We start from the raw sequence: 72,089 nt of genomic DNA on the forward strand, positions 1-72,089 counted from the left end.
GGAAAGGGGGGAAGGGCAAGGCATGCTCATTCTAGCTATTTGTCTCCCTGTTTCCTGGACGTCTCATCAAAAATCTTCTGTACACGTCGTCTTTGGCAAAAAAGAGGCTGGGAAATAGAATCCTCAGCAGGCCATGTTGCCCCAAGGAATAAATAATGGCCCTGATATTAAGGAATGAGGGAGCCCAGGAAGTGGGTAGACAGCCAAGGAGCCTCTGCTTCTACATCGTTCTGACACAATCCTTTGAGGACTCTGAACCTCCCTGGTCCTCTTTCAAAAAAGTCCTCACTCGTGTGCCTTTTCTCCATGCCCCACATTCTTTTCTCCGATACTCCTCACGTAATCCACATTTTCCCTCCTTGTGATAGAGGCATGCACACCCATGCCCTAGTCCCATGCTCTGCCCAAACCCTCCAGCCAGGAAACAAAATGAATGTTACAAAGAGTAGGGACATTGGAGCCAGAGATGCTGGAGTTCAAATTGTGGCTCTGTGACATATTCACACATTCAGCTGCGCGACCAGCACGCTAGCTTCATACTAGAGGTTTGTAGCATAGAAGTTAACTAGTGAGATCAAAATAAACACACATAAACTCAATTTACCTTTTTCTTTGACCAGGTCTGAGACGGCTCCCTCCTCTGGCTCCTGCCTCAAGCCACCCCGTGGGGCAGCGAGGTTTACACAAGAGACTAGCAGGAGAGAGAAAGAGAGAGCACGCCAGAGGATGGCCTTTTATTGGGGAACAAGAAATTCAGGGGAAAATTCCATCCAATGAAGGTTGAGGGGGACAGCATTCCAAGGTCAGGATCAGTGATTGGTCTCAGGGTCAATGGTCAGTCACACCCCCACACGGATGGGCTCTGGCACCTAGAAAGGGTGGGGATTAGTTCTGACACAGTTTAGCCGGAACGCCTCACACCCAGTCAGGGAGGTGCCCAATCACGTGCTAGAATGGCTTCCCACAGAAGCCTATTTGCCCACCTATAAAATGTGATGATAGCACCTCTCATGGACTCAGAGGGAAGGTGAATAGACAACACCTGAATTACTTAGCTGGTGTCTGGCATTTAATAGGTGCCAAAGGAGTCAGTCTGCCTCAAGCCTTATTTTGAGTTTTTGAAAAGGTGGAAGCTTTTGCTTCTTTTACTCTTCTTTGCTGTGTATGCGAAGGGCAGGGAGTGGGGGGCACGGGTAATGGACTTCCCTTAATTTTACCCTCACAAAGTTGCTGGAAAATGTCAAACACGCAATGGTATGCACAACCTGCTTTCCCTTTGCACTTGACCTTTAAAAATCACACCTTATGACCCAAAAGAGTCATTTACCCATGGAAGATGGCAGGGCCTTAGAACCCAAGCTGTCCAGAGGTGAGGAGGCTTCTGCCAGGTCTCATAGAGAGAGGACAGTTGAGCTGGGTTTTCAATCCTGGCTTCTGTTGCCCAAATCTGCACCCTTTCTCCTCCAACAGGTGTCTTGGGTATTGAGTTCAGTTGAATATGACTGGGAAGGTTCCCGAACTGGGCAGTTTTCCAAGTCAAGGTGGCAAACACATTTTGATGAAGTGTCCTGGAGCAGGACCCAGCTGAGAGGAACCTGCCTCCTGATTTGAATAGAATCGCATGGTACGCACACAGCCTTTCCAGATAATCCTGTCCTTCTACCATGGCCCCAGAAGTCTCTGGCTGCCCTTCCCTGGACTCCAGTTCACAAACAACTGGGTGGGCGAGTGTCTCTGCCAGGGAAAGAGATCCTGGGAGGCATCTCACACTGGTACTTTGCTTGCACCTCAGACCAACTGAGTGGGAACTCTGCTTCTCAGGGAGTCTGAAGAGGCCAGGGCCAGGGAAGGGCAGGGGGTGGGCAGTGAGAGGACATACTCCAAGTGGGAAAAGTTCATACTCCAGGTCTCTGGCAGGGGATGATGGGACCCTGCTTCTCCAGCCTTATGCAGTGGAAGAGTGGGAGAGGTGTGGCTGCTGATCCACCAAGGAACATCCTCATGGCCTTTAGGGAAAGAATCTGATTTGGCAGCATCTATGAGTCAAAAAAAGTCCCTTTGTCTTGCTTGAGCCTCTGGCCCTCAAAGTTGCATGGCTCTGCAGTCTGGAAACCCAGACTTGGGCCCATTCTGGCCACACACCAACAGTGTGCTCTTGAGCAAGGTCCCAAAAGTCTCTGGATCTCTATTCCTTAGACTAAGAGGTGGGGACAACAATGATAATGAAAATGACTCAATTGATAGTAATAATAATTACTAAGCAGGGATTTGTTGTGAGGCCTATGAAAACACCATCCGTGGAAACAACACAGAAGAACATAAAGGATTATTATCTCCTTGAGGCAAATGATATAGGACTCTGAGAACAGAAGGACAACAGGATGGAGGAAAACCATGTGGTACACAGAACTGAAAGCCGTCAGCCACCTCCTCAAAACTAGTGCTAGAGGGCTGGTTTGTAGTTCAGTGATAGAGTGCCTGCCTGGCATGTGAGGCACTGAGTTTGATCCTTAGCACAACATGTAAATAATAAATAAATAAATAAATAAATAAATAAATAAATAAAAGCCTTCCTGTCCATCTAAAACTAAAAACTTAAAACAACAACAACAACAACAACAAAAACCTAGCGCTAGGAAAATCCATCGGACCCTCAAGTGGAAAAGGTTTATGTTGTTCACTTTTAAAATCTCACTGTATACTGACAGGAGAGACAAGATGCAGGGATGTATGTGAGTCAAATGAGGAAGAATGAAAACCCGTGGTGGTGGTTGCTTTGTAACCAAGTGACATGGATAAAGAAAGTACCCACTGGATCAACAAATTCTTGACATAAACTAAGGCATAGATTATGTCGGAGGCCAACACAGACTGTTATCACTGATATGCCTATGTATTGGGACATTGAGAGAATGCAATGCAATGAGGAAACTGCATTACAGTTACATGAGTCCTATTATACATGTGAACTGTGTTCCTGTTGACACTTCTGCTTTTAAGCTGACTTTGCTTAAGTCAAGTCTTTTGTGTGGGAAAGCAAAAATTCTGGCTAGGAATAATTACAAAGACCTAAAATCAGCACTACAGTGATGCTGCCACATCAATATTTATAACAGGTCAATTCACAATAGCTAAGCTATGGAACCAACCTTGGTGTCTTTCAGCAGATGAATGGATAAAGAAAATGTGATAAATACTCCCGATGAACTGTTACTCAGCCATAAAAAGAATGACTTTATTACATTTGCCTGTAAGTGGATGGACCTGCAGATTATCATGCTAAGTGAAATAAGCCAATCAAATAAACAACAACAACAATAAAGGTCAAATGTTCTCTCTGAACTGTAGATGCTAACATGCAATGGTGGGGAGAATAGAAGTTCAGTGGATTACACAAAGAGGAATGAAGGGAAGGGGAGAATGAATAGAAAAGATAGTAGACTGAATCAGACATAATTTTCCTATGTTCATACATGAGTGCAACACCAGCAAAACTCCACATCATGTACAACCACAAAATGGGATGCAAATTAGAAGAAGTTATACTCCATGTATTTTTAATATGTCAAAATATACTCTGCTGTCATGTATACCTATAAAGAGTCAGTGAAAATAAAGTTCTGGCCAAATCTGGTCCCCTGGAACGCTTGGGAATACCAAAACTACTCTCATTTATGAATGAATGGTCATAGGAAGTCATGAGCTGCTTTTTTTTTGAAGAGAGAGAGAAATTTTTAAAATATTTATTTTGTAGTTTTCGGTGGACACAACATCTTTATTTTATTTTTATGTGGGGCTGAGGATCAAACCCAGTGCCCCGTGCATGCCAGGCAAGCATGCTACCGCTTGAGCCACATTCCCAGCCCATGAGCTGCTTTTTAAACAGGAAAGGGACTAAGTAATACTGAGATCAGCAATGGAAGAAACACATTCCAGATGTTGTTTTGTGTTCTTCCCTGGCACAGATATCAGACAACATTCAGGTATTTCACTGATGTGCAGACCATGTTTCTGAGAATTTCTGGAGACTGCCAGAAACATGAAGACTTTGTTTTGAAATCACTCAGAATCTCTTGTCACCCTGGATGCCACTCAGCATATTCTCTCGTTTCTCTGCTGGTTTTAAAATTGTCAGCTGCACTGAGTTTTGAGGAAACTGTGAAGGTGGTTTGAACCAAAAAGCACTTCCAAATAACACATCTGCAAATTAATCCTCCAGGCATGCTCAAGCACCACAGAATAAAATGGAATGCAGTTAATTCCAGGGCATGAAACAAATCAGAGAACTTTCTAGACTAAGACTTAGCACATCCCAGGGGAAAAAGTCTCCTGAAGAACAAAAGTTCCTGAGTTCAGCACTTTTAAGTCTGTTCTCAGCAAGGAAGTGATGTTTAGTCTTACTTTTGAGTAACCTGGAACCACACAAAAGTGAAGAATACAAGGTTGATGTGAAGCAAATGGGATCTCATTGAAGCTGTCTTTCCTTTGCTTATTCCTCTTAATAATGGTTTGCAACATTCAAGTCCATGGGACTCAATCCTTAGTCTTCTTTTTTTGCACATTTTTCTTAAGTGATGCCATCCAACTCCTTCAACTTGTATACTATGATATTTCCTACTATTTGTATCTCCCTTTGCAACTACTGCCTTGGACTCCATTTTCTTGAAGATAAGTGCCACCTCAACAACCCCACTTCATTGTCAAATAAACATCTCAAGGTTAATCGGACCAAAATAATTCACATATTCCTTTTTATCCCCAAACTCCTGTCTTCTCCCAATAAATTTGTCTTTGGTATATTACACCAACTTTTCCTCACTTAATTTCTCAGGACAGAAATCTTGATACTATCCCCACACTTTTTCTCTCATACTCCACACCTACCCTATGCTCTACAACCTATCAATTCTACCATCAAAACATGTCTGAAATCTAAGAATGTTTTACTACCTCCTGGGCCAATGCACCTGGTTCCTCTACTTCAACTCTTGTGATGGCAATACTTAATAGACTACTCTTAACATAGCCGGGAAATTTATTATTTTGCAGAAAAGCCCATGTCCTGTCAGCACTGATTGAAAGTCTTCTAATGTTTTGTTATCTTTTGAGGGTAAAATCCAAAAGTTCTTAGCCTGCCTACATGATCTTACTCAATCTGAAATCTAGCAACTTCTCTAACATAATTTTATTCACTCTTATCTTTTCTTACTTTGCAAAAACCAAACATTCCTCCTTGCCTTTCCTCAAATAGATCAAGCACATGTTTGCCTCAGGAAGCTTGTATTTGCTTTTTCCTCATCCATGAGTTCTCCTTTCCTAGATATTTTCATGTTCTGATCTTTGTTCATATATTTGTTCACATATTGCCCTCACAGAGACTTTGTCTGATCTTCATCTAAACTTTAAAAAAGTAGATACTGTACTTTTTAGCTTATCCAATCATGAAATGAAGTATACATATCCAACTACACCTTGGCTAGAAGGCTTGCTTTGTCTAAGACATGGCTGGAGATGTGGCTCAAGTGGTAGCGTGCGGCCCGGGTTTGATCCTCAGCACCACATACAAAGATGTTGTGTCTGCCAAAAAATAAAAAAAATAAATAAAAATAAATATTAAAAATTCTCTCTCTCTCTTAAAAAAATACAAAGAGATCCTAGAAAAGTGCATATGCATTTCAAATTCATTTCTACGGATGCTTAAGCCAATTAAGAAGACCCAGTAAGCTTACCAGAGGATCAGTAACATGAGGTTCAGGGTCCTTTCCGATCCCAGACAACTACTTAGACATGTGAGTGGGACTTTGCAGCACAAGCCAGCTCCCAAACAATCCATCCATTTATTGAAGATGCCTTTGTGAAAAGATGATCCCTGCCAGGGGATTCTTGCACAAATTGTCAACACATAGAATCAACGCCATTCATTCAAATTGGTAGAAACAATACATAACATAAAATTTAGTATCTTAACCATTTACAATTGTGTATTTCAGTGATACGAAACATTTTTCTGTTTTGTGAGACATTTCCAAAACTGTTTCAACTTGCAAAACAAACAGTATACTCATGGAAATTTCCTCTTCCCACATCCCATGGAACCTACCACTGTATTTTCTAACTTATTGAACTAGACTACCTTAGATACCTCAGATATGTGGAATAATGAAGTGTTTTCCTTTAGGTGACTGACTTATTACATTTACTATAATATCATCAAATTTCATTCATGTTTGGTCATGTGACAGAACTGCTTCCTTTTTTAAGGGGAAATACTATTCTGTTGCATGCATATGTTACTTTTGTCTGTCTGCTGATGGACACTTGATTTGCTTCTACCTCTCAATGTGAATAATGCTACTATGAACATGAGTGTTCAAAAAATTTTTCAAAATCAAGCTTTCAACTCTCTGGGCATATACTTAGAGAATCTTTTCTCCATAGGTTATTGTTTAAGTTCACAAAGGCATCTTATAATAAATGGTAATTTTATTTTTCATTTAAAACAAATATTTAGTTGTAGATGAACACAATACCTTTATTTTATTTATTTTTATGTGGTGCTGAGGATCTAACCCAGTCCTTCACATGGGCTAGGCAAGTGCTCCACCACTGAGCTACAACACCAGCCCTATTTTTAATTTTTAATGAAATACCCTACCACTTTTTTTTGCCACGTATATCATGCTAAATTTACGCCAATAGTGTTCAACAATTCCAATATCTCAACATCCTCTCAACATTTGTCATTTTCTCTTTGATTGATACTTGCTGTCCTAAGGAACGTGAGATGATATCTCATTGTGTTTTTGATTTCCATTTCTCTAGTGATTAGTGAGGATGGGCGTCTTGTTTTACACATGCTGATCAGTAGATAAATATAAAATGATAAAAACTAATGTAAAATAAAATATATAAAATGAAGTAAAATATATGATTTTGGAGAAATGCCTTCTAAAATCCCTTGGCCATTTTTAAGTTTATTGTTTTGTTGCTGTTGATTTGTGCAGTCCACATATTCTAGATATTAATCCCTTTTAAGATGTATGCAAATATTTTCTCCTATTCTTAAAGCTGCATTTTCACTTCTTTGATTGTGTTCTTTGATGGACAGAAGGTTTAAAGTTTGATGTAGCCATATCTATATATTTTCTTTGTTGCCTAGGTTTTGGTGTCATATCTAAGAAATCATTGCCAAATCCAATGTCCTGCATCTTCCTGTTTTAGTCTAGAAGTTTTACATTAAGATAACGACTTTGATTCAAGTTAATTTTTGTATATTGTGTAAGGTAAGGTTTCAACTTCATTCTTTTGCACATGGTTATCCAAAATTTTAACACTATGTATTGAAGAGATTCCCCGTAATCATTGAAAGTTTTAGTACTTTGTCAAACTCTTGTGAGAGATTATTTCTAGAATATCTGTTCTACTCTACTCATCTATCTCTTTCTGTTTTAAAAATCTTTTTTAAATTTGTAGATGGACACAATAACTTTATTTTTATGTGGTGCTAGGATCAAACTCAGTGCCTCACATGTGTGAGGCAGGTGCTCTACCACTGAGCTACAGCCCCAGTCCCTCATCTATCTCTTCCTTGTTCCTCTACCATACTGTTTTGATTCCTATAGCTTTGTAATAAATTTGAAATTAGGAAGTGAAGGACATTCAACTTTGTTTTTTCCAAACTTTTTTTGGCTCTGTGTGAGTTTTAGGATGGATTTTTCTATTACTGAAAAAAAATGCCACTGGAATTTTGATAAGAGATTGCATTAAATCTGGAGATCACTTTGGATAATATGGACAATTAAAAATATTATTTAATATAATCCATGTTTGTGGAATATTTTTTATTATATTTATTCAGTGTCTTTCCTTAGTGATTCATGATTTTAATGCATAGATCTTTTACCTCCTTTTCTAAATGTACTCCTAAGTCTTTAATTTTATAAATGTGATTGTTTTCTTAATTTGTTTCTTATCATAGTTCATTGTTAGTGTCTAGAAATGCCACTGGTTTTTGTATTTTGTAACCAGAAACTGTATTGAATTTGTTTATCATTCTTAAGAGTTTTATATGGAGTCCTTGATGTTTTCTGTAGAAGACCATGCCATGAGGAAACAGATGATTTTGTCTCTTCCTTTCCTATTTGGATATCATTTCTTTCTCTTTATTGCCTAATTTCTCTAGTTAGGACTTCCAGTAGTATGTTGAATAGAAGTGGAAGGAGTTGGCATCCTTGTCTTATTTCTGATCTTAGAGGAAAATCATGTCAAGAAGACATTAGGTATTGAGATGTTCTGTTCTGTAACATGTAGATGATGGATATTATTACTTATTCCCTTCCCCTAATCTTCTTTCCTCTTCTTCAGAGTTCTTTTCAGTACTATCTGTCTCCCTCTCCCTGGTTCTTTATCTCCAGGATCTGGGCTATAAATGATCTCAGTAAGTATAAAATAAATTAATAAAAGAATGCTTATAATCAGTAATACTATGTGGTGCATAAAATTCCTCTTGATTTTCAGATACATTAATTTCAAAATGTTTTTCAAAGATCCTGAAATATTAGATCACTTCCCAATGTCATAATTATACTCCCTGGTTGTAGCACCAAGCCCAAAACTCAGATTTTCCTGAATCCACTTGTTTTATTCTGTTTCTATTATTAAAACAAAACATCTGTGACTGAGTAATTTATAAAAAGAATTAATTCATTTTTCTCACAAATCTGAAACAATAAATATGTGATCAAAGCATCATCCGATTCAGTGTCTGATGAGTGTTGCTCTCTGCTTCCAGGATGGCATCTCTTGTTGCTTCCACACATGGCTAAAGATGAAATATTGTAATCCTCTGTCCTCGTGTGTTTAAAGGCAGAAGCCCAAAAAGGGTCTAGCTATTTCCCTCCATTCTCTTTAGGAAGCAGTAATCCAATCTAAGAGGCTTGAGCTCTTGTGGCCTAATTATCTCCTAAGAAACCCCATATCTTAACAATCCTTCTATTTAGGAATATGTTTCAACAGGGATTTTGGAGGGATTGCAAAGATTCAAACCATAGCATCTGAAGAATATGATCAGTGTGATGTGAGTTGAGAAGAATTTGACCTGCTCTTATAGGTTTTGAAGAATTAGGAAGACAGCCATGAGCCAAGGAAAAAGGGTAGCCTGTAGAACTTGAATTTGTTTATCATTCTTCAGAGTTTTATATGGAGTCCTTGATGTTTTCTGTAGAAGATCATGCCATGAGGAAACAGATGATTTTTTCCTAGAAACTTCAGAAAAGAACGTGGTGCTTCCCAGGACTTTTATTTTTTTTCTCACAGGGAAACTTATTTTGGAGTTTTGAACTACAGAATTGTAAGATAATTAATATGTATTTTTAAGTCAGTAACTTTTTAGTAATTTGTTACAGCAAGAATATACAACTTTATATTACAACCTCTATTTTAAAGTTATTACATCTATGTCTTCATCTGTTTAGATCATTTTTGATGTTCTTATACATGATGTAATGTCTTATCCACAGAGTTCTTGTGTAACCTTGTTTAGGATCCTAGCTACTTTGCACACTTTTGTTTTATTATAAATTGTATAAAATAATTAAGTTGAGTTTTTTGAGGGAAGATGGGGAATGCTGATTGAGTATTTTTGCAATCCCTCCAAAATTCCTGTTGAAATATATTCCTAAATACAACAGTATTAAGATATGGGGTTTTTAGGAGATGATTAGGCCGCAATTGAGTGTTTCTAGAACATTCACTGGATTTCTTATTAGTTCTCTATTATTCTTCAGTTTTCTTCCAAGGACAATGATGATATCATCTATGTAATGGAAAAGTTTCATTTTCCTTTGTACTCCTTCTACTTCATATTTCCTTTTTTTTTTTCTTCCTGCTTTGGCCACTATATCCAATACTATTAACAAAAGATAGTAGTGACAGAAGGCATTTTTCTTTTTGTTTCTGAATTTAAAATGAAGGCATCTAAATTGTATCTGTTAATGTTTTTTTAATATTAATATCTATAAATTAATTAATTTAACAATTTTATTAATTATTAATTTATTAATGTAAATTTTATCTATTAATGATAGACTCTAAAATGACATCCCATGATCCTTGCCTTTTGTTATTCCCACATTTGTGTAATCCTCTCAATTGTGTCCCAGATTTGTGACAGGCTTTTAATGAATGTCAATGGTGATGAGATGTCCCTCTTGTTGTCATTTAACACTGTATAAGACTCTATCTTGCTAGCAACCTTACATTAGCAAATCTTCTCAATGCTTTAAGAAGTGGCTATGTTAAAGATACACACTGGAAAGAAGTATTGGGAAGACTATATGAGCTGAGGCCAATAGCCAACAGCTAGAATGAAACCTAGGTCTCCAGTCCTAACTTCACAAGGAAATGAGGGGTACTGGAAACCCAAGTGAGATTGGAAGTATATTGTTCTCTGTTTGCACTTCCAGAAAAGAATGCAGCTCAGAAGATATTTTTCAGCTTTTTGAGATCCTAAGCAGAGGACTCAGTTAAGTCAAGTCTAGACCTTGATCCACAGAAACTGTAAGCTGGTGACTATAGATAATGTTATTGAAAAAAAGGATTTTGAATGTTTTCACCATGAAGAAATGATGATTATTTGAGGAGATAGATAATTTACCCTAATTTCAATCTTATTCAATGTATATATACATGTATTGAAACATCACATGGTATCCCATAAATATAATTTTTATGTATTGTTTAAAAAATAGCAATTAGAGAAATGCAAATCAAAACTATACTGAGATTCTATATCATCCCACTCAGAATGGCAATTATTAGGAATACAAGCAACGATAAATGTTGGTGAGGATATGGGGAAAGAAGTTCACTTATACATTGCTGGTGGGATTGCAAATTGGTATAACCACTCTGTAAAGCAATATGGGAATTCCTTAGAAAACTTGGAATGGAACCACCATTTGACCCTGCTATTCTGCTCCTTGGCTTATATCCAAAGGAATTACAATCAGCATACCACAGAGACATGGCCACTTCAATGTTTATGGCAGGTTAAATTACAATATCCAAGCTGTGGAACCAACTGAGGTGCCCTACAACAAATGAATGGGTAAAGAAAATGTGGTGTATATATACACAATGGAATATTACTAAACCATAAAGAAGAATGAAATTATAGCATTTTCTGGTAAATGGATGGAACTGGAGAATATCATGCTAAGTACCCAAAAACCAAAGGCAGAATGTTCTCTCCTATATGTGGATGCTAACCCACAACAAGGGAAGATTAGAAGTTCATTGTACTAGACAAAGGGGAATGAAGGGAAGGGAGGGGTGACATAACAGGAAAGACAATAGAATGAATTGGACATATCTTTCCTATCCTCACGTATAAATACATGACCAATGTAACTCCACATCATGTACAACCACAATAATGAGATCCTAACTGGAACAAGTTATAATTATTCTATGTATATATAATATTTCAAAATATACTTCACTGTGATGTAAAAATAATAATAAAAATGATGAAAAAGAAATTTAAATTGAAAAATATGTTTTAAGCTACTGTTTGTGGCAATTTGTCACACAGAAATAGATAACTAATACAATTAAATAGAATGTTTGGTTAGTTTAATTTTTAGTATATAACATTTCCAGATTGAGGAAGTTCCTTTCTGTTTCTGGTTTGGTATGACTTTTTTTTTTTTTTTTTAACTCAGGGGTACTCAACCAGTGAGCCACATCCCCAGCCCTATTTTGTATTTGGTCTCACTGAGTTGCTTAGTGCCTTGCAATTACTGAGGCGGGCTTTGAACTCAAGATTCTCCTGTCTCAGCCTCCCAAGCCACTGGGATTACAGGCATGTGCCACCATATCCGGGTGACTTTTTTTTTAATCAAAATTATGATTTAGGGCATATAGAGTGCTTGCTCCTATATTTATTGAAAAAATATACAATTTTTATCATTGTGTTTATCAATGTAACAAATTGAATTAGAAGTTTTTGTTATTTTGAATATATTTAGATATGTTTCTAGGATGAATCACAGTTGATTACAAAATGATTCTTTTACAATTATGCTGAATTTCTTTGTCCATATTTCCTTTTCCTGAATTATTCTCATCTGGTCTTAGAGCCACAGTTCTACTGCCTTTATTAAATTTTATTTTAATGTTTACAATGATCTTAGCAATTATTTCTCCTTTTCTATTTTCTAGGGATATGAATATAAAATAGGAATTATATAATTTTACATAATCATATAAAATAGGAATAAAATATTTCTTGATTTGTACAACTGGCACATAAATTATTTGGGGCTGATTTGTGTTTCAGGGTAAACCTCTGACTACAATTTGAATACCTTAAACATTTATTGGTATAGCTAAATGATTCTCCTTTCTGGTTGAGTTTGCTGGTTGAGTTTTCTTCTGTTGGTTGAAAAATGTCTTATTTATTATTATGGTTATTTCATTTAAAACCTATGTTAATGTTTTTTTAAACTTCTAAATAACACACGAGATTCATTTTGCAAATTAAGGAAAGCATTAATACACAAGACTGCTATTTCTCTATTCTCACATAAGTTTAGGAGTGTATTTCTGCAGAACTAACCATTGGTTGATATCTGGGAATTTGTCTTTTGAAATATTCCCTGTGTTACTGATTGAAAAGGTTGATTGATACACCTGGGACACCGAACACTGATGTATCTCATCGGATTGTGTAAATAATATGGTTTATGGTGAATACTGCTTTCCTTCAGGGAGCAGTAAATTTTATAAATTGTGAATGCTTGTGTAGGCAGAGAGTGCCTGCATGACCAGTCCCTAATAAGTTTTGGAGTTTAAATCTTAAGTGGGCTTCCTTTGGCAAAAACATTGTAAATTTGAGCCAGTTACTGTGGTTTATTACTGCAAATAGAAGCTTAGTCTGTGTAACTCCCCATCTTGACTTTCTTCCCCTACTTATGAAAAAGAAAATTTTAATTACCTGTGAACCTCTCGACTCCATCCCCTGCATCTTCTTCCTTTGACAATTTATAATAAACAAAAGCCATGTGTGCAAATGCCATCAAGTGCAGTGGGTTATTCTAATTAAATTATTGAATACAGATGTATGGATCCTGCCCCCAAACACGTGGATTTTTGTTATTTTCTCTTTCTCATTTGTAACATTTTTTAAAACTTATTTATTTATTTATTTATCTATCTATCTATTTATTTATTTATTTATATGTGGTGCTGAGGATTGAACCCAGGGCCTTACCCCAGCCCTCTTTTGGAACAATTTTAAAACAATAAAAAATTAGCAAAATCATTCTTACCATATTTCTGGTAGTACTTCCTGGATGTGTTTTCTTCACATTTGAGTACTTTCTCCAAGTGTTTTGAGGCCTCTATACCTGAGAATATTTGTATTTTATTCTCACATTTGAATGATATTTTGACTGCATATAGAGTTTTAGAGTCAATGCTCTTTTCCATTAACATTATAATATTATTCTCTTTTATCATTGTTAAAAATTATGACATAAGTCAAATGTTTATTTCTTTGTAAGTCATCTCCTTTTTGCCTAAAAGTGTTTAGAATTTTCTCTCTGTGTGTGTGTGTGCGCACATGCACGTGTGTTTCAGTGCTAGGTATTGAAGCTGAGGCCTCACACATGCTGGATATGTGCTCTACTACTGGATCACAACCTCAGCCTCTTTCTTTGGTATTCTTAAATTTCTCTACAATATAAACACATTGTAATTTCTTATGACAGAAATAGACAACTAATACAACATCTTCATAAGAATAAGCCATTTCAATCTAAGAGCTGGCACTCTGTAATCACTTTCAATCAAAGTGCTTTACTTTTTTCTATTTTTAATATTTATTTTTTAGTTGTAGTTGGACACAATACCTTTATTTTATTTTTATGTAGTGTTGAGGATCAAACCCAGGGCCTCACATGTGCTAGGTGAGAGCTCTACCGCTGAGCTACAACACCAGCACCTGTTATTTCTTCACATAATTCTTCCCACCCATTTTTGTCTCTTTTCTGGGTTACTTAATAGCACATACCAGAATTTCTGTTTTGCCTTCTATATTGCTATCCATACAGCCATCTTCATAAAAAAATTCAACTTATTAATTCATTATACAGTTGGATCTAATTTTCCTACCTGTTGTGTTCTTTAACTGGAATATTTTCTCAGAGCTAATATTTTTATAAGGTTCTTGTTACAATTTATTTTTATTCCTTAATAAAAATAACTTCATCTCATTAAGCATAGTTGCTGTACTTATTTTAAATTAAAGTAAATCCATATGCCACCGGACATAATTGTGTTAAATGACATAAATATTCAGTTTATTATCTCTCTTACAGTGGATATGACTAGGATGTAGTTACTGCAGAAATACTGAGAAGGGTATGAAGGCATGCCTCAGACTATAAAAGTCCCACCTACCTGGGAGGGAAGCCTGCTGAGTTGTTGTGAGTTACCCTATGGAGAGGGATAGATAGCAAGGAACTCAGAAATTCCCACATCCAATAAGTTGTGAGGAACTAAATCTTGTCAATAGATACATTAGTGTAATTAGATCTCCAGCAGATCCTTCATGTGGAGTCTGTTTTCTGGCCAACATCTTTACTGCATATCTAATAAGAGACCTGAGTCAGAGGGTATTCAGCTTATATGTGCCAGAATTCCTGGCCTACAGAAACTTCAAAATAATAAATGATTGTGGTTGTAAGCTGATAAATTTTATGGTAATTTGTCATAATACAGTAGATAGCTAATACATATTTTAGTACAATAAGTGAACTGTTGTCATATCAAATAGCTAAATTTTGTGAATAGTTTTAGAACTGAGCATGGGGAAGGGGTTGGGAAGACTTTGATATACATATAGGGAAAGTTTATAGTGCCTTGAATGCACTCTTCATAGAAATTTGAATTTTGAGGAGGATGCCTCTGAGAGTCTAAATGAAAGGAAGGTCAATCTTCCACTGGAAGATGGAATTAAAGGGATGATTGTTATGTACTGGCAGAAAGTCCCCCAAACTCCATGTGTTAGAAAGTTTATCCCAAATCCAACAGCATTAGTGGTAGAGCCTTTAAGAGTTTATCAGGTCATGAGGGCTCTGCCTTCATGCATTAATATCATTATCATGGGACTCAGTTATCACAGGAGTTGTTTCCTGATAAAAGGATGAATGAGTTTTTTTAATATTTATTTTTTAGTTATAGTTGGACACGATACCTTTATTTTATTTATTTTATGTGGTGCTGAGGATCAAACAAAGGGCCTCACACATGCTAGGCGAGCTCTAGAACTCTTTTCCATTAACATTATAATATAATTCTCTTTTTATCATTGTTAAAAAGTGTTGTGGCTTATCGGTAGAGCTGAAATATTGATTGTTAATATAATTTCCCCCCTCCTCATATCCAACTTACACATTTTGGAAACTCCCAGTAAATTTGCAAAGAAGTTTAGAGGTCCTGTATAAACAAATAAGTAGTGGGAACAAGACTTTTAAAAAATATTTATAGACTGTATATATTCATAGGATTGTGGAACCTAAGGCATTTGAATTCACTACATACATTTGCATTTCCTTTTGTATGGTTTTTAAGTGTTCTTAGTTTATTTCCTAAATGTTCATTTTGAATCCTAATCCAAGTTCCCTAACAAAAGACAATGTATTTCATCTCCGTAAATGTTTTTGCTCTTTGGACTTTTTAAACCATGAATTTATCATTTAGAAATATCTTTGCTTCAATCTCAATCTCCCTGCTTCCCTACCTTTCAAGATATCTTCTGATGTGTAGATATTGCTCTTCACTTAGCTCAATCCCCAGACCTTTTCTACTTTAAAAAATTAAAGACATGGGCTGGGGATGTGGCTCAAGCAGTAGCTCGCTCGCCTGGCATGCGCGGGGCCAGGGTTCGATCCTCAGCACCACATAAAAATATAGATGTTGTGTCCGCCGAAAACAGAAAAATAAATATTAAAAAATCTCTCTCTCTCTTTTAAAAAAATTAAAGACAATTTCTTTTTAATACATATATTTGTTGAGTCACAAAGTAGGACTGCTTGCTTTTATATCCAAAGATTGGTAAGCTCCACAATGCATTCCATTATACACGATCTCATCTAATAGATTTCATTTATAACATCCAAGAAAATTTCACATTTTAATTGTTAGCAATACTTACATAGCACATACTGTTAAAAACCATCTCATTCATATTATGACAAGTTTTTTTTACCGAAACATGTATACATACAGCATTATTACCAGAAAAGAATTTTGCTTCAAACATATATATTAATTAATATTAATTTCAAGCAATCTATAACTTAAGCAAAACTTCAGGAGATGGGGTTATTAGGTAGTTGGGACTTATTTTCTTCTCCTTTTTATAAAACACATATTGCCTACATTTCAACACATCTAGATATTTTGTTACAGTCAGTACTTACACTGTTACATGTGCTATGATTATGCAATCTTTTTCTTATCTTCAATGCAAACATTACTAGCCGGAAAATAAAACTACCATATTATATGCCTGATATCAAGGTTCTTATCTTTATATTCATCTGGCCATCTTTCATAGGTAAATGATCAGTATAGAACTTTTATTTAGTCACATCCATCAGCAATCCAAAGGTTGTTGGTAAATAAAATGAAGATGTAAAATACATGATGGTTTTGCTTTCACTGTACACCAAACAAAACAAATACACAAAGAAAGGGAAAAAAAAAACTATCACCAAGTTGCTTATATAATGAAACTATAGGCAACTGTCAAACAATGAACAGTTGGATTAACAGAACTATGACATGAACTCTTGTTTTAGAGTTGTTGTACAATTATCATTCTCCTCCTCCCCTTTCACTTCCTGTCATTTTGCAGCATGTCATTTTGTTGCCTATGGTTTTACTTCATCTTGTTTTCACATCTAATTTCTTCTTATTTCATGTTGTTCCATTTCTTGTTCTTTCTTGTCATGTTGCTTTGTTTCAGATGGTGCCCTCCGATTGTCAGTTTACAATATTTTAAGAAATAAGATCAGGAGGGCTATGAAATATATTTTTCTCTTGATCTCTTTGATACTCTTCCAGGGCTCTCTGCAGTTTGCGGCCCCTCAGCTTCCACTTGTGAAAACAGTATGTCACAAAGGAGGTCATTACCAATGAGAAAATAATTATCAACACTATTATCAGGGCCACCATGGAGGAGAGGGGAGCATCCAGATGGGTGGCTTCAGCCTGGATGGTTGCATTCATCTTATTAATATTCTCATAGTCCTCAGAAGTCCAGAAGGCAGGCATGAATCCTAAGTTGAAGGATGATCTCATTGGAAGAAAAGGCAACAATGAAACTTGTTCTCTCACAGTCCCCAACTTGAAGATGACTAAAGAAGACTTGACTTGGATTCTCTCATATGAAAAATGAATGCAATCTCCAGTATGCTACTTCAGGAGCTGGTTTAAAAAAAGTGGAGTCAATTTTCTATTAATATTTGTCTACAGCAGATAAACTAAAGTTTTAAAATGGCAAGAGTGCCTGCAACATATACAAGATGCAAATAACTCATTGAATGTAGCATGGCATATTAGTGACTTTACAAGAAAGGTATTAGCAGAACCCTGTCTCCTGCTTCTTTGATGTTAGTTCTCATTAACATTATATTCTGGCAGCAAGAATATCATTCCTTAATGTGCTTTTAATCAGAAATTAAGTGTTTTCTAAAATAGTAGAAAATTAGGAACCTAGAAAAACAAGTTGAGCCAAAATGGCATGAATTTGGTAAGTATTTTAACTCTAATTAAAATATGAAGCCAAGTTGAACAGTCATTTTGGAAACATTAATCCTTGCAACCTGTGGCATACAATATCACAGTGATATTTTCAACATCCATTCTAAAGTAGTACCCTTTATTGGCTGGGTTCAGTGCATGAACACTGATTCTACAGTCAACCTAAAATAAAAAATAAATGTTAAATAACTTATTCTAAGAAAATACTGTCTCACATTTCAAAAAACTTACCAATATACTATTATTTTCATTAAGTACCAACCCCCAAACTGCTCTGTGGCTCTATAAATCATAATTGCAATTTTACTAGAAGTCTGCAGACTAGCCCTCCCCTGCAATGAGAAACTAAATTTATTAATTATGTGTTGTTAAGCACTTTCTAACTCTAATGTACTTCTGTTTACTATAAACTGGCATACTATTATTATTTTAAAAAGTAAATAATGTCTTCACTCTAATAAGAAGCACATATGTTTCACAATATGTTAACTTCCAGTAGAGTTTAAATGCTGAATTTTAAAGAAAATTCAGAGCAATAAATATGGTAGACTTTGATTAAAATAAAAAGACAACATAACAGATTTAAGGATATACACATGAGAAAATCATTAAACAGTGACATACAATAATACAAATGAAAATAAAATATAGTTAAGGGTCAAAGTCTCTGCTATAGGTAGTAAATATTATATATAAATTACTGCTGCACAAAACACACCTGAGTGCAGAAATGCTGTGAAGATGCTCCCTCAATGGCTCCAAGATTAAGCTCAGAATACTGTCCACTTTCAACAATTCTTTTTTTGTTCACTACCTTTTACCTCTCTTCTTCTCTCCCTTCATTCTCTTCTTCTACTCTACTAATCTTCCTTTCACTCATCTATTTATTTTTGATTGGTTCTTTCTAATTACACATAAATGTGGAATTACCTATACTATATTTATATATGCACATAACATGATTTTTAAAAGTTCATTCCACATTTCCTCCCCTTTCCCAATCTTCCTCTTTCTTTCTACATCTCCTTTTCCATACTACTGATATTTCCTATATATTTATGATATCTGGCCCTCCCTTACTTTCCTTTATATGAGCAATTTATTTTTTTCAGTGAATGCCATATGAAAAATGCAGTTTTTTTTTTCTTTCTTGCAGTGCTGGGGAATGATCCCAGGGGCATTATACCACTGAGCTACATTGCCAGCCCTTTTAAAAAATTATTATTATTATTTGTTTCGAGCTTGGGCTTAATTGCCCAGGATGGTCTTGAACTTGGAATCCTTCTGCCTCAGCTTTCTAAGTAGCTGGGGCTTCAGGCATGCATCACCACACCCAGCAAAATGTATCTTTTGATAGTCCCTTAAAGTGTTTGTAGGGGTTATATTCCATTTACACCCAAAGAATCCAATGCCACTCCATTTTGTAAATGTCTTGGATGAAAGGACACAAAATTACACACAGAAACAAGCCAGTTTTATCTTTTGAGACTGCAGTTTTCACTTAACTACATTATAAACAGCTTTTACCTTGTATCTCCTGGTTTTAAAACAAGCCATGTATTCAGGTAGAATAAGGTAGGCAAAATGATGTCTTGCATATTTCTTCCTTTGGACTTGGCAGATACTGGAAGGCAGAAATATGTTGCAGACACTCTCCATAGCCCCCCACAAAGCCAAATGATAATTTAAATAACATCACCCCTCTTCCAGATTTTATCTGGCCTCATTAAAAGGACCTATGAAGTTTGGAGATAGATTTTCATCAACTCATTGAATACCAGGCTGTTGGATTTGAAAGAGGCTTTACACCGTTTTATAAAGCCCCCTTATTTTTATTTAAAAGGCTGAAGTTCCAACTAAGAATATTGTCATTTTGAAAGTAATTATCTGACTACAGCAGAAAATGAAATACCAAGCTCCCAGTTGTAGTTGGTCATGGATTAAAGATTTAGTGTGGGTCAGGGAGGATGTTGAGATGTCCTAGACAACCAAGGCAAGATGTGTCCTTTTTAAAGAACTTTTAAAATGACCCCCACTCAGTTTTCCTTCTACTTTATATTCCAGGGTAGACTCTTATTAATGTAATTGAGTAGTACACAAAAGAAAAGTAGCTGCTATGATGATGCAAATATGTAATCCCAACAACTTTGGAGGCTGAGTCAGGAGGATTCAAAGTTAAAGTCAATCTAACCAACTGACTATTTTTTTAAGTGCTGGGAAAGTAGCTCAGTGATAAAAACACAGCTGGATTGAATCCCTGTTACTAAAAAAGAGAAAAAAAAAGGAAGAAAAATAAAAGAAAAATAAACCTGGAGTTGCTACTCTTGTCCTTGCCACTGTCAAATCACATGAATAAAAAAATATTTACCCTCAGAAGGAACTTTCACAATTAGTAATACAAGTCATACATTAAAAGTAAAATTTTGGGAGGAGGGCTGGGGTTGTGGCTCAGTGGTAGGGTGCTCAACCTATGCATGAGGCACTGGGTTCGATCCTCAGCACCACATAAAAATAAAGATAATAAAGTCCATCAAAAACTAAAAAAAAAATTTAAAAAAAGTAAAATTTTTTGGGCTGAGGCTGTAGCTCAGTGGCAGAGCACTTGCCTAACATGCGTGAGGCACTGGGTTAGATCCTCAGCATCACATAAACGTAAACAAATAAAATAAAGGCATTCTGTTCATATATAACTACAAATCTTTTTTAAAGTACACTTTTTAAACTACAGGAGAAATTTAAAATAAAGTTTAAGCCAATTAGATATTTCCTTAAGTTCACACAATATCTTGTCCCATCTCCTGTGTTTAGCCTAATTAAAGCTTTAAGGGAAATTCAGGAAGATGGGTCTCAGATGGAACAATTTCTGTCAATTCCAGGCACTTATTTTTTGAGTTCAAGTCAAATCAATAAAAATTATTCCAACTAAAATGTGTGTGTGTGTCTGTGTGTGTGTGTGTATGTGTGTGTGTGTGTTTGCATGTGTATATATATGAGAGGGGTATGACTATAGATACAGATGGGCAGCTGCAGTTTCAAACTTCATGTGTCATTGGGAGAGTGTTCAATGTAATCCCCCGCCCCCTTTGCATCAGGGATCGAACTGAGGGTAACTTAACTATTGAGCAACATCCCCAGCCCTTTTTTATTTTATTTTATTTTGAGACAGGGTCTCACTAAGTTGCTTAGGTCTCACTAAGTTGCTACAGCCCCAGCCCCCCAAAATTTTACTTTTAAAATATTTTTTTAGTTGTTGATGGACTTTATTGTCTTTATTTTTATGTGGTGCTGAGGATCGAACCCAGTGCCTCATGCATGATAAGTTGATGAGGCTGGCTTTAACTAATGATCCTCCCACCTTAACCTCATGAGCTATTGGTATTACAGGCGTATATCACTGTGCCTGGCTGAACATGTCTTCTTTGTTCGAAAATCATTTTCTAGGAACTTGGTAAAACCAATCTAAATCAGTCACTTACTGCTGCCTTTGAGAATCTGCTCTGATGTTCAATTTCTCTTGACAAATTTCTCTATTCCCTCTGATCTTTCCCTTTCCCCATGGAAAAATCTCTCCCATACCATTTATAGATTTTACTGCAGTGGATATTGATAAAAGGAACACAGAAATAAAAGCAGATTCCATGACCTGAACTTGTTCTCTCTTGTATACAATTGTAAGAGTAGCTGGGTTTTGCTTTGTGTAATTTAATTTTATTTTCACATATATGGGAATGAGAAACTTCTACCATTTAACCTTTGTCTAAAAATATTTTCAAATAGTATTTATACACAAAACAAAAACAAAAACAAAAAACACCTCCACTTTCAAAACAGCCTAACCCTAAGGCACTAAGTCCATAGGCAGTCTTTTTAGGGCAACAATTCCTGAGTTAAATTTAAGTTACCTCACTGCTATTCAAAATTGTTCTACCAAGGAGGAACAAAGATCAGCATACCACCACTTTCCTGTTCTGATGCTGAACTCCCCTCCACTTAAACTCACTAGGAAGGAAAGGTAGACAGCCAGGGCTGTGATACAGGTTTGGACATGCTTGGGGCCCATCTCTGAAAACCACATAATTAAAATATTTTGTCTCTTCTTTATTCCTCCACAACAAACTGTATACCTATTTCCCTTTTTGAGTCTAGTGAAATTACATTAGCAGATTATTTTCCTCTCAATCAAGGTTTATGGCTGCTGTGCATTGATCTCCATTTTAATCTATGTGGATGAAGGGAAATCAAGTGAAAAGGCAATATATTAAATGATGTAGAGAGTGAGAAGTGATAGCTGACACTTTAAGTTCTACAAAACAATTTAGCAATTAATTATCTTTGGCTATATCATGAGCTGTCAGTTCATGAGTGCATGTGTGTCTCCTATGAACAATGAACCACACAATTCCCCACTAACCTAAATACATGCTTTATGCAGGAATAAAAACTAAGACCCAGAGAGGGGAAGTGGGTTCATCACTGCACATGTAAGGGTTATTATACTTGTTCCTCACCACTATCACAATGAAGGCTGGTTCTTTTTAAAATCCCATTTCATCTTCTGCAAAGGGTTGACATTCTAAATAGTGATTTATTGATGGGAATTGGAGGGGATGGGTACTCTGAGAGGAAAACAATTAGCCTTTGAGGGATAGAGTGGTTAAAAGTGCATTGTTAGCAGAGGTAGACAAGCAACTACTGGGCATTTTGTGTGTAAGGGATGGAAACTGGATTTAAAAGTCAGATTGTGTCTCTATTTGCTTTCCAGGCAGGAGCATTATCTTGTTCCAATCCAGCAAAGACAGAGGACTGCAGTTTCAGATGCAAACCAAGGGAAGATTTAGGGGCTTAAACTGTTCCCTGGCTCTACCCTTCCCCAGAGGGCCTAGGATCTAGTGCAGAATGTCCAGCCTTGGGAGCTTTCCTCTTAAGTTTTCTTAGTCATTCAGGCAGTCAGTACAACTGCCATTGCTGTCGGAGATAACATTAGAATGCATAGGGGCCACCCTCTGCCTGAAGTCAGTATGTGTGCTCCTCCATTCCACCCCCCCGCCTTTACCTCCTTCTCTCTTCCACCCCTCCCTCAATATTGGATGAAACCTGTGTATTCAAAGCACTCTCAAGATGGGGCTAGCTGGATAATCATTATTGGGCTCCAGAACGATTAGCCTCCCACTTATCTACCCCTTTTCCAGCCGAGGTGTGGTCTCTCAGCTATATCAATTCTTCCCCAAGGACAGCTCTGAGGTGGGTGGGGTGCCTCTTGAATTGAGAGTGATAGCTCAGGGGTTTCTGACTGAATCCTTGACAGGGCTAGATGACTGGGAATTCCCTGCGGTATCCACCTCCTTCCCCAACACACAAACAGATGCCCAATCGCGCAAAGCAAGAAACACACACACACACACACACACACACACACACACTCTCTCTCTCTCTCTCTCTCTCTCTCTCTCTCTCTCTCTCTTTTTCCTGCCCCTCCTTACTGCTCTCTCTTCCCTTCCCCCTCCGTTTCCCGCAGTGACCAGGAGCAGACTTGTCTTTGAAAGGGGGCAGCCAGGGAAGAACCCGGCTTTACAGGAAGCCATATCTAGCAAGTTGGGGGTCCTGCTGCCACAGCTAAAGCACAGGAATCTGTATTGGACGCCAGCAATGGGAAAGAACGAGTGGCTCCTGCGCTCCCTCAGGCCACAGTTCTGTTCTCAGCCACAGCTGGATCCACAAGCAGGTGTCATGGGGATGCGCATCCTAGGACTGAGCGACCAGGTTCAACCCCACAGATCACACCCCCCACTATCGAGACAGCCTCCACCTCCATGGACTATCAGGGTGCCTCAAGTCCACAGCCCTCAGCACAGGTGCGCCACGCTCTCCGCCATTGTCTCTTCCCAGCCCCCAGCTGCATTACCAGTCCTAGTGGCGGGAGTCTGAAACCAGTTCTTGAAAATGGGGAAACTGAGGTGCAGAAAGCTTAATAAAGCTTTTTGCTCAAGGATATGTAGAAGAATGAGGCAGGATCTGGGAGGGACCCCAGGCTTTCAGAATTCCAGTCAACCACACTTTTCCCATTTGTAGTCTAATGCTGACTCCCCAAATCCTGAAGCACTCATCAGAACCCAGGCACACGAACTGCATCCGTCCTCAGGAGTGTTTTCTCACACATTGAGCTCGTTCTCTCTTGACACCCCATCTCTTTAGCCCAGCTCCGTGTGCCAGTGCCAAAGCCCCGCGACCCACCCACCCATCCTTCCAGGCATCTGTTGGTGTGCGGACCAGTTGGCGCCAGGGTGGGGGTGGGGCCTACCTGGGCGGTTCAACTGAGCTGGGCTCTGGATGATGCCGCTGTTCCAAAGGTGCAGGATTGTGCGAAGGGGGCAGAGGTGCCAGCTGGAAACTGCTGCAGCAAGAGAAGCTCACTGGAGCCGATGTCTCCCTCAGCAACTGTGCGCAACCAAGAACTGTTCAACTTTATTTAGGGGAAGGTGGTCACGTGGGCGCGCGCCCGCGAAGCTGAGAAGCGTGGCGAATGAAATCAGGTCACCTCGTACCGCCCGCCTCCGCCTACCCCAAGTCCGCCCCACCACTGCTAGGAAGGAAGCCGCACACTGCCTGGTAGGGGGGCGGGAGGGTGCGTGGGGGAGACTGGTTTATTCCAGTCTCTTACTCATGGGAATTTGGCTGGAATTAATTAGGAGGCTGAAAGACAAGTTGAAATTCTGGCGAGAAATGTTTGCACAGCCCTGAGCTCTGGAAAGGTGAAAACCACATCTGGATGAACACCTCATCTTAGTAACAGGGGCCTTGGCCATATTCATTGTTAGGTCCCCAATGTTTAAAACAGTGCTTCCACACAGAGGTGGCGCTCGGCTCCGTAACAGCTGGTTGGAATTGAGGGAATTTAGAACAAAGGGGCCGTCTTGACTGGGAGCTTTGTGGTTGTTTAAAACCAAGACCCTTATCTTTCTTACCCTATACCTCTCTTCACTGCTAAACTTGACGAAGTCCCACCCTGGGGGGTAAAAATCACCTAACTGCTCTTCTGAGAAGTGTCCCATTTCTGAGGGATTTTTTTAATTGGATCCCTGAGATAAGCAGGCTCACATGGGATAAGCCACTTTGGTCCATCAAGCTGAGAACTGAAACAGAGGCACAGACCATCATAATTAGAGCATACATAGAGTTTGAGAGTTCCACATTTTCACCTTAGAGCCGAGCAACACATGGCTCAGACGAACTTTCCCTCATTTCCTTAAGTTCCTCACTTACCCAGCAAGGTTCATCGATGCTCAGTTTGTAACAAAGCTAACTACTTTGTCTCTAGATAACTCAGACATTTGCTCCTGCAAATGAACCTTATTTGAGAGGGAGATTTAGTAGATGAGCCTCCTCAAGGAAGAAAGATCTTGTCAGTCTTCTGTTTGAAAGATGAGAAAGTCTGCTCTCTTTGTGGAACTGCAAAGCTGCTGAGTTGGAAAGCTAAGTAATTTCAAGCCTAATTACATTTATTTGTCTATTTCTTTTAAGGTCCACAACATGATAATTCAGATATCCATAACATTTCAAATACCATTTGATTCCACACCTTTAGAGCCTGTAATCCTTAGTCTGGAAGATATCATGGGGCCATATCACTTTAGTTTTCTGAAAACATCGAGGGCCCTTAAGTTTGGCAAGACTTCCATGGAGAGAGATGCTAACATTTCCTTGAGACACTACTACAGTATTTAATGAACTTCACATTCAGAAAATTATTTCTGTATCTTTCTCTCTAAATGTATCTGGTTAAAATTGTTTCACATAGTCTTTATCCATTTTTCTGTTACAGGACACTTAGGCTGGTCGAAGAAATTGGCTATTATGAATTACAGGACACTTAGGCTGGTCGAAGAAATTAGCTATATTGGGCTGGGATTGTGGCTCAGCAGTAGAGCGCTCGCCTGGCACAGGAGGGACCCGGGTTCGATTCTCAGCACCACATAGAAATAAAATCATTGTTTTGTGTCCATCTACACCTAAAAAATAAATATTAAAAACATTAAGAATTGCTATAGTATGTTGACTTTAATGCTTTTGAGTAAAGAAAATGTGGACACAATGGAGTTTTATTTTGCCATAAAGAATGAAATTATGTCATTTGCAAGAAGATGGATAGAACTGGAGAGCATTATGTTAAGTGAAATATGCCAGACTCAGAAAGTCAAAGGTTGTCTGTTTTCCTCTCATATTAGAAAGCTAAAGAGAAAAGAGGAAAAAAAGAGATCTCATGAAAATAGGAGGGAAACAAGTAGAGGAAGAAGATCAGGAGTGAGGAGGTGAGAGGAAGAGAAGATACTGGGAAATGAAATTCATTAAACTGTGTGCACATACAAATATGTCACAATGAATCCCACTATTAGGCATAATTATAATGAGTCAACATTAAAAAGAGAAAAAAAAAAGTGTTTCACACAGATGTTGCAATAGCCACTGACAATGAACTGTGATGCTCTATGTATTGAAAGCTGCTATAGTTTGAAACCATGCATCCTCTCAAAAACTTAAACTTAACCCTAAATGCAAAAGTATTAAGAGATGGGGCTTTTAGGTGATTATTAGGCCATGAGAGCTGGACCCTCATAAATTGGATTAGTGCTTCATAAAAATAATAGAGGGAAATAGCTAGACTTTTTTGGACATCTACCTTTAGACACATGGAAGGTACAGGGTTACTCTCTTAACCTCTTTGGCCATGAATGGATACACCAAGATGTGTCTCCTGGAAGAGTTTGAAAAGAGTTTGAAAAGCTTAACATAAAAAAAAAAAACAAATAACCCAATCAATAAATATGCAAGCTGGGCATGCCTGTAATCCCAGTGGCTTGGGAGGCAGAGATAGGACAATCACAAGTTCAAAGCCAGCCTCAGCAAAAGCGAGGCACTAAGCAACTCAGTGAGACCCTATCCCAAAATAAAATAAAAAATAGGAGTGGGATGTGGCTCAGTGGTCCAATGCCCCTGAGTTTAATCCCTGGTACCAAAACAAAACAAAGCAAAATAATAATAAATGTGCAAAAGATCTAAACTGGTGTTTCTCAAAAGGAGATATACCAATGAACAACAAATATATGAAAAAAATTTTCAACTTCCCTGGCAATCAGGGAAATGCAAATCAAAACTACATTGAGATTTTATCTCATTCCAGTGAGAATCACAATCATCAAGAAAACAAATAAAGATAAATTCTCATTAAGACTGTGGGGGAAAATGCACACTCAGATATTGTCGGTTGGACTGCAAATTAGTACATCCACTTCAGAAAGCAGTATGGAGATTTCTGAAAAGGATAGGAATAAAACCCCCATATGACCCAGCTACCCCATTCCTTGGTATTTATCCAAAAGAACTAGCATGCGCATACTATAGCAATACAGGCACATCAGTGTTTATAGCATCACAATTCATGATAGCCAAGTTATGGAAGCAGCATGGGTGCCCGTTAGTAGAGGAATGGATAAAGAAAATGTGGCATATATACACAATGGAGTTTTACTTAGTTAAAAGAAGAATGAAATTATGACATTTGTCAGTGAATAGATGGTAGTAGAGAGAATTATGCTAAGCGAAATAAGCCAGAATGAGAAAATCAAGGGTCAAAAATTTTCTTTCCCATGAGGAAGCAAGAGTGTAAGGGATAGAAAGGAGGTAAGGGTAGAGGGAAGATAAGTGGAGTAGAAGGAGGAGATTAAGAGCGTTGAAGGAGGGAGCAATGGGGAGGAAATGTGTAAGGAATCTATCAAAATTATTCTGTGGACATGTGTAAATATACCACAGTAAATTTCACCTTTATGTATATCTAAAGCACTAATTATCAATCAATTAATCTATCAATCAATGGAAATCAGTATAATAGAGGATGGGGAATAAGGGGAGGGAGAAAATGAGGGAAAGAGGAGGTATGGACTGAAAAGGAGCAAATTAAATTCCATGGATGTATGATTATGTCAAAATGAACCAAATCATGCATAATCATAATACAATAATAAAAATGTTTTTTAAAAAAGATTTACTCCTATCATTTTGTTCTTTTTTTCCTGGCTGTTTTGAATATCCTTTGTCCCTTTCTATTTTGCATTCATTTTTATAGTTTGTTTTTCTCCTCTAATAAGGTTTGATTGTTCATTTTTAATCTTTATTTTATTTTTATGTGGTGCTGAGAATTGAACCCAGTGCCCCATGCATGCTAGGCAAGCGCTCTACCTCTGAGCCACAACCCCAGCCCCTGATTCTTCTTTTTCTTTAGCATCTGTTCTTGTTTTCCACTTCCTTCATTTAAGTGTGTGTTCATGATGGTCATTATCTTTCTTTTCCTTCTAGATCTAGAAGTTCCTTTGGTCTCTCCCTCTCTATCCTTCCATTATATACACACACACACACACACATATATGAACATATACATATATATATACACATATATATATATATGAACATATACATATATATATGTATATATAACATATATATATGTATATACACATATATACATACATATATATATACACATGTGTATATATATATATATATATATATATATATATATATATATGAAGGATAGCTTTTTTGGATACAGTGTTCTTGGTCAGCAGTCATTATTTTTCAGGATTTTGAATGTGTCATCCTTTTGTTCTCCTGACCTGTAAGCTTTCTGCTGAAAAGATTCTTGTTAGTCTAATGAGGGCTCCCTTAAATGTAACCTGGTGCTTTTCTCTTGCAGTATTTGGAATTCTTTCTTTGTGTTGGATTTTGACATTTTGAGTATAATATGTTACAGAATAGAACATTTCATGGTCCATTTTGTTACACGTGATTTACGCTTCCTGATTCTGGATGTCTGTAATTCTTACAATGTTGGGTGAAATTTCTAGCTACTTTTCCATTGAATATGTTTTTGTACTATTTCCTTTACTCCATCTGAAGCACACATAATTCTATCATTTGTTTCCTTAATCAGATCACATAATTCTTGGTAGTATTTCTTTATTCATTCTGTGTGTGTGTGTGCGTACAAGCGCGCATCTCTCTGCCTGGGATATATCAAAAGACATGACTAAAAGTGGAGACATTCTTTTGGTTTATCTAATGTGTTTTGGAGGCTTTAAATTATATATTTTATTTGACTTATTGAGTCCTTCAGTTCCAAGAGTTTTGTTTGGTTATTTTTTATTATCTCTATTTTTACTCTATTTCTTCATTCAGGTCATGAATTGTTTTCCTAATTTCTTTGGCTATCTTATTCTCTTATATATTATTGAGTTTCCTTAGAATTATTATCTTAAATTATCTTCAATTAAGTCAACAATTTTCATTTTGGGGGGGGGGTCTGTTGCTGGCGATTTATTGGCCTCATATAAAGTCAACGTGTGTCCTTGTGTTGATATTTGCATATAAGACTTGTTCTATTATTCCTACCAGTTTCATAGTGTAGCTTTGATATTGAAAGGCTTTCTTCTATAAATATGTCTTGAGGTGTTGCTTTTCTTTTAACTTTGGTTCCAGCTGGACACAATAGTGACTTTTTGCATCATTTCTTCATTGGTAGTTGATGACTTTCGGTGTGGTGCTTGTAACAGTAGGAAAACCCTTGAGTCTCCACTGTCCCTGCATGGGTGGGGACATTCTGCTGATCCAGGTGAGTACAACAAAGTTACACACAGCATTGGGGGTAGGGACTCACAGTTAAGACAATCATATGGGCCCAGCTGGGTACACAGCAGTGTGCACAGCAGCACAAGGGCACCTGTTGTCTCTGTAAGGGCCACTCTTCAGGGTCTTGCTGGGTGTGGTGTATCATGAATACCTGCAGAAGCAGGATACTCAGCAGTCTCCATGGCCCATGTTGGGGGTTACCATTCTTTGTGTGATGTTTGCATCCTCTGGTGGTCATTGTTTAGATCCATTATCTCATTTGGTTTGCAAAATGGTTTTATTCAAAACTCTACTACTTTGTCATTAATGAGGTGGCATCCTTCTATAAATAAAACTCTCCATTTGCTCACCTACCATTTGCTTACCTAATGACACATCTCATTTAGGCAAGGCAGAATAATTTACCATATTTAAACATCTTTTATTTATTTAATTCTTTGAAACTATCATCTCTATTGTTGCTCTCAGAATCCCACCTTTGGCCATTGAGAACCTCTTCTACTTGGATCCAGAGTGCTTTTGGCGCAATCCTAGTTGTTTCTTCAAATTCCCTTTCTATGTTGTATGATGAGATGTTCCAGGTTCATTTTGTAAATTCCCACCCCAGCCTTGGAATCAGCCATTTCTCTAAAGAGCCTTGTTTCCATTTAGCAGAAAATGATAGTTCAAGACAACAGTGTGTATGCTGGCAATGTTCATTGCTACTGGATAGCTTATTATTTCTGATCAGTCACTATCATTGCAGATCCTTTTGTATTTGGGGTGGATCTCATCAGGAATTTTTAAAAAATATTTTTTAGTTATAGTTGTTGATGGATCTTTATTTTATTTATTTATTTTTATGTAGTGCTGAGGATGGTGCCTCACATATGCTAGGCAAGCACTCTATAACTGAGCCACAGCCCTAGCTCATCATCAGGAATTTAAGTCAAATTAATTTGGCAAGATGTCATTCAGAATAGAACTGTTCTATGAGTTTTGTCAGCAAATTGGGAACAAATTTAGGTCCATGTTTACTTATATTTTTAACTTTTAAGTTTTATTCAAAATTATTTCTTGAATTTATTTTTTATTATGATGGCTTAGAATTTTTACATATTGCAAATTCACATCTACAAAATGTCTAGCTTTTATCCCCATTCCTGCCATCCTATCTCTCCCTCCATCTGTTGACATTCTTTTTAAAAATGTCATGAATTATACTCCCATGATGTATTGTTAAAACATAGCATATGTTTCTATGTTAGGTAAATACTGACATCCTGGATACTGTACCTTCAATTACCTTATTAGCAATAATAACTTGGAAATCACTCTTTGGTAAGTGTAAAGATGTCACTCATGCTTTATTTACATTTAATCTTACTTACTTCCAGTCTATGTAGATGAAGAAGAATGCCTCAGTGTGATTTGATTTTGCATTCAGATTTTTAGAGGCAAAGTGGAGCCTTGCCTACTCATATTCTTGGGGGATGGCTGCATCTTCTTTCTGTGAATTTTATGTTAACTTCTCTAGGCTATTTTTCCATAAGGTTGTTTGTTGGTTTTTCTCTTGTTCTAGTAGTGTCCATTTTTATAATAATTATGTTAATCCTAGTTCTATGGAAAAATCTGTAAATATTTTATATATTTTGGTAGATTTTCAATATACTTTATTTTTAATATGATGTTTCAACACATGCATGCAAAGTGTGAGGCTCGGATCAAAGCAATTTGTACATCCATCACTTCTAACATTTATAATTTTGTTGTGTTTAGAATATTCAAAATCCTCTTCCCTTGTTATTTGCAAATATATAATTAATTGATTTCAACCATAGTTACCCTACTGTGCTATAGAACATTGTAATTGGTTTTTCATCTCCAATGTACTCTTGTAACTGTAAACTACCCTCTCTCCATCCTTCTTTCCCTCCACCTTCCCCAAACTCTGGTAAACACTATTCTACTCTCTACACATATGAGATCAACTTTTTGCTTCTGCATTTAAGTGAGGATATGCAGTATTTGTCTTTCTGTGACTTACTTGTCTTAACATAATTTTCTCTAGATCCAATTATTTTGCTGTAAATGACAGGTTTTCATATCTAAAGTATGTTCCATTGTGCAATATACCACATTTTTATACCTTCTTCTGTTGATGGACATTTAGGTTGATTCCATATATTGGCTACTGTGAATAGTGCTGCAATAAACATGGGAGTCAAGATGTCTCTGTTATAAACTGAATTCATTGTCCTTGAACATATACCCAACAATAGGATTGCTGAATCATAATTACAATTCTAGTTTTTTAAGAACATTTCATACTCATCTAAATATTGTCTATACTAATTTACATAACCTTAGAGTATGACACTCCCCCTTTCTCTGCATCTTCTTAGCTTCTGATACATTTTGTCTTTTTGATAATGACTAGGTTATATTTTATTATAATTTTCATTTCACTTCCTGGTCATTAGTGATGATGAACTCTTTATTCATATACTTGTTGTCCTAAATTATATTTTATATATTTCAAAATATATGCCATTTCTCTTATTGAATCTGCAATTTGAATTTCTATAGGGAATTTTTCCCCCTCTCAAGTCATAGAATAATTCACATTCATATTCATATTCATATTATACCTTGGGGATATTTTGTTGTTCTAATACTTCTGTGGTTGTCAAATTTTAAATTCAAATTGTTGATTCCTTAGGAAATTATCATATAAGGAATTCAGCTTTATTTTTTCCATATAACAATCTAGTTCTCTGAAAAACATTTATTAAAAGGTCTACATTTTGAGTGAAAGGGGAGGTATTAAGGAGCAAAGTTGATCAAATTTTATGGTTGTATTGTATGCATGTATCAATGAATCACACAACTATTTATAATTATAATGCACTGATAAAAAGTCAAAGTAGGGCTGGGGTTGTGACTCAATGGTAGAGCACTTGCCTAGAATATGTGAGGCACTGGGTTCGATTCTCAGCACCACATATAAATAAATAAAGTCTATTGACAGTTAAAATCTATTTTAAAAAATCACAAAGTAGAAAATAGTGATTTGAGAGCTGTGTTAATTGTGTGATAGATTTGCATTTATGGTTGAGTCTCTTTCTACTTAATCTATTTTTTTTTTTGTATTGGTATGTTTGTCTACACATGCTACATTTCATTTCTCAATACTGGTAGTATTAGTCCCCTTCATCCCCCAATTCATTTCTCCTTTTTTTTCCATATTTTCTGGCTACTTTTTCTTGTAAGTTTTTTTTAGATGTAGGATGTGGAGTTTTCCTGTTCAACGTTAGTATTGGTATAACTGTATTTGATTAATTGAAGCAAATATACTTTTATGTTTTTAGTAGTACTTTTTAGGATCATTTTATCACCTACTGTAATTTTGTTCATGTTCACATTCTTGCATTTAGAAGATATTTTGTATGAGAGCCCAAATATGCAAAGTGTTAAGATCATATGAACATTTTGATGCTTCAAATTATCTCAATATGAAATATTCTCTTTCTTTCACTCTAGTGAAATATAAGGTACAAAGCATTTTTTTCAATGAATTATTTCAACAAAGAAAAATCTGTAGATAAAATTGTATACCAAACCAAAGTTTAAAAAACCAGTAAACTTCTAATTGAAGAAATCTCTCTTCATCTCATAAAGATTATCTATATAAAACCTATAGCAGGTAAAGTTTAGAATCACTTCTGTTAAAATGAAGCACAAGAGGAGATCTAAGATAGCAGAAGAGAGGGAGGCTGCATTCTGTGTCACTCTGTGACCTGAGATTCAAGCAGTGGAAATACTGTTTCTCTGCGAGTTATTAGAGGACCCGGACTGCTGCTCCCACACAAGAGTCCCAGCCCTGTGCCTGTGCAGGTCCCCAGGCCTTAGCATCAGTGCAGTACTCTCAGCCATTCACCCACACAGGACATCAGGCTGCCACTCCCATGCAGGACCCCCCAGCTGCTGCCCACACAAAGGACCTCTGGCTACCACTCCCATATGGACCCCCATCTACCAACATGGGGCTCCCCCAGTTGCCTCAATCTTGGAACATTGCAACCACTGCAATAGTACCCTACATTCAGTCAGTAGCCTGCACCTGGGGACACCAGACTTTGTCTGGAAATCGCTGCCAGCCCCAACACTGCACAGCATAGAGCTGCATCTCTGAACACACTGCACAATGCCACCGCCTGGCCCCACCTGACACACCAGCTGCCTCCCTCTTAGGACACCTTTGTTGCCATCTTTAATTGGGGCTACTCCCAGCTTGGGACAGTGACTGGGGCTTAGAAGAAATATCAAAGTACCTATAGTATCCTCTCCCCCCATCTCCTGAAGTCACTAACCCTGCACAGTGCTTGCAACATTGACTGTCCTTAGCTCACAAAGCCTCTTTCTGAATTGCCTAATACAAAACAGCTGTCACAGCAGGTGCACAGGACACAGAGCACAGCCCACAAGAACTCTGGAGAGAGAGGTTCCTGATTGGGAAGTAGGAAGGGAGTGAGTGAGTGAAATACAGTTTAGAGGCTAAAGTAGAGACCAGGAATTGTGAGGTCTACAGGTGGTATAAGGAGATAAGACCAGGTGCCCACATCACATGAGCGGGCCCCAAAGGAGACCCTTGGGGTGCAGTCCCCCTTTGGGGACCAGCAAGTGTTATACCCCACCGTCCTACCCCCAATACCAACCCTCTCACCCTAATAACCTTCACCATCCTGAGGGAGGAGATACCAGCAAACAATAGACAATCCAACTTATGGGATGAGAAGAGAAGCAGGAAAGATATTGAACTCAAACAGAAACAATCCTTGTGTTATCCTTCGAGACTTTTTTCTCTTTTCTCCTGCCCTCACATCCACAACATCTGTGAAACCAAGTATTTTTCATGGATTATGCTACTGAGGACTGGGATGTCTGAATAGCATATTACAGTTGTAAAATATTTTGTCTCCTATATTTATATTTTTTATTTTTCATAATTTTTATGTTTGTTTGTTGTACTCTATTGTCTTCCTACTTACTTGTCTCCCCAAAATCACTTTCTTTCTTTATAACTGCTACTATCCAACTTTTTAAGATTTTGCTTTCATGCAACCTAAGATCTAATACCTCTATAACCTCACCTCCTACCTCATTAACATCTCATCCTAAACCTCACCCCCAGTTCGCATTTTGTCCACCATCAAAAACTGTAGACCCCTTTGCAAACCTACTGTTTATATTGTAGGTAATAATTGAACTCACCATTTTTGTATATTGTGACAAAACAGTAAATGTCTTAATATGAGATATTTGGTTTAAGGCTGTATATTGTTTGTATTGATATCTGTTAATATTGATGTCTCCTTTAAAGGAGAGTTATTGGAAACCTGCAGGGTCACCATAAGCCTATAGGGTAAAAACTGTAACACCTCAGATCTGCAGTGCTAGAAGGAAAGACACACCAACAATATGAAATAAACAAGGAAAGAAAGTGTCCCAAACAAACCAAGATACTACATTATTAGGATCCATGGCTAGCATAGCAGAACAAATATCAGAGAAGGAGTTAAGAATGCACATAATTAAAATATTCTGTGAAGTAAAGGATGATAAAAGAGAGCAAACACAAGCAACAAATGATCACTTCCATAAATAGCTATGTGAGCAAATACAGGAAGCAAAAGATTACTCAATAGGAGATTTTGAACAAACAAACAATTAGAAATCCTTGAAATTAAGGAAATAATAAACCAAATTGAAAACTCAACAGAAAGCTTCACTAACAGATTAGATCACTTGGAAGACAAAACCTCAGACAATGAAGACAAAATATATAATCTTGAAAATAAAGTTGACCAAACAGTGAAGATGGTAAGAAACCATGAGCAGAACATCTAAGAATTATAGGATCACATGAAAGGACCAAATTTAAGAATATTGGGCTAGAGGAAGGCATAAAACCAAAGGAATAAATAATCTATTCAATGAAATAATGTTAGAAAATTTCCCAAACCTGAACAATGAATTGGAAAAGCCAATACAAGAGGCTTCCAGGACACCAAATGTACAAAATCACAACAGATCAACACCAAGTCACACTATAATGAAAATGCCTAGCATAAAGAATAAGGATAGAATTTTAAAGGCTGCAAGAAAGAGGATTTTCAGATTACATATAGGGGGAAACGAATTCAGATCTCAGTAGATTTCTCAACCAAGACTCTCAAAGCTAGAAGGCCTGGAACAATGTATACCGAACTCTGAAAGAAAATAGATGCTAATCAAGCAAAATTAATCTTTAGATTTGATGACAAAATAAAAACCTTCCATGATAGACAAAAGTTAAAAGAATTTACAACTAGAAAGCTTGTACTACAGAACATCCTCCACACAATATTCTATGAGGAGGAAATGAAAAACAACAATGAAAATCAGCAAAGGGGATATTGCACTAAAGGAAAAGCCAATCAAAGGAGAAAACAAGCCAAGTTAAATACCAAAAATAAAAAAAAATGACCAGGAATACAAATCATCTCTCAATAATAATCCTGAATGTTAATGGCTTAACATCAGTCAAAAGACGTAGACTAGCAGGTTGGATTTTTTAAAAAAAGACCCAACAATATGCTGCCTTCAAGAGACTTGTCTCATAGGGAAAGACATCCACAGACTGAAGGTGAAAGGTTGTGAAAAAACATACCACTCACATGGACTGCAGAAACAAGTAAAGTTTTCCATCCTGATATCAAATAAAGTAGACATCAAGCCATGGTTAATCAAAAGAGATAAAGAAGGACATTTCATACTTCTTAAGGGAACCATATATCAACAAGACATAACAAATATATATATAATATACACACACATAATATATATATACACACACACACACACACACACAAACAATGGAACACCTATATTCATCAAACAAACTTCAAATTTCAAGAGTCAAATAGATCACAACACAATAATACTGGGTGACTTTAATACACCTCTTTCACCACTGGATAGACCTTCCAAACAAAAGTTAAACAAGAAACTATAGAACTCAATAATTCAATCAATAACTTAGACCTAACAGACATATATAGATTATTTCATCCATCAACAAATTAATACCTTTTTCTCAGCACCTCATAGATTCATCTCTAAAATAGACCATATATTCTGCCACAAAGAAACTCTTAGCAAATACAAAAAAGTAGAGATACTACCCTACATTCTATCAGATCATAATGGAATGAAATTAGAAATCAGTGATACAATTAAAAAAAAAAAAACAGAAGCTACTCCAACACCTGGAGGCTAAATTATATGCTATAGAATGAACAGTGGATTGAAGAAGACATCAAAGAGGAGATGAAAAAATTCTTAGAGTTAAATCATAACACTGATAAAATATATCAAAATCTCTAGGAATCTATGAAGGCAATACTAAGAGAAAATTCATTCCATGGAGTTCATTCCTTAAAAGAAGAAAAAGTGAACAAATAAATGACCTAATATTGTATCTCAAAGCCTTAGAAAAAGAAGAACAAATCAACACCAAAGCAGTAGAAGACAGGGAATAATTAAAATCAGAGCTGAAATTATTGAAATTGAATCAAAAGAAACAATTCAAAAAATTGACAAAACAAAAAATTGGTTCTTTGAAAAAATAAATAAAATTGACAAACCCCTAGCCATGCTAATGAAGAGAAAGAGCAAGAAAACTCAAATTACTAAAATCTGTGATGAAAAAGGAAATACCATGATAGACACTACAGAAATAGAGAAGATAATTAGAAATTATTTTGAAAATTTGTACTCCAATAAAATAGAAAATATCAGACATCAACAAATTTCTAGAATTATATGATTTACCCAAACTGAATTAAGATGATATGTACAAATTAAACAGATCAATTTCAAGCAGTGAAATAGAAGACATCATCAGAAACCTACCAAGCAAGAAAATCCCAGGACCAGATGGATACATAGTAAGTTCTACAAGATGTTAAAGAAGAACTAATACCAATACTCCTTAAATTATTCCATGAAATAGAAAAAGAGGGAACACTTCTAAACTCATTCTATGAGGCCAATATCACCCTGATTCTAAAACCAGACAAAGACCCATCAAAGAAAGGAAACTTCAGACCAATACCTCTAATGAACATAAATGGAAAAATTCTCAATAAAATTGTGGCAAATCAAATACAAAACATATTGAAAAGACAGTGCATCACAATCAAGTGGGGTTTATCCCAGGGATTCAAGCTAAGTCAACATATGGAAATAAAAAAATGTAATTCATCACATCAATAGACTTAAACATAAGAATCATATGCTCATCTCAATAGATGCAGAAAAAGTATTTGACAAAATACTTTTTCTTCATGTTCAAAACACTAGAAAATCTAGGGATAATAGGAACATATCTCAACATTGTATAAGCTATTTATGCTAATCCCCAGGCCAATATAATTCTAAATGGAGAAAAACTGAAGGCATTCCCTCTAAAAACTGGAACAAGATAGGATGTCCTCTTTCACGACTTCTATTCAACACAGTCCTTGAAACTCTAGCCAGAGCAATTAGACTGATGAAAGAAATTAAAGGGATACAGATAGGAAAAGAACTCAAACTATTACTATTTGCTGATGAAATGATTCTAAAACTAGAGGATCCCAAAAATTCCACCAGAAAACTTCTAGAACTAATAAATGAATTCAGCAAAGTAGCAGGATATAAAATCAACACCCATAAATCAAATGCATTTCTAAACATCAGTAACAAATCCCCTGAAAGAGAAACTAAGAAAACTACCCTATTTACAATAGCCTCAAAAAATAAAATACTTAGGAATCAATTTAATGAAAGAGGTGACTACAATGAAAACTACAGAATGCTAAAGAAAGAAATTAAAGAAGACCTTAGAAGATGGAAAGATCTCCTTTGTTCTTGGATAGGCAGAATTAATATTGTCAAAAGCACTATACCGTTTTAATGCAATTCCAATCAAAATAAAAATGAAATTCCTCATAGAAATGGAAAAAAGCAATCATGAAATTCATCTGGAAAAATAAGGGACCCAGAATGGTCAAAGCAATTCTCAGCAAGAAGTATGAAGCAGGTAGCATCACTATACCAGAACTTAACAAAAACAGCATGGTATTGGTACCAAAATAGACATGTAGATCAATGGTACAGAATAGAGGACACAGAGACAAACCCACATAAATACAGTCATCTCATACTAGACAAAAGTACCAAAAACATATATTGGAGAAAAGGTAGCCTCTTCAACAAATGGTGCTGGGAAAACTGGAAATCCATATGCAGCAAAATGAAATTAAGCCCCTGTCTCTCACCATGCACAAAACTTAACTCAAAGTAAATCAAAGACCTAGAATTAGACCAGAGACCCTGTGCCTAATAGTAGAAAAAGTAGGCCCAAATCTTCATCATGTCATATCAGGCTCTGGCTTCCTTAAGAATACTCCTATAGTGTAAGAAATAAAATCAAGAATCCATAAATTGGATGGATTCAAACTGAAGCGCTGCTTCTCAGCAAAAGAAACAGTGAGGTGAATAGAGAGCCTACAAAATGGGAGCAAATTTTTGCCACACACACATCAGATGGAGCACTGATCTCTAAGATATATAAATAACTCAAAAAACTTAACACCAATAAAACAATAACCCATTCAATAAATGGGCTAATGAACTGAACAGACAGTTCTCAGAAAATGATATGCAATTGATCAACAAATATATGAAAAAATGTTCAACATCTCTAGCAATTAGAGAAATGGAAATCAAAACTACTCATCTTACTCCAGTCAGAATGGCAGCTATTAAGAATACAAGCAACAATAAGTGTTGGCAAGGATGTGGGGGGGAAAGTCACACTCATACATTGCTGGTGGTATTGCAAATTTCTGCAACCAATCTGGAAAGCAGTATGGAGATTCCTTGGAAAATTTGGAATGGAACTACCATTTGACCCAGCTATCCCACTCCTTGGTCTATACCCAAAGGACTTAAAAACAGCATACTACAATGTTGCAGCCACATCAATGTTTATATCAGCACAATTCACAATAGCTAAATTGTGGAACCAAACTAGATGCCCTTCAATAGATGAATGGATAAATAAATTGTATATGCACAATGGAATATTTCTAAGCATTTAAAGAGAATAAAATTATGGTATTTGCAAGTAAATTGATGGAGTTGGAGAATATCATGCTAAGTGAAGTAAGCCAATGCCCCCAAAACCAAAGTCTTAATGTTTTCTCTGATATGTGGACGCTGATCTATAAGGGGTTGAGGGGAAAGCATGGGAGGAATGGAGGAACTTTGAATAGGGCAAAGGGGAGGGAGGGATAGGGAATGGGCATGGGAGTAGGAAAGATAGTGGAATGAGAGGACATCGTCACCCTAAGTACATGTATGAAGACACGAATGTATACTTAGTATACAACCAGAGAAATAAAAATGTTTTGCTCTATATTGTACTATGTATTGAAATGCATTTTGCTGTCATGTGTAACAAATTAGAATAAATAAGTAAATTTTAAAAATTTTAAAAAAGAAAAAAGAAAAAAATGAAGCATAGAGTTGGGGTGCCTGTTATCATTGCCTTATTCAACATTAATATGAGGGTCCTTATAAGGACAATAAGGTGAAATCTATGTATAAGATTTGGAAAGGAATAGCCCCAAATGGGATTTTTCAGAGAACTCATAAGACTTATTATGTAGAAAAATCTATGCATGATATATTAGTACTAATGAGGGCTCAGCATATTTCTTAGATATAGGATCAATATATAACAATCCATGTTTCTACACATCAGTGCCAAACAGATAAAGAAATACCACATAACATACTGCATCAAAGACATACAGTCCCTAGGAATACATCTACCACAGAATGTGCATGATTGTTATGAATATAATAAAAAATCACTGAAATATTTATACATGACTCAAGTGAATAGAGAGACATGCTATCATCATGGACAGGAAGTCTTGGTGTTTTCAAAATGATAATTATCCCAAAATCACTCTATATATTTAATGTGATTTTAACTAAAATATCATTGTTTGTCATGGAAAATTGAACAAGTCATGTCAATTCTGATTCATATACAGAAGAGCAAAGGGTTTAACATAACCAAAACCCTGTAGCATATAAGAATAGATACAATTTATTTTATATTCTTGATTTTGTAAAGGGTCTTTTCCCTTCCCCTTGAATCTGGGTTGCTGTGTGACCTCTTTGACTAATGGATGTAATGCAGTACTCATGGTGGGTTTAAACTTAATGAGGATTTATAGCCTCTGTCTTGGTCCCCTGGAATCCTGAGTAGGGTTACCAGATAAAAGACAGAGCATCCAGATATATTTAAATTTAAAATAAATGGAAATAAGTATGCCACAAATCTTGCATGCTATTTATATATATATTTCATATTTTACTGGACAGCACCTATTTTTGTTTAAGAAATATGGCAATTCTAGCACTCAGGCTCCACATAATTAGTCTGACTACCGTATTGGAGAGACAAGTGGACTAGCTATGAGAGTATATGGAGAGAGAGAGAGAGAGGGATTCAGATGATCCCAGGCTCCCATATATCTTCTCAAAATACAAGACACATAAATCAAGCCATCTTGACCTTCCAGAGCATCCTAGTGACCAAAGAATTTCAATGAGTGATGTCACTTGACATCAGTGGAGCAAAGGAATTGTCCACTGGAGCCCTGCCCAAATGACACATTCACTAAATCACTAGATCAAGTAATTATTTTAAGCCACCAAGTTTTGGGACATTTTGCCACATAGGAAGAGATAACCAAAATTGTTTTGGCTTACTAGAGTGTTTGTTCTACTAGATATCAACATTTAGTATAAACAAACAGTAATTAAGGCCAGATCATATTGATGTAGGAGTGGACAGAAAGTCCAAAGAAAGTGAATTGAAAGCCCAGAAAAAAAATGCATAGTCAGAGTGTTATTATAGGAAAGAAGTAGCATTGCTGATGAATGGGGAGGTTATGTAGTTTCCAGTAAAGGATACTAGGACAATTTCCACATGGGGAAAAGTACATTGAAACTCTACCTCCTGTAACACAAACTCATACATAGGCATGCACATACATATTCAAACACACACATGCAAGGTACAACTCTAAATTCAAAATGGCACACTTTAAATACTTAAGAATTAAATACAAAAAAAAAAAAAACTACCTTCTGATCTCTGGGAAAAGGAAGAATTTCTTAAATAAGACAAGAAAAAATCCAGACAGTGTACAATACTGATAAATTCAACAGAGTATATTTTACCATTTTGTCTCACAGATGTATCACCTCCTTGGTTATATCATGATTCAATTAGAAAGAACCTTGATTATCTCACTATCCAATAGGACATCATATTGAACATCATATAGACAGCAAAGAATATAACAGGTATCCTACATGGCTTAGTAAGAAACGTGTGTCAGAATATAAGAGAAAAATTCTGCAAAAATTGATGTTCCTCATGTTTCAGGGGAAGTGTCTCTAGGTCCAATTATTAGGAATAAACTGGGATATTCCCTTAAAGTGCTGCTTATTGTGTGTAAATGGCACAAGGCATGATAGGGCCGCTTTGAATTTGGGAATTCAAAAAAAATTTGATTCAGGGTCCTTGTTCAAACATTTTTGCTGGGAGGTTTGGTAGCACTGCCATGTTTAAGTGATGCCCATCACAAGAGATCCTCTCCAGCTACTCTAGACTCCCGTGAAAATGGCTCTGCCACAGGACTCTTATGATAAGATACACTGGAATGTCATACAAAGCCTGTAATAAAATCCCAGGAGGATGAATGGAAAATGCCAAGTTTTTGAAAATATCATACCCAACCCAAGAAGTAATAATTTTTCCTTTTCATAAACAACCCTTGGTTGTTTGTAAGATTTTAGGGGATAGTACATGATTTACTAGGGACTTATATGAACCACATAAATCAAGTTGCCAATCATGATTTAAATGTTCTCTGATCCACCTATCCATAAAGTGGGGCATTCAAGGTAGATTTTTCAGTGGAGTTTAAGCAGAAAGAAGGAGACAGTAATGACTAAGTTAGACATAACTGAAAGAAAGACTAGGGAACCAGTGTGTGGGGGGGAAATCAACCTAATCAAAGTTGGTTCTTGGTAAAATTGCAAAACAATTTTGACAAACTTAGCTAGATTAACCAAAGAGAGAGTGAGTACTTGGGGGAGTTTGATATGAGCAGATTCAGCTTCCCAAAATCATGAATCAAAAACAGGGTACTACTCTAACTTAACAGAATTTAAAAAGAGTTACTTGGCTACACTGTGAGCAACTGTATATAGCAAGTGAAATTTAACTTCTCTTTCTATGTGGATACCTATTTCTGTTTGTTCATTCAATTTTTAGAATTTGCTATTTATTTTAAATATATTTAACTGACACATAAACATTGTATACATAATGTGGTAAGTTAAAAAGCTTTGATATATGTATATATTTTATAAAGTTTAAATCTGATTAAACTTGTATATCTCCTCATTTATCATTTATTTATGGTAAAATAGTTTTACAATTCTTTCTTCTAGCTTTTTAAAATACTTAACACATTATTGCTATCTATAATCACCCTGATGTGTAGCAGCACACCAAAACTATTTGCTGCTATCTAACTGTAACATAAATAACTATTAATCTACCTTTTCACATACCTCCCTCCTCTCTGCTCCTGTCCCTAGCCTCTGGAATCCACCATTCTACTCTCAAATTCTAGGAGGATCCTATTTTTAGGTTTCACCTGTGAGTGAGGTCATGTAGTACTCATCATTTTATGCCTGACATTTCATGAACATAATGATCTCAAGTTCTATCCATGTTGTCATGAATGGCAGGATTTCATTTGTGATGAATAGTATTTAACTGTGTATCTATACCATATTTTCTGTATCCATCCATCAATCAATACTCTCTCACGTTGTTTCCATTTCTTGGCTGTTGTGAATAGTGCTGCAATGAACATGTGTGTGCAGATGTCCTTTTGGCATACCAATTTTATTTCTTCTGGATATATTACCAGTAGTGGGATTCCATGACTAGGAGGTAGTTCTAATTTTCATTTTTCAAAGAACATCCATATAGTTTTGTATAATGGCCATACTAACTTATTTTCCATTTAATGGTATATAAAGTTTCCCTTTTCTTCACATCCTTACCAGCAGTTATCTGCAGTGTTTCTTCTTTATTGATGCATCTTAATTGTGCAGAGAAATTGGTTTTACTGTGATATATTCATGATAGTGTATTGTTATTATGAACCAATTATTATGTACCAATAAATAGATTCCAGACACAATAGATTATGTGCTATAGGCTTTTATTGATATGAAATTGTAGAAATTATAAAGCTATAGAAACAAATAAGATACATGATTTTCAGTGGTTAGATGTAGAGTAAGGGCATAAAAGTCTTTTTAAAAATCTAAATATAGTATAATTATAGATTTGATTCCATAACTGAATTTGTCAAAATTCACACATAAAATGGTGAATTTTACAGAATATGAACTAAACCTTATAAACCCAATTAAAATATATCATAAAAGTTTGTATATATATATATATATATATATATATATATATATATATATATTTGATACATGTATATATATATATTTGATATATGTATATACATGCATGTATTTTATGTCACAACATTTAAATTTATTTTATCCCACTCTCTTACATATTAAAACGTATTTTTATAAACAAAATAATTTTTTTTTTGTTTTTGGAATATAAGTGGAGCAGATGTCTTCAGATTAGGAATGTTAAATGAAACTGGGGAATGCTGTTGGAAACGTGTAAAATAATTTGTGGGACCAGAAATATATCACCGCATAGAATAGATTTTAAATCATTTTTGTATTATAAAATTGATAAATGTGGTTGTATATATTTATTGGTTACAAAGTGATGTGTTGATTTATGAGTATAATGTGGAATTATTAAATCAGGATAATGACCGCATACATCACCTCAAATATTTATTGTTAACAACATTTGAAAGTTACTCTTTTACTAACCTTTAAGTGTACAATTTATTGTTATTTACTATTTGCATGTTGTGCAATATATCTCAGAGTAAATAAACCTTCACCTACAATATAATTGAGGTTTTTCACCTATTTACCATCAGTTCCCTATCCCCCTTCTCAGACTCTGGTCTTCAACATTCTCATCTCTGTTCCTTGGAATATTATTGTTTTAGATTCCATATATTAAAGAAAATATATAATATTTGTCTTTAGGTGACTGGCATTTCATTTAACACAAAGTTGTCAAATTCCATTCATGTTGCCACAAATTATTAAAATCATCCTTCCTTCCCTCCTTTTGATTTCTTTTTTCTGTAAGTTATCTTCACTCTGTTGTTTCCTTTCTTGTACATACACACACACACACAAACACACACACACAAACACACACACATTTTAGTATGTTGTAGTCCCAATTGTCTAGTGTTGCTTTGTTACCTGCACATTTAGGTACAAATGTAAAACATTACTGCCTATGACAATGTCATGTAATTTTTCCCCTGTTTTCTTCTATTACTTTTGTGGTTTAAAGAGACTTGTATTTAAGTCTTCAACACATTTTAGTTGATTTTTATCATTGCATATAATTAAAATTTAATTTAATATGTAATTATATTAACAGATATTAACTATATACATTAATAGGATTCGCTATATTTCCATAGAGTTGCACAGCATGTATGCCTTCACCACGTTTGCTATAGTGGCTGCACTACTTTATATTACCACCCACAGAATATAAATGTTCCTTTTTCTTCACATCCTTAACAGAATTTTTTTTAAAATAGCCATTTGAACTGGGATGAGATGGAATCTCAAAGTAGTATTGATTTGCAGTTCCCAGATGGGTAAAGATCTTGAGTACTTCTTCATGTACTTATTGTCCATTTGTACTTCTTTTGTGAAGTGTCTATTCAGACCATTTGTCCATTTTTATTGGGTTGATTTTGTTGTTAAAGTTTTGAGTTCTTTATATATTCTGGATATTAATCTTATGTCACAAAAATATATATCAAATATTTTTCCCATTTTGTAAGTTGTCTCTTTACTCTGTTGATTGTTTTCTTTTATTTATAGAAGATTATTATTTTTATTTTAGTGCATTATAGTTATACATAATAGTGGTGTTTATTTTGAACATTTATAAATGCATATAGAATAGTTTTCTCCATTTCAATTCCCCAGTACTACTCTCTTTCCTCCCCTCTTCCCTCCCCTTCCTCTATTCTATTGGTATTCCTACTATTTATTTATTCATTTTTAATTGATGTCTTATAGTTAAATATTAAAATGTAATGCATTGTTATATATTTATATATGCACCTAGCATAATTCCTCATTTCTTTCCCTTTCCTTCCTTTCCTCCCTATACCTTTGGTCCCCCACTTGTACTCTACTGATTTTCTTTCTATTTTCATGAGGTCTCCCTTTTTATTCCTTTTATCTCTCTCTCTTCTACATATGGGAGAAAACAATCTACCCTTGACTTTCTGAGTCGGACTTATTTCCTTTTGCATGAGGTTATATTGGGTTCCATCAATTTACCAGCAAAAAAACAAAATTTCTTTCTTCTTTATGGATGAGTTCTCACCATTGTATACAAATACCCCATTTTCTTTATTCATTCATCTATTGATGAGCACTAAGGCTGGTTCCATAACTTGTATTTGTGAATTATGGTGTGCAGCCATAAACTTTGGTATGCACAGTATGCAGATTTTAGTTGTTTTGGATAAATACCAAGGGGTAGTATAGCTGGGTCATATGCTAGTTCTATTCCTACTCTTATGAGGAATCTCATACATATTTATTTCCAAAGTGGGTGTTCTAATTTGCAGTACCACCAACAATGTATACCTTTTCCCTGATATCCTTGGAAGCAATTATCATTATTTGCATTTTGATAATTACCATTCTAAATGGGGTTAGATGGAATCTCAGTGCAGTTTTGATATGCAACTATCTGATTGCCAAGGATATTGAGGATTTTCTCTATGTTTGTTGGCCATTTTTATTTGTTATTTTGAGAAATATCTCTAGATCTTTTTAAAAATTATTTATTTATTTTTTGTTGTAGTTGAACACAATACCTTTATTTTTATTTATTTATTTTTTACAAGAGCTCTCTTATTATTATTATTATTTGCATTACACTTCTTAATACACCTTTATACCACAATTTATCATATCTCTGTATACAAGATATGTTGACACCAAATTCACATCTTCGTACTTGTATTTTTTACAACAATGAGGGTCTCCTTCCACCATCCATGCAATTCCCCTTCTCCCTTCCTTTCCCTCCCACCCCTCTTCCCCATCTAGAGGTAATCTTCTTCCCATGCTCTTCCTCCCTACCCCATTTTGAGTCACCCCCCTCCCTTATATCAGAGAAGACATTTGGCATTTGTTTTGTTTATTTTTATATGGTGCTGAGGCTCAAACCCAAGGCCACACACATGCTAGGAGAGTGCTCTACCACTGAGCTACAACCCTAGCCCCCTTGTCTCTAGATTTTTAACCCAGATTTTGACTGGGTTACTAGGGGTTTTGGGTGGGTGTTTTTTAGTTCTTTATAAATTCTGGATATTAATCCTCTGTTAGATGATCATCTGGCAAAGATTTTCTCCCATTGTGTAGGCTCTTTCTTCACACTCAATCATTTCCTTTGCTGTGCAAAAATTTTTCAATTTAATGCTACACCACTTATTGATTATTGGTTTTATTTTTTGAACTTTTGTGGTCTTATTAGGGAAGTCAGTGCCCATGCCAGTGTGTTAGGGTAATACTTGTATGCTCTCTTCTAGCAGTTTCACTATTTCTGGTCCAATTCCTAGGTCTTTGATCCATTTTGATTTGATATTTGCACAGGGTGAGAGATAAGGTTCTAGTCTCATTCTTCTACATATGGATAACCAAATTTCCTAGCACCACTTATTTTAAAAAGCTATCTTTTCTCCATGTATGTTTTTGACTCCTTTGTCAAGGATTAAGATGTCTGTAGCTGGATGGAACTGAAGAATATCATGCTAAGTGAAATAAGCTAATTCCCCAAAACCCAAGGCCAGATATTCTCTCTGATATGCAGATGCTAACCCCAAAAAAGGAGGGGTCAGAAGGGGAAGAATAGAAATTCATTGGAGTAGACAAAGGGGAACGAAGGGAAGGGAGCAGGGAGAGGAATAGAAGGACAGTAGAATTAATTTGGCATATGTTTCGAGCCTTGTATTCAAATACACAACCAGGTTAACTTTGCATTATGTACAACTGCAAGAATGGGATCCTAAATAGAATAAGATACTCTCTACTTGGGGCCTAGCTGTTGGTTTGTCACCCCTATTCTATGTGTTAAAGTATTGTTGAAGCTTGAGCAGGGTTGGTTTGTGTATGAAGGAAGTTGCCCTCTCAGTTTTTTGAGTTGAGGTTGTTGTTCATCCATGGAGGCTCTGACCTTGAACTCATAGCGTACAAGTCACTTGCCAGCTCCTTTCAGAAATAGAAGAAACAGCAGCATCAACAACAGTAGTGATCAATATATAGCATTAGAATAAATATCTGGTGCTTAATATGGCATGTATATAATTAATTACTGAAAAAAGAGGAATGATGGTGCCAATATTTAAAAAAAAATAACATCCACAAATCCTCACTAAAAGAGATCAAGCATTAAAGTATAAACCAGGTATCAACTGTGCCTTCCCAGTACTAATTGCCACAACATGAATGGTGGGGGGGCAATAACTATATAAACTAAATTGTTTTTAAAGAAAGTGAAATTACAGATTATTAAGAGGAAAGAAAAAGGAGTAAGAAGGTAAAAGAAACTTTAAATATTCAAAAGGCAAACAGAATTATAGCAGGAGAGAGATAGCAAGTGATGGTTATAAAGAATAAGGAGTAAAAATAATTAAAAGAAATAAAACGAATAATGAGAGTAAAAAAGAGGGAATAAGCAATTAGGCTATTGAAGAGGGAAGAGAGAAGGAGTAATAATAAAATAAAAACAAGAGCCAAAACAAAAAAAAAAATGGACAAAATGTCAAACCAAAACACACAAACCAAAAACAAATAAAAAATTCCCCTCTAAAGTCAAAACAAGTTTAAATAATAAAAAAGAAAGAAAAACTAAAAACAATAGGATAAGAATGACAAAAATGAGGAGAAAATATTTTCTCCTATATTTTCTGTTTATTTATTCCTTAGAATTTTTAGCTCATTAGCTTTTTTAATAATCACCTTTAAAAATCTTTGTTAGCTATTTCATTCCCTTCACAACCTTTGTGTTCCTTTATTTGGAGGAATCATGAATTTTGGGAATTGTCTTCTTGAACTCTGCCCTCTTGTTTTCAGATATCCTAGATTTTTGCACCTGTTGATATGAGTTTCTTTTCCTCTTTTATTTGGGGGTTTTTGGTGAGTAGTAATCTCTATATTAACTTGTATGCTTATGGTTTATCTCAGCTTCAACACACAGGTTCAGCATTATCCAACTGTTAATTTCAACTTCTAATGCCTCTTTGAAGTTAGAGAGTGCCATAAGTGACAGTGGTAGTTTCAAAGTAAACCATATATCAACATATACTATAAAGTAATTATTAAGGAAATATACAACTCTATTAACACAGGAGGAATGTGGGTGAGGAGTAATGTAAAGTAGGCTGAATGGGTTATACATTAATAATTGTATACTTAATTGAACTTGAAGATGGAATAAAAATAGAGAAAATAAGAAAGGGAAAGTTGAAAGGAAAAGTAGGGGAGGGAGGGGTTATAGACCTGGGATGTTATGGGAAAACAATGGGTGAAGGGTAGAATGATTGATATGGTAATGGATTAGAGTTGGAAACATCAGCATTATCCCGTATTTAGCTTAATACAATGTTGGGTTACACTCTAATCATTGCCAAGGAAAGCTTGACCTCAGATAAGGTCTCTAAAGAATGTGATAATGAAAGAAATGGAGAGGGAAAGTTGGCTATTTCCCTTATCTCCAATCTTCAAGTGAGAATCAAAGCAGAGTTACCTTGGATTTAAAGGAACAAAATGTGTTCACAAAACATCTGAAAAACTCCACCTGTGCAGTGTGCATGCAACCTATCCTATATACTTCCCCTGCTTGTAGGCACAGTTCAGCCTTCTGTTGTATCCTAGCCAGCTTATGCTGAGGAGTGTGAGAGCAATAAAATGTCTAAACCCTCTCCATTGATTTCTTCAAGTTTTTTCTTTGGGATCACTAAGCAATATTCTTGGAGTATTTGCAGCTCTGGGGTTAAACATAAAGATAGAAATATAGGAATACAGAAATATTTTAAAATATGTATATATGCATGGGTTAGTATGCACACATAATTTACTGCATTGTAAGTTGAAAATGCCTAGAAGCAATGAATACCAATATCAATGAGCATATCTACTGCTCCAGTATTAATTTATGATATCATTCTTCAGCACAAGAAATTCAGCGTTTTGAGGAAAATGACCAAATCTGTGACTAGAAGATGAACGAGGAGCATCTTTTAGTGACAGAAAGCAAATATGTGTTTAAAAAAACACCCTAAATTGATAAATGCATATCCAAAGGACACAGTAGCCATCTGAAAGGGCTCCTAATGGCCAAACTTGGAACATTTGAGAACAAAATAAATAAACTAGTATTGGATAATAACCCAGAGTATAAAATACATATGTATGAGTCCAAATAGGACCAGATGAATAATATATAAATCAATAGGGGAGGGACAAATATCTCTTTCACAGAATTTTTTAAATAATTTTTACTTCATTCTAAAACAGATTAAGCATAATTCCTCCCTGCTGAAGTATATATTTTGAATAGTGACTTTTTTTTCAAAACACTTCAAATAAAAAGGGATTTAAGAGTAACTTAAAAATGAAGAAACTGACACACACTAACTTGGCATATGTAGTTTTTTAGTCTAATGTTTTGACATCTGGGGCCTTGCTGACTCTGGGGGAGATTAACCCTCCCAGGCATAGGCAATTCCAAGAAATAATTAATGATTCCTCTGCAAGTATGCCTTTCAGATACAAACCAGTAAATAAAGCTCAACTTCCTCCTTTATTAAGCTCTTCTTTAACAAGAACTCTTGGCCACACCCCCACCCCTACTTCCCCTTAACAAAGTACACTAAGACCAGGTAATAATAGACAATTAGCCTCCACAACCGAGCCCAATGGCATTATTTGCATTAGCCAAACCAAAACCTGATTATTCTGTGTAAAGGTTAATCTGAATTGTCAATTTGACTAAGAGATAATAAGATTCCTTAATCTTAGTCATTTTTAATCCAATCAAGTTGGCTTCTGGGTGTCTTAAAAGGGTGTTTCTAGAAATAATTGCAGGTGTGACAGCAAACTGAAGCAGAGACCCACCCTAATGGTGAGCAGTACTGTCCAATAAGCTTGGATTGAACAAAAGTTGGAAGAACAAAGCAGCAGCAGCAGCAGACACGTTTCTGGAACAGGTTCTGCTTGAATGGGTTCCTTTTTGCTGCTGTGATCATCTGAGGACATCAGACTTCAGCTCCTCTACTCTTCTAAAGCAGACTATGCCCAGTGACTATCCAGGGAGTTTCCAGGCCTTCATTCCTGGACAGGGGTGGCATCATTGATCTGAGGCTTCAGCTTCTTGGAGTGAGCAGCTACTAGTTCCTGCAGCTCTCTAGCCTGCACATGGCCACTGTGAGATTATATAGCTTCAGGCTATATAAGCCAATCTAATAAATCCACTTTCTATAATCATGCCTAGATATATAGAATAAATATTCTGTTGGTTTGCTTCCTCTAGAAAACTCTTATTAATACACCCTACTTGGCATTTTCCTTCCCACAGAAACCACAAAAAGGCTCTTGTTCATGTTTTTACCCTGACTTTCTATGTCTCCTGACTAATTGTCCATGTGGCCCTGTGTGGTGTGTCATGACTCCTATTTCTTTCTGCAGGGTATGGTGGCACATGCCCATAATCCCAGTGGCTCAGAAGGATGATGGCAAGAGGATCGCGAGTTTAAGCCAGCCTCAGCAACTTATCAAGGCCCTAAGTAACACAGAAAGATCTTGTCTGTAAATAAAATACAAAAAATGACTGGGGATGTGGCTCAGTGGTTAAGCACCCCTGAGTTTGATCCCTAGATCCAAAGGAAAATAAAAATCTTCCTTCATGACAGTAATTTGAATGTCTGCATCTTTTATTACTTCCAATTAAAACAAATCCTGGGTACATTTAAAATCCAGCCAAATGTTGAAGGGTAAAATCAATACTCAAAATAATGTTTTTAGTATGCACTCTTATGTAATAGAATGAGAATGACAATAATTCTGTAAAATATCTATTTTTTATTGTGAAATGTGTGACCACTGATGTGTCTGCTTTAAGTTAGCTTAGTGGTAAGATAATGATCAGACAGATTTTGTTAAATGCTGGAACCAATAAATCTTCTATTCTTTGCCAAAGGGCTTACTTATTATATGTGTTCAGACACACCTTCAACATGTAGGTAGGCAGTTTATAACATTCCTGGTGTGCAAAGCCTCAACATCAGCCAGAGACGAGGGAGGATTTTACCAGCAAACTAGCCCAGAGACCCTGCCTGTACCCTGGCTGGCTAGATGTGTCCACTTGCTCATATGGGAAATAGGCATAACATGAAAAAAAGAAATGGACCTCAGTTTGTGCAAACAAGCAAAACTGTCAAATGAATGTGCATACCTGCTTTATTTGTAATAACCGAATACTGGCATCAGCTCAGATATTCTCTAATAGGTAAACAGTAAAACAAACTATTTAGATATGAAATACTACTTAGTTATAAAAAAGAATGCAGCACTGATACACAACTTGGATTTATATCCTGGGATTTATGTTGAGTTAACTAAAACTTCAATATCAAAAATGTATATACTATATGATTCCATGTATATGATATTCTTTTTTAAATACCTTTATTTTATTTATTTATTTTTATGTGGTGCTGAAACTTGAACCAGTACTATCACATGCAAGGCAAGTGCTCTACCACTAAGCTACAACCCCAGCCGCATATATGATATTCTTGAAACAACAAAATTTTATAAGTGGGAGACAAATTAGTGGTTTCCAGGGATGTGGATGTGGTTAAAAGAAGATACACCTGGTCATAAAGGGCAAAATGAGGACTCCCTATGGTTTTAGAACTGTTTAATAGCTTTACTGTGGTAGTGAATGAATCAGCCCAAGTGCTAAAACTGTGTTGATCTTGATAGAGACACATGCATGCACAAACACACACAGATGAGTACAAATAAAAAAAATCTGAATATGATTAGTGAATTGTATCAAAACCAAAGTCCTAGTTTTGTTAAAAATATTTCTATTGGGAGAAACTGAGTAAAGTGCACATGGATATTTCTATATCTTAAAATTGCATGTGAATTTATAATTATCTCAATAAAACTTTTAATTAATGTAATGAAGGAGGTACAGCACAGGATAGTATTCTATGTAGAGCAAACATTATGTGTAAAGGCACCTTCAAGGAACAAAAGCTGTCTGCAGTGTGGAATAGAACCAAAGAGTTTAAGTGTGCCCTGAAATGAAGGAAGAAAGCAACAGTTAAGTGATTCAGCATGTGACAAGCCTTATTGTAGATTTTAATTTTTTCCCCAAGAAGAGGTAGATACTAATAAAATTCTTTTTTCATCATTTCATTTGGTACTCTTCTGCATTTTGTAATCTCACAACTGGATTTCTACTACCACCTACTAATTTGCTTTTTTGTCATCAATCTCTAATCCAATTTACTTACATAAAAATTTCCAGAATTATTTTTCAGATACCATTTTCATAATTTCACTGATGCCGCAGTCTGGCTGGGCACAATCAGGAGCCACTTGTCAAAAGAAACTAACTTTATTTTTAGAACCACACACGCCAAACAAAATAGCCTCTCAGGAAAAACCCTCAGAGCCTCAACTACAGGGCATGTTAATATTTGAGACCTTGTCTCAGGATCCCAACTATCAACTGCGGGGGTTGGGGGCCTCCCAGCATATGGAGGTGGCGCTGTTGGTTGGACACTTACGCCCTCTGGTGATAGAAAGGTGTTAGTAGCAGTCTCCTGTAGAGGTGGTGTTGTTGGTTGGACACTTACCCATGCCCCCGAAGAGACCACGCCCCTTTCTATCACCAGAGGGCGTAAGTGTCCAACCAACAGCGCCACCTCCATATGCTGGGAGGCCCCCAACCCCCGCAGTTGATAGTTGGGATCCTGAGACAAGGTCTCAAATATTAACATGCCCTGTAGTTGAGGCTCTGAGGGTTTTTCCTGAGAGGCTATTTTGTTTGGCGTGTGTGGTTCTAAAAATAAAGTTAGTTTCTTTTGACAAGTGGCTCCTGATTGTGCCCAGCCAGACTACGGCACACTGATACAAATTAATAACAATTTCTGCAGCCTATCATCAAATTTCAACCTGCTACCCAGTACTTAAGCTTCCCTTCTCCCTTATATGTTTTACCAGCTTAACTTCATATCATGATTTCCTAATATTCTGTTTGGGGAAATGTTAACAAATGTACTTATATCTTTTTCACTTCCATCTTCATGCCCTTGCATAAGCAGTTTGCCTATTTAGCATAACTTTTCTCCTTTTGACCAATTCACATACATTATGTTTGTCACCTCTTGGGACAAACTACCCTAATTTAGCTTTCTTGATCTGTCTTATACTACTTTTATTATTCCTTTACTTTACATCTTTTTTTTAAAGAAATATTTTTATTATTTGTTGATGGACCTTTATTTTATTTATTTATATGTGGTGCTGAGAATCGAACTCAGTGCCTCACACATGCTAGGCAAGCTCTCTACCACTAAGCCACAACCCCAGCCCCTACTTTACATCTTTTCAACAAATCTCCACATACATGGTATACCTGTACTCTAAAATATATTATGTTGATATTTAGTTTTTAATTGCTGGTAAAGTCCTCATGTTTAATGTACATGACTTTCCGCTTTGTAAATGAATTAACATTTTTATAAACACCCAAATGTACACAGATGTGGGGCTGGAGTTGTGGCTCAGTGGTAGAACACTTGCCTAGCATGTGTGAGGCACTGGGTTCAATCCTCAGCATCACATAAATAAAAATAAATAAAATAAAGGTATTATGTCTACAATCTACAGATAAAAATATTTTTAAAAGTACACAGATATACACATAGATGGTTTTTATTAAATATTCAATGAATAAAAAAAATCAATGATAAATCCATACTAAGACATTCACTTTCAATCCTGGCTGAACATCAGAATCATCTTAGGCCTTATTCTCCAAGAGTAGTTGGTATAAGTTGTTATACTGGCAAATATATTTTGTATAAAGTTTCACAGATAATTCTGGTTCATAATTAGTATATAATATCACTAATAAAAGTTAAAAAGATTTTAGGAACAAAAAAGTAAAGTGTAGTGAAATATACTATACTAAATATATTAAAATAAATATACTATACTAAATATACTAAAGTGAAATTCCTGTAAAGTGGCTTATTCTGCTCTTCCTCCTATATAATATTTTTATTAACATAGCTTGGCAAAACAATAAAACATCCATTCAAAAAATCTGGCAAAGCTCTCCTTACTATTCATAAATTCTACTTTCTGTACCACTTCTAGGAGCCCCAAAGAACCAGGTTGCATATTGCTCCTTGTTTTCTGTCAGATGAATTGAGTCTTATGGATACGTTCATATTAGGAGGTTAGGGATTTAGTAATTAATACTCCCTTGCTATATGAACATTTTAACAGGAGCTAAATAAAGGCAAGTGCAAGTGTAATATCTCTCATGGAAGGATCTTGGTCTGTGTGATACCTCCAAAGCACATATTTTGAGGCATGATCCCTCAAAATACCTCTCAAGTCATGCCAGAAACTACTGAGCATACTTACAGTGGTACTAGTTTGTGACAGTATCTTAATGTAGAGTTTAGGATACAGCTGGAATGGATCAGAATACTGAAACATCATCATGAAATTCTGAGGTCTTAAGGAATCTCGAATGGGAAATAAAGCTTTCTTCATGTGGCATTCAGTCCTTATTATATACTTACCTAGTATAATATACTACACTACAATGTGGATATATCAATGTTCTGCCCTCAAGACAGTCTGAGAGCAGGGAGATAGACATGAGAACATAGATGAAAATAAAATATGTATTAAGAAAATAAATTTGTATTATAACCTCTAGGAAGTAGTATCTAAATGAAGCATTTAACCCAATATGCCAGTAATTGGGATAAAGATAATAAAAACTAACTATGAGGAGGAGGGATTAAAGATGGAGCATTTGAACTGGAGGAGCTAAAGGAAATAGAATGCACTTACTAAATGTAAGCATGTAAGCATGAAAGTGTGATATATATATATATATATATATATATATATATATATAGAGAGAGAGAGAGAGAGAGAGAGAAATAGAGAGTTTTATTCAAACACAAAGAACAAAATTATGTTATTTCTAAGAAAATTAATGGAACTGGAGATCATAAATTTTAGCAAAGTTAAGTCAAACTTTAAAAAATACAGTATGATTTCTCTCATATATGGAAGTCGAAAGGAAAAAAAATGGACTACATAAAGTTAGAAAAGACACCAGTAGGCCAAAAGAAGGATCAGGGGGAAGGAAGAGGGCAGGAGAAAGAAGGTAGGGGGGAGTAAAACTGATGAATTTATGTTTTTATGTATGCAAAAATATGCCACAATTTCTCCCTTGTATAGATGGTCAATTATCATTATTGGAAGTTACTTTCTGAAAAGTTGTCACAAACACTGAATTAGTAAATACTGAGCTATCACTTCTAGGGGAAATATAGAGTTGAGTTCCTAGAAGCTTATGCTCAAAATATTTTTATTATCAATCAATACATAGTTTTGTTTTATATGTGTTTCTGCTAAAGACCAATTATTTAAAATACATTGTTGATTTATTTACTCTGAACTCATGTTCAATAACACTGTAACTCATTCCAAAAGGAAATTTATCTGACACGTATTTTTTCCACGAGGCATTTCACAACCTTCTTGAGCTTAGGAACATGAGAATGCACATCAGCTCTATGATTGGGACACATTTTAAACAGTGAAATTACAAGAAAAAAAAACTAAAGGGAACACTAAATTACAAAAAGTTGTCCTTGTCTGTAGTATGAGAGCTAAAACAAGAAGACAGAACATAATATCATTCAACCTCACTTAGGAACATGCATATGATTTTTAGAGTTAAAAGTAAATTTCAGTGAGTAGAGGAATTTACAAATGTAGGCTCTGTGAACAATGAAGATTGACTATTATTATTATTTGGATAAATATCCCCCAAAGGTCAATATATTAAAGTCTTGCCTCCCAGGGTGGTACTATTGGGAAGTCCTGTGGACTTTAAGAAATGGGACCTAGTTAGAGGTCATTAGGTTTCTGAAGGCATGCCCATGAGGGGTATTTTCGGAGCCTCACTCCTTTTTTTCTTTTTTGGTTCCTTGATGATGAAGTGAGCAGTTTTCTCCATAGCATGCTCCTACAACAGGCCAAAAGTAATTGGGGTTTGATCAACTAGAACATCCCAAACTGTGAGCCAAAATAAGCCTTTTCTCTTTATAAGTTATTTACAATAGGTATCTTTTTTATAGCAACAGAAAGCTGACTGATAGTACTTCATATTCAAATAATTTAGGAATGGCAAGAGGAAGAAGTCAAATAGTCTTTCTTGTCCTTCCCCTGAATGCAAAATCAGAATCATTCCCTGCAATAAATAAATAAACAAACAAACAAAAAAAATAATGAAGTTATTTATAACTTGATATTGAAATCACAGTAATCATTGGGAGCCAAGTTAAGATGGCAGAATCTTATAAAGAAATGTGTTAATGAAATTTATTTCTAGCCTTAAAACTATTCAGGTAGCAAACATCTTAGTGATTGTCTAAAACTAGAATGATCGGATTTAAATAGAATCTGTTTAAGTTACTAGTCTTGAAGTCTAAATTTAATCATATTTTACTAAATTTGATATATTCTTAATATGAAGCCCTCATAACTCAGAGCTAGATGTCACTTTTATTTTTAGAAAGCACATAGCATAAATTTTAAGTGGTTTGGTTTTATTTCAGATTAATTTACACCTATATCAGAGAAGAATTTTACCACCTTGTGTCTTGCCAAAGTTAATTTATGCCAAACTTATAAGACCTTAGGAAAGTAAACCAATGCAGATTCAAAACGTTAATCCTGTCATATTTAAGGAATAATTCACCATGCTGTATGAGAATCATTGCTATAAAATATAGCCAAAATATAATGAAACCAAACCCTATCTTCTAAACTTACATTACAAATATATTACTCTTCAAACCAAATTTTTAACTAGGCCAATCGTTTTTCAGCTGCACTTAAAAAGGAAAACAATGCTCTTTTGTGTGAATTATCCAATGACTTCCCAATTTAAAAGAAATATTAAGGAAGATATTTACCCTACCCCACATTTGTGGAAAATGTGATAGTTAGCAAAAGCTAAATCCTCCCATGAATATTCTCTAATGGTTTGAAGAACTTAAATGTCTTCAATTAATCCATCCAAGGCATTCTTTTCCTTATCATAATACACATTTCTTGAATGGATTAACAATAATATGAATGTTCCTGTTATAGTCAATTCATCTTTAACAGTTAAGATTTGACCTTAAACTAATATACCAACAAGAAAACAAAGTAACATGTTATGTCCAGATTATGAAACTCTTTTAAATGTTATATGAATGAATTATCTTAAGTACTGAGCAATTAAAACACGTGCTTCTCTTTGAAAGACAAGGTTGTACAGGGCACTAGAATCACCTATAATTCTTTCTACATATGTGAGATCTTTAATTGCTAATCACATAACCACTGGAGTTGTAAAGAAAAGGAAGTAAGGGCTGGGTGTGTGGCACAGTGGTAGAGTGCTCACCTAGCATGTGTGAGGCACTGGGTTTGATTCTCCACACCACATATTAAGTAAATAAATAAAAAAAGGTCCATTGACAACTAAAAAAAATTTTTTTAAAAAGGAAGGAAATGACCATTATTGTTGTTGTTATTGGCAGTGCTTGGGATTGAACCCAGGGCCTTGTGCATGTGAGGCAAGCACTCTACCAGCTGAGATCTATCTCCAGCCCTTGGAAAGGGCCATTTAAAAAAAAAGACTATATGAACTCTTAGATTATAACCAATACCAAAAAAAAAGATAATAATAAAAATAAATCATGTTTACACTATGATTTTTACATCAATCCATTACCTTTTCATTGGCTCATTTTAGTTATACATGACAGTAGAATCCATTCTGATATAATTCTATGAGCATGGAATATATCTTATTCTAATTAGGATCCCATTCTTGTGGATGTACACAATGGTGGGATTTACTGTGGTGTTTTCCTATACATACATAGAAAAATTATGGAGCCAACATAGGTGCCCTTCAATGATGGAATGGAAAAAGAAAATGTGATATATACACAATCCATTATTATAAACATATGAAATGTATGTCCTTGTTTATTACTATTTCATAATACTTCTAGTATGTAAATTTCTAACATCTGTAAAGAATGATTTCTGCAAGAGTTCCCTAGTTTGAACTACAAAGAGAAAACAAAAAATAAATGGGGTGACCTAATAATAGGTAAATCTGGGCTTCAGAGTATACAGGTATCTTTTGTACCATTTTAATTCTTGCAACTTGGAAATTATTCCAAATTGAAAATTAAGAAATATTATACTCATAATTACCTTTTAATACTAGTTTTCCTTATATTTTCAATTTTACAGTTAGAAAGATCTATAAAAGATGTGGAAATGTTAAATTATTAGATTAAAGTCAACTAATTTATAGTTGAATAAATTTGGAATGTAGAGCTAGCATCTGAAGAAAGAAGACATCCTTAATCTCAGTCCTATAAATCAAACACATACTTCATCTCAAAATCCTTGAAAAAGAAGAGCAAAACAACAGCAAAAGAAGTAGAAGGCAAGAAATAATTAAAATCAGAGCTGAAATTAATGAAATTGAAACAAAAGAAACAATTGAAAAAATTGACAAAACTAAAAGTTGGTTCTTTGAAAAAATAAACAAAATCGACAGACCCTTAGCGATGCTAGCGAAGAGAAGAAGAGAGAGAACTCAAATTACTAGCATACGGGATGAAAAAGGCAATATCACAACAGACACTTCAGAAATACAGAAGATAATCAAAAACTATTTTGAATCCTTATACTCCAATAAATTAGAAGATAGTGAAGGCATAGATAAATTTCTTAAGTCATATGATCTGCCCAGATTGAGTCAGGAGGATATAGAAAACCTAAACAGACCAATATCAATTGAGGAAATAGAAGAAACCATAAAAAGACTACCAACTAAGAAAAGCCCAGGTCCGGATGGGTATACAGCAGAATTTTACAAAACCTTTAAAGAAGAACTAATACCAATACTTTTCAAGCTACTTCAGGAAATAGAAAAGGAGGGAGAACTTCCAAATTCATTCTATGAGGCCAACATCACCCTGATACCTAAACCAGACAAAGACACTTCAAAGAAAGAAAACTACAGACCAATATCTCTAATGAACCTAGATGCAAAAATCCTCAATAAAATTCTGGCGAATCGGATACAAAAACATATCAAAAAAATTGTACACCATGATCAAGTAGGATTCATCCCTGGGATGCAAGTCTGGTTCAATATACGGAAATCAATAAATGTTATTCACCACATCAATAGACTTAAAAATAAGAACCATATGATCATCTCAATAGATGTGGAAAAAGCATTCGACAAAGTACAGCATCCCTTTATGTTCAAAACTCTAGAAAAACTAGGGATAACAGGAACATACCTCAATATTGTAAAAGCAATCTATGCTAAGCCTCAGGCTAGCATCATTCTGAATGGAGAAAAACTGAAGGCATTCCCTCTAAAATCTGGAACAAGACAGGGATGCCCTCTCTCTCCACTTCTCTTCAACATAGTTCTCGAAACACTGGCCAGAGCAATTAGACAGACGAAAGAAATTAAAGGCATAAAAATAGGAAAAGAAGAACTTAAATTATCACTATTTGCAGATGATATGATTCTATACCTAGCAGACCCAAAAGGCTCTACAAAAAAACTATTAGAGCTAATAAATGAATTCAGCAAAGTGGCAGGATTTAAAATCAACATGCATAAATCAAAGGCATTCCTGTATATCAGCGACAAATCCTCTGAAATGGAAATGAGGACAACCACTCCATTCACAATATCTTCAAAAAAAATAAAATACTTGGGAATCAACCTAACAAAAGAGGTGAAAGACTTATACAATGAAAACTACAGAACCCTAAAGAGAGAAATAGAAGAAGATCTTAGAAGATGGAAAAATATACCCTGTTCATGGATAGGCAGAACTAACATCATCAAAATGGCGATATTACCAAAAGTTCTCTATAGGTTTAATGCAATGCCAATCAAAATCCCAACGGCTTTTCTTGTAGAAATAGAGAAAGCAATCATGAAATTCATATGGAAAAATAAAAGACCCAGAATAGCAAAAACAATGCTAAGCAAGAAGTGTGAATCAGGTGGTATAGCGATACCAGACTTCAAACTATACTACAGAGCAATAGTAACAAAAACAGCATGGTACTGGTACCAAAACAGGCGGGTGGACCAATGGTACAGAATAGAGGACACAGAAACCAATCCACAAAACTACAACTATCTTATATTTGATAAAGGGGCTAAAAGCATGCAATGGAGGAAGGATAGCATCTTCAACAAATGGTGCTGGGAAAACTGGAAATCCACATGCAACAAAATGAAACTGAATCCCTTTCTCTCGCCATGCACAAAAGTGAATTCAAAATGGATCAAGGAGCTTGATATCAAATCAGAGACGCGCCGTCTGATAGAAGAAAAAGTTGGCTACGATCTACAGTCGGTGGGGTCGGGCTCCAAATTCCTCAATAGGACACCCATAGCACAAAAGTTAATAACTAGAATCAACAAATGGGACTTACTCAAACTAAAAAGTTTTTTCTCAGCAAAAGAAACAATAAGAGAGGTAAATAGGGAGCCTACACCCTGGGAACAAATCTTTACTCCTCACACTTCAGATAGAGCCCTAATATCCAGAGTATACAAAGAACTCAAAAAATTAGACAATAAGAGAACAAACAACCCAATCAACAAATGGGCCAAGGACCTGAACAGACACTTCTCAGAGGAAGACATACAGTCAATCAACAAGTACATGAAAAAATGCTCAACATCTCTAGCTGTCAGAGAAATGCAAATCAAAACCACCCTAAGATACCATCTCACTCCAGTAAGATTGGCAGCCATTATGAAGTCAAACAACAACAAGTGCTGGCGAGGATGTGGGGAAAAGGGTACACTTGTACATTGCTGGTGGGACTGCAGATTGGTGCAGCCAATTTGGAAAGCAGTATGGAGATTTCTTGGAAAGCTGGGAATGGAGCCACCATTTGACCCAGCTATTCCCCTTCTTGGTCTATTCCCTAAAGACCTAAAAAGAGCATGCTACAGGGACACTGCTACATCGATGTTCATAGCAGCACAGTTCACAATAGCAAGACTGTGGAACCAACCTAGATGCCCTTCAATAGATGAATGGATAAAAAAAATGTGGCATATATACACAATGGAGTATTACTCTGCATTAAAAATTGACAAAATCATAGAATTTACAGGGAAATGGATGGCATTAGAGCAGATTATGCTAAGTGAAGCTAGCCAATCCCTAAAAAACAAATGCCAAATGTCTTCTTTGATATAAGGAAAGTAACTAAGAACAGAGTAGGGAAGAAGAGCAGGAGAAGAAGATTAACATTTAACAGGGATGAGAGGTGGGAGGGAAAGGGAGAGAGAAGGGAAATTGCATGGTAATGGAAGGAGACCCTCAGGGTTATACAGTGGAGGGGGTAGAGAGAGAGGAGGGGAGGGGAGGGGAGAGGTGGGGAGGGGGGAGGGTGGAGGATGGGAAAGGCAGCGGAGCACAACAGACACTAGTATGGCAATTTGTAAATCAATGGATGTGTAACTGATGTGATTCTGCAATCTGTGTATGGGGTGAAGGTGGGAGTTCATAACCCACTTGAATCAAAGTGTGGAATATGATATGTCAAGAAATTTGTAATGTTTTGAACAACCCACAATAAAAAATTTAAAAAAAAATAAATAAATAAATCAAACACATGTGTAGTGTTAAAAAATTTAGAGAACTTATATGTATCAGATTTTATTTGAAGAAAGAATGATTCATAAATCCGGTAGCATCCTGAACCAGTGGAGATTGAGAGAGCTCCACCCCAGAAATTTAACAATGAGTTTCTAAAGGATGGATGCAGAAGCAAAGGTAGAGAAATCACCCAACTGGCTACAGGTAGACATCTGCCTAATTTAGGCACGATGTAAGGAGCTGGTTTCTGGTGATAAACCAACTTTGGCTGCTTGTAACTGGCTGAAACTGGGTTGTTTGTTATACTCCTAAGTTTTGGTTTGTTAACTAAGTTAGCTCCAATCCAAATTTAACAGTAGTCACTGCAGCTGGAGCTTCCGTTTTTATTTTTAAATACTTTACCCTCAAATTACCCAGCTTAATGTCAGAGCAAAAGTTACAGCTGTGGTGGTGGAATCATCACTTACAGAATTCCCTTACAATGGGTCTTTGCCAATGTTCTTCATAGCTATGCTTCAGTCTTTGCTTATTCAAGATGGCTAATGCTGGGTTACCTCCCAATAATATTTCTTTGTAAAAGAATGAGGCAAGCTATAATTGAAATGATGTCATGATTTTCACAGTAACCACACAAAATGCTAGAAAATGACAATTTTATGCAACATATCAAAAAGCTGCTATTATTTCAAGTTTATTTCTTAGAAACTTATTGACTCCATATATTGACATAGTTTTGTGTATTTCATTATCTTTATGTCTGACCTATGTGTCTTCTAGTTCTATATTTATTTTTGAAAATTCACCAAGAATTATGAACATTTTAAGCTTAATTAAATTTAAATAAGGAAAATGTCTATCAGGCTATAATATAAATCTCCTCATATTTTAATACATCAAGCTTTGATGTAGGGCATGAAACTAAGCAATGAATCAATATTTATTACTTTTTATTAGTAGGACATTTCAAGAGCCAGAATAATACATGGAGACAAAATATTTAATTGGGAAAAGTGGAAAAAATGCATGAGCAATGAGCACTTTGCAGATAACCTTTCACTCTGCATACTAAATTACAATATTAGATAATTTCAAAATATGTATGCAAAGAATAGCTCTGGAGGATAGAAAATAGCTTATCTGCCTACTAGGCACTTAAAAGTTGTTTGTAATATTATTCTTCAGAAAAGTAAAGCAATTATAGACAGTAAAATACCAAGTGATTGCTAAATTATTCAAGCACATATTTGGGCTTTTGACAAAGTTCAAGTTGTTAGCAGATTAATGAAAGAAAACTTCAAAGAAGATTCTGACAAGGACTCTGTACTTGGTATATAATACTTAATATATTGCTCTTTTATCCCCTATCCTTTCTGCAGGTTGCTATAGGAGGGCTGGGGTTATACTTTAGAACAGAGGAAGGTAAACTTTTTTTTTTCTGAAATGAGTCAAAGAGTTAAAATTTTAGGTCTTTATGGGCCATACTGGCTCTACTCAACTCTGTGATTGCAGCACCAATCAGCAATAAACAAATGGACAAAGCCTATCTTCTAATAGAACTTAATTTTCAAAGTGAGTTTTCACCAAATTTGGCTGTGAATTTCTAAAGGCTGGATGCAGAAGCTAAATTAATATGCAAAATATTAATGACCCCTGACCTAGAACAAACATGCAAAAAAGATGAAAGAAAAAACATTGGCAAACATGCTCCAGGAAAACAAAAAAGAGAAAAAGAGAAAGCACACACACACACACACACACACACAACACAAAAGAGAGAAAACACAAGCTTGTGGTATTTTAATTGGTTGTTTCTTATTAACAGAATTCATTAATTTTCGTGAATATTTTTTTCTAACAGAAGCTCTCTGTACCCATCCCTCAGTTTTTCCTGATATTGACATTTTGCATAATAATAATATAATAATTCAAAAAAATGTCTGTACTCTAAAACATCAAGATTTCACCAGTTTGATATGCACTAATTTTTGCATGTATAATTCTAGGCATTTTTTTTTCACATACGTAGTTTCTTTGTTTTTTTTTAAAGAGAGAGAGAGAGAGAGAGAGAGAGAGAGAGAGAGAGAGAGAGAGAGAGAGAATTTTTTAATATTTAGTTTTTAGTTTTTCGGCGGACACAATATCTTTGTTGTATGTGGTGCTGAGGATCAAATCCAGGCCGCACGCATGCCAGGCGAGCGCGCTACTGCTTGAGCCACATCCCCAGCCCTCACATACGTATTTTCATTCATGTAACTACTACTACAATCAAAATAAAGAATAGTTTCATCACAACTGGGTGACCATGTTCTATTTATAGTCACATTCATTGCCCTGAAACTCTAAACTCTAACCAACCCCAGGGAGCTACTAAACTGTTTTCTTCTGTATGATGTTTTTTTTTTTCATTTTTTTTAATTTCAAGAAAGTTACATAAGTAGAATCATATAACATGTAACTTTTTAAGATTCATTTTTTAAATTCATATTTTAATTAACAGATAATAATTTTAAATCTTTTTGGAATACTTTAAGATGGTGTGTAACCTAAATATTCTAATTTAATCATTATACAATGTATCAAAGATTTTTTTAGGCTAGTTTTTTTTTTAAATATTTGTCTTCATTGTTGATAGACCTTTATTTTATTTACTTACATGCAGTGCTGAGAATCAAACCCAGTGCCTCACACATGCCAGGCAGGTGAACTACTGCTGAGCCAAAGCCCCAGCCCAGAGGATAGTTCTTTATTGGAGGAAACATATCCTTTCTCTTGCCTTAAGATTCAATCTCTTCTTTTTAAAATTAAATTAAATTAACTTTTTTACACAAATGAAGCACAACTTTTCATTTCTCTGGTTGTACATGATGTAGAGTCACACCATTTGTGCAATCATACCCATACATAGGGTAATAATGACCGTCTTATTCCACCATCTTCTCCCTAAACACCCACTCCCCTCCTCTCCCTCCCCTCTGCTCAACACAAAGTTCCTCCTTTTTTCTCTTGCCAACCCCCATTATGGATAAGCATCCACTTCTCAGATAAAACATTTCACCTTTGATTTTTGGGGATTGGCTTACTTCTCTTAGCATGATATTCTCCAGCTCCATCCATTTACCTGTAAATGCCATAATTTCATTCTTCTTTAAGGCTGAGTAATATTCCATTGTGTATATATACCACAGTTTCTTTATCCATTCATCTATTGATGGGCATCTAGGTTGGTTCCACAGTTTAGCTATTGTGAATTGAGCTGATATAAACATTGGTGTGGCTATGCCACTATAGTATGCTGATTTTAAGACCTTTGGGTATAAACCAAGGACTGGGATATGTGGGTCAAATGGTAGTTCCATTCCAAGTTTTCTAATATATGTCCACACTGCTTTCTAAATTGGTTCCACCAATTTACCATCCCACCAACAAGGTATGAGTGTACCTTTTTCCTGACATCATTGCCAGAATTCATTGTTGCTTGAATTATTCATAATTGCCCTTCTGACTGGAGTGAGATGAAACTTTAAGAGTAGTTTTGATTTGCATTTCTCTAATTGCAAGAGATATTGAACATATTTTCACATATTTGTTGATCGATTGTATATCTTCTTCTGTGAAGTGCCTGCTCATTTCCTTAGCCCATTTATTGATTGGGTTAGTTTTTTTTTTTTTTTTTTTTTGGTGTTGAGTTTTTTGAGTTCTTTATATATGCTGGGGATTAGTGCTCTGTCTGATGTGCATGTGGTTCATATTTTCTCTCATTCTATTGGCTCTCTCTTCACATTTGTTTCCTTTGCTGCAAAAAAATTAATTTGAATGAATCCATTTATTGATTTTTTACTGTATTGCTTGTGCTTTAGGAGTCTTGTTAAGGAAGTTGGGGCCTAAGCTGACATGATGAAGATTTGGGCTTACATTTTTCTCTATTAGACTTTGGGTCTCTGGTCTAATTCTTAGGTCCTTGATCCACTCTGAGTTGAATTTTGTGCATGGTGACGATAGCTCCATTTTGCTGCATATGAATTTCCAGTTTTCCCAGCACAATTTGTTGAAGAGGTTATCTTTTCTCCAATATATGTTTTTGGTGCCTTGTCTAGTATGAGATAACTGTATTTATGTAGGTTTGTCTCTGTGTCTTTTATTCTGTATCACTGTTCTACATGTCTATTTTGTTGCCAATACCATGCTGTTTTTGTTACTATCACTCAGTAGTATAGTTTAATGTCTGGTATAGTGATGCCTCCTGCTTCACTCATTTTGCTATGGATTACTTTGGCTATTACTGGAGAGATCTTTCCATTTTCTAAGGTCTTCTTACATTTCTTACTTTAGTGTTCTGTAGTTTTCATTGTAGAGGTTTTTCACCTCTTTTGTTAGGTTGATTCCCAAGCATTTTATTTTATTTTTCTGAGGCTATTGTGAATGGGGTAGTTTTTCTAATTTCCTCTTTCAGATGATTCATCAGATGCATAGAAATGCATTTGATTTATGGGTATTGATTTTATATCCTTCTACTTTGCTGAGTTCATTTATTAATTCTAGACATTTTCTGCTGGAGTTTTTTAGATCTTCTAAGTATAAAATCATGTCATCAGCAAATACTGATAGTTTGAGTTCTTCTTTTCCTATGAATATCCCTTTAATTTTTTTCATCTGTTTAATTGTTCTGGCTAGAGTTTCAAGAGCTATGTTGAATAGAAGTGGTGAAAGAGGGCATCCCTGTCTTGTTTTAGTTTTTTGAGGGAATTCTTCCAATTTTTCTCCATTTAGAATCATCTTGGCCTTCGGCTTAGCATAGATATTTTACAATGTTGAGGTATGTATTTTTTTAAACACTATTTTTTTTACTTGTAGGTGGACACAAAACCTTTTTTATTATCATTATTTTTATGTGGTGCTGAGGATCAAACCCAGTGCCTCATGCATGCTAGGCAAGCACTCTTCCTCTAAGCCAAAACCCCAGCCCTTGAGTATGTATTATCCCTAGTTTTTGTAGTGTTTTGAATATTAAGGGGTGCTGTATTTTGTTAAATGCTTTCTCTGCATCAATTGATATAATCATATAATTCTTACCTTTATATTATTCTTATCTTTTAAAAAAATTTCTTTAGTTATATATAGGTGGACATAACACCTTTATTTTACCTCATGTGGTGCTGAGGATTGAACCCAGTGCCTCACACATGCTAGGTGAGCTGTCTTCCTCTGAACCACAAACCCATTCCTGATTCTTATCTTTAACGGTATTGATGTGATGAATTATATTTATTGATTTCCATATGTCGAACCAACCTTACATCTTTGGAATGACCCCACTTGATTATGGTGCACTATTTTTTTTTTGAGAGAGAGAGAGAGAGAGAGAGAATTTTTTTAATATTTATTTTTTAGTTTTTGGTGGACACAACATCTTTATTTTATTTTTATGTGGTGCCAAGGATAGAACCCAGCGCCCTGCACATGCCAGGTGAGCGCACTACCGCTTGAGCCACATCCCCAGCCCAATTTTTAAAATATGCTTTTGTATGCAATTTGCCAAAATTTTTTTGACAATTTTTGCATCAATGTTACTCAGGGATATTGTTCTGAAATTTTCTTTTCTTGATGTGTCTCTGCCTGGTTTTGGTACTGGGATGATACTAGCTTCATAGAATGAGTTTGAAAGGGTTCCTTCCTTTTCTATTCATGGAATAATTTGAGGAGTATTGGCATTAATTCTTCTTTGTAGGTCTTGTAGAACTTAGCTGTGAATCCGTCTGGTCCTGGGCTTTTCTTGGTAGGCTTTTGATGGTGACTTCTATTTCCTTGCTTGAAATTTATCTCGTTAAAATTGTGTATGTTCTCTTGACTCAGTTTGGGTAGATCATATGCCTCTAGAAATTTGTCAGTGTCTTCAAGGTTTTCTATTTTACTGGAGTATATATTTTCAAAATAGTTTCTAATTGTCTTCTGTATTTCAATAGTGTCTGTCTTGATGTTTCTTTTTTCATCATAAATTTTAATAATTTGAATTCTCTCTCTTTTTTTTCTTTAGGGTGGCTAAGGGTTTGTAAATTTTATTTACTTTTTGAAAGAACCAGCTTTTTGTTTTGCCAATTTTTAAATTGTTTTTGTTATTGTTATTGTTTCAATTTCATTGATTTCTGCCCTAATTTTAATTATTTCCTGTGTTCTACCACTTTTGGCTTTGGTTTGTTCTTTTTTTTTTTTGCGGGGGGTGGGGTAGGGCTTTGAGATGCATTGTCAGGCTGTTTATTTGTTGACTTGTAATTCTTTTAATGAGTCAGCTTAATGCAATGAATTTTCCTCTTAGCACTGCCTACATAGTGTCCCATAGATTTTGATAACTTGTATCACAGTTCTCATTTACCTCTAAAAAAATTTAATGCCTCCCTGATAGCTTCTGTTATCCATGCATCATTCAATAGCATATTGTTCAGCATCCAGGTGTTGTAGTAGCTTCTATTTTGTATTTCACCATTGACTTCTAATTTCATTCATTATGGTCAGATAGAATGCAGTGTAGTATCTCTATTATTTTGTATTTGCTAAGAATTGCTTTGTGGCATAACATATGGTCTATTTTGGAGGAGGATCCATGGGCTGCTGAGAAGAAAGTGTTTTGCCTATTGATGGATGGAATATTCTATATATGTCTATGAAGTTCAAATTATTGATTTATTATTGAGTTTTATAGTTTCTTTGATAAGTTCTATAGTTTCTTTGTTTAATTTTTGTTTGGAAGAACTTTCCAGTGATAAGAGAGGTGTATGAACATCACCCAGTATTATTGTATTGTTGACTATTTGGTTCTTCTAGTTGAGAAGGGTTTGTTTGAGATATATAGATGTCCCATTGTTTGGGGCATAGATATTTATGATTGTTATTTCTTGTTGGTGTATGAATCCCTTAAGCAGTATGAAATGTCCTTCTTCATCCCTTTTCCCTACCCTTGGTTTGATGCCCACTTTATCTTATATGAGATTGGAAACCCCTGCTTGTTTACATGGTCTATGTGAGTGTTACATTTTTTCCACCCTTTTACCTTCAGCCTCTGGTTGTCTTTTCCTGTGAGATGAGTCTCCACTCCAATGCCTTCTGCTATACATTTTTCATTCTATAGCATATAATTTAGTCTCAATGTGTTGGAGTAGCTTCTATTTTTTTTTTATTTTATCATGGGTTTTTAATTTCATTCCATTATGATCTGATAGAATGCAGGGTAGTATCTCAATTTGTTTTTTATATTTGCTAAGACTTGCTTAATATATGGTCTACTTTAGAGAAGGATCCATGTGCTGCTGAGAAGAAAGTTTATTCATTCATTGATGGATGAAATATTCTATATATGTCTGTTAAGTCTAAATTATTGATTGTATTATTAAATTCTATAATTTATTTCTTTAGTTTTTGTTTGGAGGATCAATCCAGTGGTGAAAGAGGTGTGTTAAAGTCACCCAGTATTATTGTGTTGTGGTCTATTTTATTCTTGAAACTGAGGTGAGTTTGTTTGATGTACATAGGTGCTTCATTGTTTGGGGCATATGTATTTACAATTGTTATGTCTTGCTTATTTATGGTTCCCTTAAGCAGTATGAAATGTTCTTCTTTATCCTTTCTGATTAACTGAAATCTGGTTTATCTGATATGAGGATTGAAGTCCCTGCTTGTTTACACTGTCCATGTGAGTGATGTTTTTGTTTCCCCAACTTTTCATCTTCAATCTGTGTATGTCTTTTCCTATGAGATGAATCTCTTGGAGGTCTTTTTTTTTTTCATTTTTCAGTTGTAGATGGATACAATACCTTCATTTTGTTTATTTATTTTTATGTGGTGCTGAGGCTCAAAAACACTGTCTTGCATGTGCAAGGCAAGGAATTTACCACTAAGCCACAACAGCAGCCCCTGGGTCTTTTTTTAAAAAATCCAGTCTTCCAGTCCATATCTTTTGATTGATGAATTTAGGACATTAACATTCAGGGTTATTATTGAGACATGGTTTACATTCCCAGTCATTTTTGTTTTTTAACTTGACTTGGTTTCCCCTTTGATTGGATTTTCCTTTAGTGTAGTTCCTCCCTTTGCTGATTTTCATTGTTGTTTTTCATTTCCTCCTCATGGAATATTTTCTAAGAATATTCTGTAGTGCAGGCTTTCTAGTTGTAAATTCTCTTAATTTTTGTTTATCATGAAAGGTTTTTATTTCATCATCAAATCTGAAGCTTAGTTTTGCTAGATATAAGAACCTTAGTTGACATCTATTTTCTTTCAGAGCTTGATATACATTGTTCCAGGCCTTCTAGCTTTGAGGGTCTAGGTTGAGAAATCTGATGAGATCTGAATTGGTCTCTCCCTTCATGTAATCTGATTCCTCTCTCTTGCAGCCTTTAAAATTCTATCCTTATTCTGTATGCTAGGCATTTTCATTATAGTGTGACTTGGTGTCGATCTGTTGTGATCTTGTACATTTGGTGTCCTGGAAGCCTCTTGTATTGGCTTTTCCAATTCATTGTTCAGGTTTGGGAAATTTTCTGACATTATTTCATGGTATAGATTGTTTATTCCTTTGGTTTGTATCTCTATGCCTTCCTCTATCCCAATAATTCTTAAATTTGGTCCTTTCATGTGACCTCATAATTCTTAGAGGTTCTGCTCATGGTTTCTCACAATCTTCACTGTTTGGTCAACTTTATTTTCAAGATTATATATCTTGTCTTCATTGTCTGAGGTTTTGTCTTCCAAGTGACCTAGTCTGTTAGTTAAGCTTTCTATTGAGTTTTCAATTTGGTTTATTGTTTCCTTTATTTCAAGGATTTCTGTTTTTTTCCCCCCAGAATCTCTATCTCTTTATTCAAGTAATCTTTTGCTTCCTGTATTTGCTCACATCGCTATTTATTGAAGTAATTTTTATTGTCTGTTTGCTCTAATATCATCCTTTAATTCACAGAATATTTTAATTATGTGCATCCTTAACTTTCTTCTGCTATACTGGCCATGGATCCTAATAATGTAGTATTTTGGTTTGTTTGGGGCACTTCTTTCCTTGTTTATTTCATATTTTTGGTGTGTCTTTCCTTCTAGCACTGCAGATCTGAGGTGTTACAGTTTTTACCCTATAGACTTATAGTGACCCTGCAGGTTTCCAATACCTCTCCTTTAAGGATGAGGTCAATATTAACATATCTCAAT

The 72,089-nt window shown here is 35.5% G+C and overlaps 1 long non-coding RNA gene across 1 annotated transcript; it reads right to left on the reverse strand.

Annotated features, from left to right (window-relative positions):
* Positions 1 to 16,156: 16,156 nt before the first annotated feature.
* Positions 16,157 to 24,333, reverse strand: LOC124090059 (uncharacterized). Its single transcript, XR_006850939.2, has 2 exons — positions 24,131 to 24,333; positions 16,157 to 17,496 (listed from the first exon to the last, which is right to left on the reverse strand). It is a non-coding gene; the product is annotated as an uncharacterized LOC124090059 (long non-coding RNA).
* Between the last annotated feature and the right edge of the window lie 47,756 nt (positions 24,334 to 72,089).

The sequence above is a fragment of the Marmota monax genome, unplaced genomic scaffold (genome assembly GCF_021218885.2).
Source record: "Marmota monax isolate L192 unplaced genomic scaffold, Marmota_monax_Labrador192_F-V1.1 WCK01_AAM20220418_F8-fsc00134, whole genome shotgun sequence".
Classification (NCBI taxonomy): domain Eukaryota; kingdom Metazoa; phylum Chordata; class Mammalia; order Rodentia; family Sciuridae; genus Marmota; species Marmota monax.